We start from the raw sequence: 72,089 nt of genomic DNA, 5'->3' as shown, positions 1-72,089 counted from the left end.
TATTTAGTTATGTAAATATTCTCTGCATGGCCACAGCAAAAAGGCTTTCAGTGTTCGTAATTCTTTAACAGTATGCTTATTAAAGCTTACTTGCATCTTAAAATCTCTGACAAGCTTACCTGGTGGTCATTAAAGCACTGCTACATAAACACAGTGCAACAGGGCACTGTGGCAGCATGCAATTTCTGAATAAGAAGAAGCATAAATCAACAGTATAAAAATATGACAGAAAACCAGAACATTCTGCAAAATCAAGGGCAGATGAAAAGCCACTGTTGTACTTGTGTCTACCTTGGAAGGGGGAATACTCTGCACACTTACACTGCATAACTGCTCCTTGCCTTGCTTGGACACATCCAGAGTCACTACATGGGGGAGTGGGGTGCAACAAGTATGTCATAATTTGAAATGTCTCTGGCTGACAGTGATGGCGTTGACACTCATACCTCTCAACCTCAGAGCAAGAAATCGGACAAAGCCATACATAGAAGTGGGACAAAGGCCCAAAAATAAGGACATTTTTTTTTAAATATTGCTCTTATAAACTTAGAAAGATAATGGAATAGTAGTAGGTCTTGCATTAGTATGAATTTTCTGAAGGGTATGACATCTGAAACTCAAATGTCTGCCATTATTTTCTAACTTCAGTCTTTAATGATTTGCCACTAATTTGCCAGAAAATGACAATTTTATGAAAAACGGACCAATAATGTGATGCAACAATATAAAATTGCAACACAATACAGCTGGGAACCTGTCAAAGGAGGGACATTTTTTAACTAGTACTGTTAACTTGAGCAGCTGACAAAATAAGAGAATCTACATGCATTTCTGAAATAAAAGTAACCTATAACTCTGATCATTACAGTTATTTATAATTTTCAACCCTCCATGTTTTCTTCCAAAATTGCCATTTTGCAGAGGGATTATTAGGGGTAGAGCAACATTTTGAGCCAAAAGTGGGGACAGTTGAGAGGTTTGGATATTCCTAATTCTATAAAGTAAATTATTTGTACGTATAATCTCAACCTCTTAATGCAGGAAATCTGGACAAGGCCAAATATATTGGGGGAACATACAAACAGTACTAAAAATAGCTCTTGTATAAACATAGCTGATAGAATAACAGGTCTTGCTTTAGCATGCATTTTTCTGAAGATTATGACATCTGAACTCAATGTCTGTCATTATTTAGTGATTTCATTCCTAAATGATTTGCCAGAAAACAAAAAAATTTATGACGAACAAACCAAAAATAAGAAGCAAATATCTATTCATTCTACAAAAATCTGGGCAGTTGAGGGGTATAGTTCAGCCAGGGCTGTCTTTGTGTTTGCTGCCCTCCCCCCCCCTTCACAAAATCATGGTTGAATGGAGCCTCCCCCCTGCAGCCATTCCAATTTCCCATTCCTTGGTTATTTCACCCCATTTACCATAAACACTGTAATGTGCATACTGCTTTACTTCTGCGATGATTTGGATTTCAGCACAAACACTAATAGATATCTGCTAAACAAAGCAATGCAGGCTCACAATGAAAATAGACTTAACATTAAAACTTCCTTGCCCTTGAAACTTGCATTCATTGAAACAGCATTGCAACCCACATTCAAAGAAAATACATTTTGCCAGTGGCAGATAAAGATTAACTTTGGGCTGTTTTCAAATCATAGGCCCCATGCACATGAAACATACACATGCTCTTTGATACACCTTCCTGATTGTATTAAATTATATTCCTTGCACAATACAGTACAGTTGTTAGACAGCATTTTAAATTTATTGTTTTAAACATTTTTCCAGTAAACAATAAAACAAACTGCATGCACCAATAATGACAAAACTGCCCAATTCAGAGCATTTCCATCATAAAAGTCTACTCAAACTTCTACAATCCACCAGTATCAGTAAATATGCACAATTTCTGAAAGCTAAATAAGCTAAATAATTCCACATTAAAGAGATCTGTAACTAATGAAGAGGTATGTCTGTCCATTGTTAAAAGACTGTCAGGACTGTGTAGCAGTGTAGTGTGTACATGTTATTTGGGCTGTGTAGGGAGGGGTACATGTGCATCTCATGGGCCCTTTCTATCTGACTGTGCATTCTACTCCAGTTTCTGGTTCCCTAGCACCTGTATATGTTTGTACATGCATACTGTGACATGTCCTGTTATTTATTTTTTTCTTCCTTTATATTTTTATATATGTATATCTATATTATGACTACTTTTTCATATATATGTTTCATCAGACACACACACACACACACACACACACACATATATATATATATATATATATATATATATATATATATATATATATATAGGATCTACTTTGGTCCAGCGAATTTACGTTTCACCGAAACGTAAATTCACTAACTCACTTTTGAAAATGCAGTTTTGTGTAAGAATATAATTAAAAAAAAGAGAGAGTGGAATGAAATATAAACATGTAGTTTGCATGTTAGTTTAGTTGTACATTGATGTTTAGTGCTGATGTACAACTAAACAAACTATTGCTGAGATCATGGTACAGTGGGTATAAGTCAAAAGAAAAACGAGTTGAATGGTAGGAGAAAGCTGAAATAAGCAAATACGAATAACGTAATGCTAAAGCAACTAAATACTTTAATATGGTAAGCGCTTTCAGTGGAAAAAATATTCCACCTTCTTCAGACTTAGTTGCTTTAGCATTACGTTATTCATATTTGCTTATTTCAGCTTTCTCCTACCATTCAACTCATTTTTCTTTTGATTTTTAGTAGTTTTTTGGTTTTCTTGTTTTTTTTTACAGTGGGTATAAGGGAATATTCCTTTTTCCCCAGTGTAGTGTGATCTTGGAGTGAGAATATTAAAGTAGGGGTTGTGGGGGGCACAGGTGGACTTGGCCCCTGCATAATTGAGTTTAGTGTCTTTTTTTTGGTTAAGGTTTGACACAAAAGTGCATTTTCGAAAAAATGCACTTTTGCATAAGTGAGTTCGCGAATTTAAGTTTCAGTGAAATAAAAATGTGTTGGATCACAGTAGATATATATATATATATATATATATATATATATATATATATATATATATATATATATATACATATATATATATTATATGTGTGTGTGTATGTGTATCTATATGCAACACATGACTGCTTCCACAGAGCATTCTCCCTAATGTTGAATGCTTCTATTGCATAATATGCATTAAATAAACTTATTATTTCCTGTACTTTAGATGGTGTAGTGGTACATTCCTCTGACTATAGTGTTCATGATCATAGGTTTGACATTTGGGAGTGTTGCTGTTTTTTTCATTAATGTTAAATGACCAGAATGCATGATATGTTTGTTAAAGCATTGCAGTTTTTTTACAGCTGAGATAGTATAGTGGCATTTTGCTGTGATTAGAGAGGACAGCATCCTGGGTTCAAGACTTGGCAGGGCTGACTATTTTATTCATAGGTTCATAAGTAGGTACTAGGCTATTGGCCCGAGGGCCTACATAAACCTAGCCAACAAGGTTCCCTGGCTTACGCCACCCAAGAAAGTTATTTTCCTGTGCCACTGTTGAGCAGAGACACAGAAGTGATCCCCGGGGTGTATTTCCTATTTCCCATCCACTCATTAAGATTTTATTGAAGAGTGCTAATGAAGAACTTTGCTTGACATAGATGGGTAGCCTGTTCCAGAGTATGGGAAGTCTCTGGACAGGAATCTATTCCTCCAACATGTCCTATTTATTGTGGTGACAAGGTTTATGCCCCTAGACAGTGTAGTTCAGAGGGATTGGGATTTCTTTACGTGTAGCATGTCAAACAGCTCTGGGTTTGACATAGATTTATATGTTAGGCAGAGATCACCGCGGAGTAGGTGATATGCTATGAAGTAAATCTGGAGTTTTTTGAGATGGTCAGTGTATAGCATCTGTTTGAGGCCAGTAATCATCTTTGTGAGGTACTTCTGTGACCTTTCCAGCTGCTGCAGATGTCTTGTGAGGTACATTCAAAAGGGACGTTGTACTCTATAATGGGTCTAATGAGTGTCGAGTAGAGGGGAACGATGACCTCTTTTTTCCTGGATGAGAACCCTTTTATGATGAGGTGTGTGGGTTTTATCAGTGAGCCAGTTGGCAACCCATCTTGTGACATAGGGATTTATACCTAGTTTAGTGAGTTTAGCTGTAATTCCAGAATGGGGGATGGTGTCGAAAGCCTTGGCGAGGTCAAGATAGGCTGTGTGAACCGCCTTACCCTCATCTACGGCTTTGGTGACTGCCTCAAAGAAGTCGATCAGGTTTAGGAGGCATGATCTGCCTTTCACAAACCCGAACTGGGTGGGATCCAGAGTTTGGAGGTTGCCAATGTCTTTGTTTATGATTTCCATGATGAAACATTCCATGGCCTTGCAGACCAGGCTTGTCAGGCTAATAGGGCAATAGTTCCTGGGATCAGTGGTGGCTCCCCCTTTGTGGAGTGGGATAACTGTTGCTGTACGCCATTCAGTGGGCACAAAGCCTGATGTGAGGCCATAATTCAACATGGTGCTTAGGTGGGAAGCCAGTTTGTTCTGAAGTTCGTGTAAAATGAAGCCTGGGATGTTGTCCTGTCCCATGGATGCTATGTTTTTGGCTTTAGAGAGTGCAGCTTTTAGCTGCGTAGTTGTGATTACAGGGACTCCGAATTCTTCCTGTATAGATATAGGCCCTTTAGAGGGTAAGGAGGGGTAAAGTTAGCACTGAACCTATCTGCCAGGATGTTGGCAATATCAGTTGGTTCTGTAATTTTTGTGCCGTTGTGCTGCAACTCAGAGCAGATCTGGATGTTGCCATTGAGATTCATGACATAGCTATAGAATGCTTTGTGGTTGTCCTTAGAATCAGTGGTGATTTTGTGGTGTTGGAAGGGTGGCTAATGGTTAAAGTGTTTGCCTTATAAACACAAGTTGCAGGGTTTGAGTCTCACAAGGGATAATTGGCTAGGCTTAAAATGGCTCACAAGGGCAGTTAGCCTAGTACTAATCTATGAACCTATATACTAATCTATGAACCTAATCATAGCTAGCTTTGGAGGATCTTATAAGGGATCTCAGCTTCTTACTGTGGCTGACCAGGGAGCTCCTCCACTCATGGGATTTTACTTTCTTTTGCAACAATTTATTCCTTCTGTTGTACAGTTTGCTTATGGCAGGGGACCACCAGGTTGGCTACCTTGTTTTGGAGGATAGCATCTTGGTTCTGTTTGGGATAGCACTATCCATGCACTCGTGTAAGTGCTTATAGAGTGCATTTGTGTAGGATTCAGCAGTCGTAACTGTATTGTCCATCTGCATGGGTGTCATGAAGTTCACCACTTCTGTCTTAAGAAGCATGAAGTTGGCTCTGGAGAAATTTTTTACCATGGTTTCCTTAATGGGGGTGGGGGCGGGATGTGGCTATCAAGGGTGATTAGCTTATGGTCGGATCGGACCAACGAGGAGTTGACTTCAGGTGTAGAACAGTGGTAATTCATGTTGGTAATGACTAGGTCTAGGATATTGTTTCCCCTGGTGGGGGTGTGGATAAGTTGATCCAGGATATTGGAGTTTATGAATTCCAGAAAGTGTTGTGTGAAGGAGTTAATGGTGGGGTAGTTGAAATCGCCCATTATTAGGGTGTTTGGTTGAACCCTAATATTTTCCAGTATATCAAGAAAAGAGGAGTGGGAATCTTGGGGCATGGTTGGGATCTGTAGCAAGCTGCAATTTGGATTGCAGTTTTTCCCAGAGTTAGTTGCACTTGGATAACCTCAGATGCATTATGCTGAGCAACTAGCCTGGAGGTGTGGATATCTTTAATGAATATGGACACACCTTCGCCTTTGGTGTTCCGGTCCAGGTTACATGGCCGAAAAGTGTGGTATGAGTTATAGCCTGGTAGTGCAGGGGTGCACTCTGGAGCCTTGAACCAGGTCTCAGTCACTGCACAGATATCGATGTTCTCCATTTTAAGGAGTGTCTCAAGTGAGTGCATTTTGAGATTTAGACTTCTAGCATTGAGTAGCATTACTCTCAGTTTTTGCTTGCCTGTTCCTGTTATGGTAGTGAATTTGTCATTTGAACCTTGCCTAAAAAAAGCACTATTGCTGGGCAGAACAAGGTCTGATGGATACAGAGTGATGAAGGCATGTTTAAGCATATTATAATTATAAATTTTGTATTATAAAATAATATTTATATACACATTATAATTTTCATTTACCTTCCATGAATCCCCTAAGTGATTTCATTAAATGATATTCTTTCATTAAATTATATTCACTATATTGTATGGGCACTTGTGTTTCTATGGGGGTTTCACATCTTTCCTACACTGACTTCTCACTTTTGGAACTGCTACACTACTCAGGTTGTCAAAAAGAGTTTGCTACATAATTTAAATTTACTAAAATAATTTTAACACTGCTTTCACACAGGAAAATATATTGGCTGTTTTGGGATTCAAACCAGGAACACCTATATGTAAAGCCACAAGTCTAACCATTTGGTATGTACCTCACAAAACATCTGCAACAGCTGGAAAGGCCACAGAAATACGTCTCTAAAAGAATCACAGGCCTAAAGAAGATACCATATGCTGACCATCTAAAAAAACTCCAGCTATACTCTGTGGCATATCGTCTACTCAGAGGCAATCTCTGCTTAACATACAAGGCCATGTCAAACCCTGAGCTGTTGGCCATGCTCCACTTAAATAAATCCCAATCCCTCAGAGCCACATGCTCCAGGGATCTAAACCTTGTCATCACAATGAACAAAACATGCTGGAGGGATAGGTTCCTGACCCAGAGACTTCCCATATTCCTGAATAGACTGCCCATACATGTCAAGCAGAGCGCCTCATTGGCCCTCTTCAAAAGGAACCTTGATGATTGGATGGGAGATAGGAAACTCACCTCAGGGATCATGTCAGTCGCCCTGCTAGACAGGGGTCCAGAGAAGTAAATATTGTGGGAAGAAATATCCAGGGAATTGTTATGGCTAGGCTTGCATAGGCCCTAGGGCCGATAGCCTAGTACCAGCTTATGAACCTATGAACCTATGAACCACTACACTACCCCAGCTTGGAAACTTCACCTGAATATTTGTATTTAGCTCTTATGGGATGTTTAAGCTATGCTAAGCAGACAGCCATAACACGCACACCCACTTAGCTACACTTAAACATTCCTTAGACTACTGGAAAAAAAGTTATATTTTATTATGATATTATTAGGTTATATGGGTGCATAGTGTGGTGTTCTGACAACTACTTTGGACTGCAATCATGAAATACTGGCATTGATTTGGCTTTCAGGCTTCTATCCTTCAGGGACTCCTGCTAATACATATCCTCTTATCTATCAAATTTCTAAGTGTATGGGGCAATTTTTCAGGTGTGTCCCTAATGTAGATTTATTCCTCTCATCATTTGTGCCTTTGCCAACATGAACTGCTGTGAGGGAATGTTGCCATACATTTGCTTTCAGACTTCTACTCTTATGTGATTCATGCTGCTGCATGACCTGTTCTCTATCAACTTTCTATGTTTGAGGGGCTGTGTTTGTGCTTTTTCACTTTTGGGCAATTTATCCCCCATTAAGCTTTAGCAGGTTGCAAAAGTGCCGTACGGCACTTTAACCATGCAGGAAGTGTGTCACAGTACCTGTAACACACCCCCTTTCATTCCTTACTTATTACTTTTTTTATTTCAGTGTTTGCGGACACCGAAATACTGGCATAATATTAGAGCAAAGCTCTAATATTATGCCAGTTCAGCTTCAAAAGTGCCGTATGGCCCTTTCTGAATGCAGGGGGTGTGCTTAGTGTCCGTGCACTACTCAGACATGCCTCCTGCACTCATTCACGGTTCGTGTCTGTTTAGATTAAACAGCAGTGCACCTTCATGCATATGCAAGATGCACTGTTGTTCTAAACGGACACAAACTGCTCCGTACTAGAATAGTCTTATTCATGCATGGGGCTTCATGGATCCCAGGGAATGTGATTTGGTTTTGGTAATGGCAGACTTAAATTTACAAACTGGGATAGACAGAACAGGATACATGGACCACCTGGGCCCACATAGGTGAAAGAACAAGATGCCATTATAGACTTCTGTCTGGCAAATGGCTTGATGGTGGCCAACAATGTTTAGCCTAAGAAAGAGTGACAAGATCACATGCAAGAGTAGCCAACATGCAACTCGGATATACAGCCTTCTGGTAAGGAAAATGCATTGGGTAAAATCAGTGATTGCAAAGTCTTCTCGGTGAAACAGTCAGCCTACAGCATAAACCACTAATTGCCAGAATCGGCTGCAAATAGTGTTCAGAGAAGGCTCTAAGATCAAAAGGGGCTAGGCTGAAGATATGGAAGTTGACAGGAGAGAATGCACAAGAGTTCAAGGAAGTACTGAGGCTTTAGCACCTCAGGAAGAAGAATGTCAGTACCTCTAAATAAGCATGTGTGAGGACTACAAAACAAACATATGACTGAGCCACGTATGAAATAATGTACAAAAGAAAAACTGGTGGTTGAATTCAGAAAGCCAGGAAGTAAACAAAAGAAACGAGTGCAGGAAAAAAGTGTGAGATAGAAAAGATGGACCAGGCTAAGAAGGAATACTGGTTGACTGTTCCAGCCACAGCCTATAATAAAATAAGAAGAGTTCCCCACCCTATTAGTAGTAAGAACAGTACTGAGGAAAATGAAGTCAGGGAAAGCAGCAGTCTCTGTTGAGATCGCAAAACCTAAGATCAAGATGTTGGGTGAGCTAGGGAAGAAATGGCTCCAGAGGGTAGTCATAGAAGTCTGTAGAGAAAGGCATATCCCAAATGACTGCAGAATAAGCATACTTGTGATAGTGTACAATAACAAAAGGGCATTTGTAACTGTGGGCACTAGAGAGGTATCAAATGTCTGTCACACTGAATGAAAGTCCAGAAAAGGGGGATTGATAAATAAACAGCCAGAGTAGTAAAAAGAAAGATGGGAGAAGAGTAGTTCAGATTCAGATCAGGTTGAAGCATACCACCCTGATGTTTGCAGTGAGACAGGTAGCTGAGAGGAAACAAGAGATGAGGTTGAAGTCACCTAGACATTTCTAGACTTGGAGAAAGCATGTGATAAGGTCCCAAGAAAGCTGGTTTTGGCAGTTCTTTGATAGTCTGCAGTCCCAGAAATATTGGTAGAATTAGAATTAGAATTAGTACAGGCTGATTATGTGACTTGTTCAAGTATATGGCATAAATATGAGGCAAAACAAGGGATGTTCAGCAAAACTGGGGACAGATAATTGCAGATAAGTCTCAGTCACTTAAAAAAACAGGTTTTGCATTAATGTGTAAATTGTTAACCAAAACAACTATGAAACTCCAGTGACTGTCAGTTACTGAGTGTAATCCTCAGTGATTAACCAAAGGAAAAAAAAAAAGTTAACGGAAGTCTGGCAGTCTGTTTGGAGGACTAAGGCTCTTGCTTCTGGTAGGTCTGACTCTGAACAAATCACTGAATCAGACAATGTCCTTTTAACTGAAGCATTACTCCTCCCAACACACATACTGTACCTGTTACCACCTTCTTCAGAAGCTATTCCGTAAAAATCACATTTCTATACCGTTTTTAAAGCATCTCAGTTTCTATCCTTGGCTCAAATGTTTGGCAGGAACTGTCACTATAGTGATGTGTATAGCATGTGAATACCTAGTGGTCTCCCAAACTGTAAGATTATAAATGCAGAGTGGAATATATGTAGATTGTGGCTCAGCTGTTTCGCTAAAGTTTATTTGATAAGCTTGAATTGATTTGGTTACTCAGATCCCCAAAAAGAATGCATTCACACACAATTGCATTAACAGTTAATTCTTTATAACAGGTGTGGCAATACAAGTATCCAAAAGGCTGGATATGGATTTTTAACTTGTAGATGTCCTTTGAAGACCTGATGTAGAGTTTGCATTGTTTAGCACTGAACCACGCATCCTACCAAATGATTACACTTGTTTATTGGTTATACCACAGTGATCACTGCTATTTAAGCAACCACCTACCCACTTATACTAACAGAACCATAACCCATACCACCAAAAAACACATGTAATTTGTCTAACGTCAACCAACAACAATTTACGTCAATACGAAAATCTATAAATTGGTCCTCACTAAAATCCCTACCATTAGGTGACGCCATTAGCCAGCTCAATAAAACATTGCTGGATACCCTTAACAACCTAGCCTCCCCTCAGCACTAAAAGAATAAAAACAAATCACACTCTCTGGCTAACCAAGGACACCAAAACTGTACTAATAGCAAGAGACAAAGCCTGGCAAAAATGCCAATGAACCAAAAGTGAACCACATTACCAAAAGTACAAACAATTATGCAACCAAGCAAAGAAAATTGTCAGCAAAGACAAAAAACATTATTTCACCTACCTGCTAACACCCAACAAAAATAACTCCAAAAAATGTTGGCATACCATCTCACAACTCCTTAACCCTGGAAGCAAAGTAAATTCCCCTCCCCCTCCACACCTTCCCATGTCCCTAGGGATACTTCCATAACTCACCAACATCCTCCTCTCCTTACTTTCCAAGCTGTAGCCACCCACAGCATACATAGGTTGCTCCTCAAACTAAAACCTTGCTCCCCCTCCTCTGACAATCTCCCACCACAGTACTTAAACTCATCTCTGATGCCACAGCTTATCCATTCAGTATACTCATCAACCAGTCCATCACAGAATCCTACATCCCTACCCTCTGAAAAAAATCGATTAAAACCCCCCTACACAAAGGTGGTAAATCCTATGACATTTCTAACTATCGCCCCATCGCCAAACTATCTCCCCTATCTAAAATATTAGAAAAATGCATACATAAACAGCTACTTGATCATACCCTGCAAAACAAATTTCTCACCCCCGCCAACATGGCTTTAGACCATCACATATTACAACTACAGCATTAGTCTCCTTCACTGATACAGTCAACAAATCTAGGAATGCCAGACTTCTAACTTCCGTAATATTTTTTTATCTATCCAAGGACGTCAACACCATTTTAGACCCAGAAGTGCTACAACAACTTTCCAGTCTCGGTCTCTCCCCTACTTCTCAACTATCATTCAACAGTTTCCTAAAAGATTGGCACCAATGAGTAAAATAGCACAGAACCCTCTCAAAATGTCTACCAAATAGCGCAGGAGATCTACAGGGGTTCATGCTTAAACCACTACTCTTTAACATCTTCATTAAGAACCTCCACACTGCCTCTAACCAAAGCACCCTAATACAATACACTGATGATTCTACCATCATCACCTCCTCCGACAACACAAAACACCTTCAATATCTAACCCAAACTGCCTTTGTATATCTAGAGGCCTGGCTAAATAAGGCACAGCTCCTGCTGAACCCATATAAAACAAAACTTCTCCTTTGCACACCTCATAATCTCTCAGCTGATTTCAGGATCACTTCTCTTAAAATTACCCAACTAGAAGTTGTTACTCAAGCTAAACTGATAGGAGTTACCATAGACAATAAGCTCTCCTTCAATCTACATATTCACAATGCAATAAAAAAATGCTGCAAACTCAGAATGCTATGCCAGCATAAAAACTTCATGAACACGACCACCAAAACCACCCTGACTGCTACTAACTTGCTGCCCTCTCTTCTGTGTAGTTCTCCCATACTGACAAACATTCAGATTATCTTAAAAATAAACTAGAATCATGCTACAATAAAAATCCCCAAATTTGCTATAAATGCACCCCATAATACACACCATTGCACTGCCCTCAGAACCCTGAACTGGCTCAAACTCCCACTCCTACATCACCTACAACTAAATATAGCACACAAAGTTATATATCAACCTGATAATTGTCCAGCACTCAGCTCTCTCCTCCAACCTATATACCCACCAGACATTTCCAATCTGAAGACAAGCAACTACTAATCCTGCACAGACCCAACAAATAAGCTGGTCAGTGCCTATACTCTTATACTGTAGCAAGACTTTGGAATGCCCAACCAAGCAGCATCAGGACAATAACAGACCACACGAATTTCAAAATCACAATAAAAAACACCTGCATAATACTATCTGCCCTGTTCCAAATCAGCCTAACAACTCCTATTTTAATCAACCTAACTCCGCACCTAGCTTTCCCCCATCTCTTCCACACTTTAGCTGCAAGTCCTACCAATTGTACTACAGCTAAACCTCTCTTTGTCTTAAACTCTTTATTCCAAAAGAACTACCTGCAGTCTACATAAAAACCCTTGTAGACACCCCTTCTCAATAGTACAAACTTCTATTAATTATTTATTTTATTTATTTTACATTTGTTGACTGGGATTGTCTGACTGAGCTGAAAAGCCCTTTTTCAGCAGAGGCCCAGGGAGAAAAGCTCCAACATATTAAACAATTTTCATTATAAATTAGCATTAAACAGCAATGTTACAGGATTATTACAAGGCATTAAGTTGCAGTACAATGTTATACAGTGTCAATAATCAGGAGTATAGCAAAACTATTTCAAGATGTATAAAAAGAACTATGTCATTAAGATGAATATAGTTTTTGGGATAAGTGGTTACAAAAACCCAGTTTTATCATAATGTAGTTACATGAAGGCAAGACAATTACAATAGAATGTTTCTCTGGGGTGATTTGCTTAATAGATTTTAGAAGAAAGTAGAAAGAGTAGTCAAGGAAAATTAGAGAGAGCTAGTGAGAAGAGTGAGTTAAGGGCAGAAAGTAGATTAAGGTATGAAATGTAGGGGATGTTTAAGGAGGGAGGGTGCAGTGGCAAAACCAGTAACTTTTAAAGTGCTCTTTGGTGGCTGTCTTAAATTGTTTAGGATGTACAAGGGTCCTGATTTCTAGTGGGAGCCTATTCCAAGACATAGTGGGGTGATAGCTGTACATGTTGTGTCCAAGTTTAGACTTGGGTTTGTAAATTTGTAGTAGGTCTTGGTTAGAGCTTTGGAGAGGTCTGGAGGAAGAATAATGAGAGATGAGAGGGGATAGTGCTGGGCAGTAGGAAGGCTGGTATCGGATAGAATGGATGATCTGGAGCTAAGAGAGAAGAAGCTGATGGGGTAATTCAAGCCATTTTAGGTGTTTTAGAGAGAGACAGTCATGGGATCTGTATGTTTGTTAGGCAGCAAATCTAGCAACCTTGTTGTAGGTAGAATCTGCATTCTATAAGTGTACCTACAAAGATTATAACTACTAAATCAACTGTAGTTTAACCTTTATTCATGTATTTCATGATAGCAATACTTACTGCTGTAAGAATTGTAAACTGTCTTTGATCAGCTTAATAGCCCATAATATATAAACTATACCTGCATAGAAATGTCTGTGGTCACTGTATATTTTTTCCAAATGTTATTCTTGTTGCAAAAATGTTTTTCACTATTATATAATTGTTTTCTGTTTACTAAACTGTTTTATACTTTGTGGAGCTTTACTCCCTGGGATTCCATTGAAAATGGGCTCCTGACCCAGTTGGACTTTCCCAGTCAACAAATGTCAAATAAATAAAATGATTGTGTGTGTGTGTGTGTGTGTGTGTGTGTGTGTGTGTGTGTGTGTGTGTGTGTGTGTGTGTGTGTGTGTGTGTGTGTGTGTGTGTGTGCAACTGTATGTCAAGCAGAAAAAGTTTTTATTTGTACTTTTTTTTAATTTAATGTAAGCCCAGGCCCCCCAACCAGCACCAGATCCTAGGTAGCTACCTAGGTTGCCTTGTGCCGGATCCATTCTTGGTGCTTCTGCAATCCAGTCTGGAAGTCTATAGACATGGGAAGGTCTGGATGTGAGGTGGTAAGGCACAGGCTGCCACACTTTTGCCATGGTGCTATGCTGTGGAATTTTTTTATTCTTCAGTTGATAATAGGTTCTTTCAGAGAAGCTTAACTTCTTACATTATTTTTATGAAAGGAAACATGTTCTTCCCTTCAGTAGTAGCTCTGTCTTTTTGCAACTTTAGACTGTTGGATAGCCAATGTCACATCAGCTGTGGTCACACATCCTACCACAACTGGTCATGCCACCATGCAGATCATGGGCAGTATAATTTATTAGGATCAATATATGAAATGCCTTCTCTGGATGCATGGGGATGGACCAGTAGACACTGTCAACAGCCATGTCCTGGCAGCCAAGCACTACCACAGCAGTATATTATATTTGTCTCCTCACACCCTCGCAAAGTAAATGACAGCTTTGTTCATTTGTCAGTATAGGCTTGGCATTTTTCTGTCACTAACCCCCCCCTGCACTTCATGATAATTGTGTTTTACCCACTCTCTAACCTGGGTTAATATGAATGTCTGATGTACACTATAGATAATCCATGCAATTCTCTGTATAACCTGGAGGTTTCACTGCACATGTCATTTTAATCTTTATTGTTGATGTCATGGTCATTGTTGTGTAGAAATGCTACTATTTTGCCAGTACTACCACTTCTTTTACCTGCATTTGCCATGACTATGACTCTTCTTCTGCATGCACCTTCCTGGCTCACCATGTTGCATATGTCACTTGCTAACATAATTATCCCTTGTGGATTTACTTACTTATCTAATACAAAATGTGGAGCATTTTACACACATCAATAACTCCTTACTGTACATGTCCAGATTGCATTGCAAATTTTATTTTATTAGTCTAAATACCTGCTCCACTAAGTTTAAGGTTTCAGCATGGACTATATTATATTATATTCCTGCATAACCTGAGGCATATATATGAGCATCATTTAACAGGGCTTTAGGTCATATCCAGCACAGCATGAATCAGGCAATATAGTATCTGTTGCCAGATCCCATCATGCATGATATGGAAGTTATGCACTTAGCAAAACAAAAGATGCCTCCATTCCAGTCTAAGACACTGCTTGGAACTGATCTGGCAGAGAGAATACTTCAGCCTTTAGTCCCTTGAAGAATTGTTCTTTCTCATAATCTCTCTGTTTTCCTTGCTACTTCTGATCTAGTTTGATGCCTGAATAAAACATAATTAAAATATATATCATTTGGAGCCATGCATTTAGAAATGGCGATCCTTCAAATCATATATGATGGAAGGGTTGTCATACTGCATGGACTGTCATACTGCATGGACTAGATCATACTGTCCATATCCTCTTCCTTCCATCTACCCATTCTGAAGCATGACTCAGAATCCTTAACTAATTATATCCCAGGATGGTGTCGTAATTGGAGACCCTTAAGAATGGAAGCACTGAAGGAAACTCTGGAATAGACTGCCCATATGTCAAGTAGAATGCCTCTTTGGCCCTCTTCAAAAGGAACCTTGACGACTGGATGGGAGATAGGAAATTCACCCCAGGGATCACGTCAGTCACCCTGCTAGACAGGGGTCTAGGGAAGTAAATATTGTGGGAAGAAATAGCCAGGGAATTGTTATGGCTAGGCTTGTATAGGCCCTAGGGTTGATAGTCTAGTACCAACCTATGAACCTATGTATGACCAAGATGCTGCTTTGCAAACATCATTTAGAGAATGAGTTTTGAAAAAGGCAGCAGAAGTAGCCAATGCTCCCATGGACTGGGCTCTGGCTTCGTGTGGTAATGGTTTGTTGTAAGATTCAAAAAGAAAGGAAATTAAATTAGACAACCATCTAGAAAGAGTGACTTTGGATACTTTCTTGCTCATTTTATTCCAAAGAAATATAATGAAGAGTTGCTCCCTTTGTGAAAGGAAGCAGTTCTGTGAATGTTAAAGCATAACATCTATATGTATCTAGGGTGTGCAACAAACATTCTTCTTACTTTTGATAGGAAAAAAGGCATGAAGATGAATGGGTTGAGAAATGCTATGTTCTTTGAAAAACCTTGGGAATGAAAGAAGGATTTATCCTTAAAGTTATACTGCCTTTATGAGAAATGATGTAAGGTAAAACCACAGTGAATGTGTGTGCATATGTATGTGTGTGTGTAACTCTGAAATTATTCTAGCAGATGTTATACCCACAGTAAAAATGGTTTTCCATAACAAAAACTTGATATCTACTGTTCATACACATTCAAATGGAGGTTTTGTTAGAGCCTCTAAGATGAAATTCAAGTCCCAAGAACAGATAGGATCTTTTATTGGAGGACATAAAAGGAAGATACCCTTGAGAATAGCCTTATACAGTTTGTTCAAGACCAAGGACTGTTTCTGGAAGCTGCTAAGGAAGACAGAAATTGACACTAACTGAACCTTCGTCATCGAAGTACTAGAACCTGAGTAGAAGATGGAGGTGAACAACCTTTTGACTGTCTCTCAAATGGCACATTTCTTCCATTTGCTCTGACAGCTTTCTAATTGGAAGGTCACTGACAGGCTGTCAAGGATAGTTACTACATCACGAGGAAGGGAATAACTCCTTGCCATCAGCGTAACTGGAAAAAACATGCAGTCGGTCTCATATTGGGAAGAACCAGGTGAGGCTCTTTAGAGGGGTGAGTTATGAGATCCAGAATTGGATCTTATAGAAGAAAGGATCATTTCATAGATTTGTACTAGGTTAACTATAAGCCTAGCCAATTACCTTATGTGAGAATCAAACCCTGCAGAGGCTTGGTTTTAAAAATAATTCATTTGCACTATACTATTTACAGCAGACAGATAAAATAACACAAACTTGCCTAATACTCTATATAATATCTAAACAACAATGCTGTGCTTTGATACACAAGTCCCTGTTGTTAACAAACAGCTCTCCATGTTCTCTCTACCATTTTAGTCTCTCCTGCTATCTTCTGTTTTTTTGTCTTTTTTTTTTCTTACTCTTACTCCATGTTTAGGAACACGCTGAATATTCTGGTAATGTATTATGAACTGCAGTAGGGATCTTGGCTAACCTACAAAATAAATCACTCAGCTCCATGTGCACTTGCAGTTGTTGTCGAATGTCTGGTTCTTGTTGGCTGGGTGTAAAAGAGTGAGACTGTGGCTTATCCTCAACCACCTTAGCTCTCTACTAGATATATTTCCTTGCCTTCTGACACCACTTCCTTGCTATACTATAATTTTATTAAGTATCATAAGATACTGTTCAATGGCTAGCTACTAGCATACATAGTGAATTAGAGGTTATCCCTCTATCTACCCATTTTCTAAACCCTGACAACAGTATACAGCTCAGTTTGGAGGATTCCAAGGTTTGTGAGAAACAATCTCTCCAACATGTCTTATGTTTTATGAGAAATGTGGTAAGGCACAAATGTCAGAAATGATTTCTTCAAGTAGAGTTATTTCAGACATTGGTTCTACACAAGCTAGGGCAGAAAATATAATTGCATTCTGTGAAATTATTTCAGAGGTTACTTTTATTCAAGCCAGAACAGAAAATATAATTCTGTTTTGTTCGGTGGAATTATTTCAGACATCATGTTACAGTTGCTTATTGTAAGTTGTGATAAGGAAGCACAACAACATTTTGGTTGTAAACTGCAATATGAACAGAAGACACTGAAGTGTAGTTGGTGACATTGTAAAGACAAATTAATATATCAGTATTATGCTTTGATTTTACAAACTCTGCATGAATAGAGTGCTGTTAAGCATAAAGGAAATTTCTGGATTGAGATCATGGCGAAATGTGTTTAGAAATAGAGAAGCTTCCAGAAATGTGAACATCTGCACTGTCATTTAGATGATGAAAATAATTTATTGAATCATGCAACTGTAAGCTGAAAATTCTATATTATGATAGGAAGATATTCCAAAAGAACCACCCAAGATGAGTGTGAGTTGATTTTGTAATTTGTTTATGTACAAAAGTTATCCATTTAGTCTGCCATGTTAGATTCACCTTAATAATTCTCAGCAATGCAGCTGTCTTATCTATTTTCCATAGCATGATTTATATCTCCAAAGATTTTATTCTAGGCTGGCTGAAGTCATATATCTTTAAATTTGGCAAAGTCAGTATACTGTCTTGTATACTACCTCATCTAGCAGCAGATTTATGAGACAGCATGGCCAGAGTTTTGGTAACAGTAAAGGACTAATTCGGTTCCATAAGAAGCATTCATCCCGAGTCAGAATAGGTCCTTTTAGAATGCCCTAGTCTAGGTGAACTACTAGGATTCTTGTGGTATTTTCTAGAAGAGGATCATAACCTATGATGTGCAGATGCCGATTTTCATAGCAGGTGTTTCATATGCTGCTGAAAATCTCTCCAATGCATGCTTGATATCACAGCCCCATAAGGCCACATCTAAAAGTAAAAAAAGAAGATACTTTCTTGTCCCTTAACTGGATACATTGACCTTGGCTACATGTTGATATCCTGTTCTGTCCAATACATGCCACATGAATGCATGCATAAACAAACTAGAGGAAGGTATTCCGCTGTTAACATGTTTTCTTCAAATAAGGTCAATGCACACAGTTCAGATTTGTGGCTGCTAATTTATTTGGACTGAAATTTTATTTATTTATTTTATGTTATATTTGTTTACTGAGAGAGTCCGACCTGGCATAAAACCCTTTTTCAGTGGAGGCCCAGGGAGAAAAGGTCCATTGTTAGTAGACAATTTTGTTAATAGAAACATTCTTATAATACAATGAAGATAAAATAGTAACACACATTCATATTGGTAAAAGTCTAGAACAGAAAACGTTGCTTGAGTGGAAGATAGGACCCTATGGTCTTAGGTAACAATGCTGATAGATAGTTAATACAATAGTAGGAGATAATGATATGGTGACCAAGGAGTATAGTTAGGATAGTTAGTCATATATACAGGTAACATAGCAAGCTATAGACTTAACATCTACTAGATATTAACAGTGAGAAGAAAAAAAAAACAAAGGTTGTCATATGACTTGAATTCAATGCTCATTACATAAGCTATTAAAAATTTTTAAAGAGCTCTGTAAATGTAAGAGGCCAGCCTTAGTTCTTCTATATGTTTTGTAATTATGAAGACATTTTCTAGGAAATACTGATGGTTTGGAAGATACCTTCTGTTCCTGGGAATATTTGTATGAAATCTTTTCTCTAATTATGTTCTCAAAGGGTTCAAGAGTTGTTCCGAAAAGTATATTAGTACAGGAAATTTCTGACTGCATATTTACTGACCACAAGATGTTTTGAGATTCATGTGTTTATTTTTTATGCAGAATACAGCTGCTTATAATAGGCTTATAAAATGAATGATTTTCAAAAACATGCCATTATCTGTAAACTCTTACAGAAAGTGGTGATATGTCAAAAATGCTGGTTTTATGTAGTAATTTTAGAATACATGGGACACTTTTTCCTGCTTTCCTACCAGCTTATAAATCCATAGTGATAATGGTGAAGGGACTTTAACCATGACAGAAGAAGGCATACAGACATCTTACAGTTTGAATCAGGTAGCACTATTGCCCTTTAGATTTAACGACAAAGGCCATCTTTATTGGCTTTCCAAAGTGTGGCCACCCATGAAGAGCTTTAGGATTGTGGTGGTGACTCTTCTGCTAGGGTCAGATTGCAACACAGTATTGAAAACATTTGTAAACTAGACTCATGTAGAAATATTAGTCTTAGGGATCTTCCATTCCTCCTACTTCACTGCTAGATGGAATTCTGCTAACAGGAAATGGAGACATGCAAGTCTAGAATGCTTTTTCAGTAATGTATTAATCTGTATTTGTTCACAGAAGCTGAAAGAATAACACCGAAGTTAAATGTTTAAATTATTATTATATTTGGTGTAATAAGATGTCACATGATACAATATATTTTTCATGTTACTGTAAATTTTATTTGTACATGAATTGATAATGCCTTTTATATTTTAAATTGAGTTTTGTAAGTTTTATTATATTTCAAAACATGTTTAAGCCATAAGAGGTGTGGAATAACATGAAGGTTGCAGAATGTCCAGGACATAGATTTTAAGAATGTGCTATAGTCTTTAGTTACTAAATTCTGTATTTTTTTCAGCAGATGGGTGTGATGAAAACTTGTCATTTTCACAGTAGAAACACTTCCACACCTTATTCTTGAAAGATCCAATCTAGCCAAATATAAAACAGGCAAAATATATAACAATTCAAAACATCCATAGAAAATACAGGCAAAAGTCATTATATTTACATAATAAAAAAAAAGCCTAGGAGTGGCACTCTGGTACCATGAGTGGAATTGTTGACACATATCAAGAGTTTATCTGGTTCAATTCACATCTGGAGTACCTTCTGTTGAGAGTCTGCATCTTCTTCCCTAAGCTCTCCCGTTTCCTTTCACATCCCCAAAATAAGTGGTAGGTAGATTGTTGAATCTAAATTGTCTGTTGTCCATTGTGCATGTGTGTGTCTGTGTGTGTGATACTGAGCAGCGGCCAAGAAATATACTTCTACTCCTTCCTTGCTGGAAGATCTCTTTAGAAGACATTGGGCTGTACATGGAGTTACTATCAATGCTAGACTTGGCACTGCAGCACTGGATAGGTGAATAAAGCCTGTGTTTGTTGGCTTGGATTAAACAGAGGAGGATACATCTATCTGCGCAACAGGAGTACTCCCCACTGACCAAACTGCAAAAAGTAATGTTTTACTGATCAAAAATTATGTTGAGGGAAAACACTGAATTGATTATTTTCTGTAAGAGACTGGGAGATACATAACCAGCTGATATTCCTGTGGTATAGTACACTGGTGGTGTAACAAAGAAAATTTGAAAATAGTACAGTAATGAGTGAGGATGGAATTAATTAGCTAGATCTTTATGAGAGTGACTCAGATACTTAGTAGTTTGCCAAACAACTAAAAGTGTGGGTGTATGCAAAAATGCTGGCATTTGATGGCTTGTGCAGCAGTTTAGACTAGTCCTGGTATCACTTTGACTAGAATATAAATTGTTCCTAAGAGTTAGCCTCATTTGCTTTAATTCCAGGCTAGGAAACAGATATTACTGATCATTCATTATAAGTGTTGTGGCTTTGGGCAATTCTGTGTGGCAATTAATGTGGTGTAAAACTGTGAGCCTTGTGGCTTATGTTCTTAGTAGTATTACTGTTCCTCTTCCATTTGTTAATTAAATGACAAGAGACAACTGATATTTAAAAACTATTTTTTTAAGTTTTATATATCCTACCAGAGAGAGGAATATGTTTGCCATAGTAAAAGAAAACCCTGGAAATAACTAGAAATTCAGTTTAATGATTTTGTCTTTATTTTTTTGACTTAATAAAATGAAGTAAAAAAAAACTGAAAGCACTTAACATTCTTTCTAAAGGTCTCCAGTGTCAGTGTTTTTTCTATTATAAGATCACAAGATTATAGGAAGTTACTAGGCTATTGGCCCTGAGGTCCTTACAAGCATTTAGCCCATGTTCTGACAAGTCAGTACATGATGCCACTGTCCAACAGGGGCATAGGTGGAATCCCAGGGGTGTACTTCCTGTTCCCTATCCAGTTATCCAGGTTGCACTTAAAAAAGGGTTAATGAGGTACTCTGCTTGATGTGGAGAGGGAGTCTATTCCACAGCATGGGGAGTCTATTGGGACACAAATCTGTTCTGCCAACAAATCCTATTGATGTCACAGACCAGGTTTAAGTCACGCATGCTGGTTACTCGACTGGAGTTTGACTTGCAGATATGCAGCAATCCCATCAAGGCATGATCTGAGATTTCCTTATATGCTAGACAGAGGTCACCTGTGAGGAGTCTGTATGAGACTGAGTAGACAGAAAGGGCTTTTAGCCTATCTGTGTTGGGTAGCTCTCTGAGGCCCTGGATTCTCCTGGTGAGGAGCCTCTGTGGTCTCTCCAGCTGCTGCATGCAATTTGTGAGGTACATGCCAAATGGGGTGTTGTACTCAATAATCAGTCTTATAAGGGAAGAATACAGGGATGTTATGACCTCCTTATTCCTGGATGAGATACCCTTCTTAATAAGGTGGGATATGTAGAAAGCTTTCTGTACAATGGAAGCAATATGATGGTCAGAAGTCAGTTTGCTATCAACATGGGTGCCCAAGTCTCTCAGAACTGATTGCGTGCTTAGAACCTTGTTATTATTGTGATAATTTGTGGGAACATCACCCACTCTAAAGGGGATGATGATGCATTTATTGGCATTCAGTTTGAGGTCATGTTTCTGGCACTAGTCATTTGTTTGGGTGAGACCCTCTTGGAGGATGTCTGCATCATTATAAGAATTGATAACAATGCTCATCTTGCAGTCATCTGCAAACTTGGTCAGCCATAGCTTACTGGTTTTGGCCTGCACCTCAGAAAAGTATTTCCCAAACAAGAGAGGCCCCAAGACTGATACCTGGGGTACACCACTCATTACGGGTCTACTGCTTGAGGTGGCTCCCCCAATTTTGACTAAGTAGATTCTATCAGTGAGTCAGTTTGATACCCATCTGGTAACATATGGATTGATGTCTAGTTGAGAGCGTTTATATACTATACTGGGTCTACTTTTAAATACTGAATGGCCAAAATCCTGAAGACTACATGCCCGAGACCAAAAGAACGTATGTGCACAATTCCAAAACCTCAGAAAACTGAGAGCCATAACACCAAAGCCCATAATACCTAAAAAAGGCATGCCGATGTGAGATCCTGTGAGTTAAGGTCTATATGTGTTTGAATGCACACCTATATTCAGTTCACAAGTGTATCCCTGTCATATCAATCACTGTCTTCCAGCATAAACATCCTAATGTTTAAACACTTTCAAGTGAAGTTACCAAACATATGGACACACCGTGCCAACGTTTTCCTTTGCAGATATCTGTTACCCGTATCATGATACAACACCAACATCACATTTTCAAAAGTCGTGCAATAGCCTGCACAAACTCATCAGCTGAATAATTATGTTTCAACAGCTGAATAATTATGTTTATTACCTACAACCTGTTTGAATTGTGCATGCCAGTGTATCAATTTCTTCTTTTTAGGTGAAGGGGGACATCCTGCAGCAAGACATGCCCGCAATTCCTCCTCTCAATTCTGCTGTCTAGCTAGAGCTGTCATCAAAACGGAAAGGTCCATAGCTCATGTACAAAGAACACATTTAAGGTGGTGATGCCACGCTTCTATGGAGTTCAAGGGTGTGTGTCAGAAACAGAGCATTGAGATCCAATGTATTCCATAAGGATATGGGGGAAAAGTGGAGGAAATCTGGTAAACGCTGTTGTTATTGTAGCAAATTTGCTCACTTTCTCCAATACATATCAATCCGAGAAATATCTAAGTAGGTCTCTGCCTTCATCTGGTAATGTCTCCTTTAAGGCATGAAAAGTGGGCAGTACTTTCACCTCATGGAGAAATGCTAATGCGACCAAAGACTTCACAAACAGCTGAAAGGTAAAGGAGGAGTTGTATAGTGAAGCCAGACTGAGCTGTTGCACCTTTCTCCACACATTCTGCCTGAAATGGAATAAACATCCCTTTGAGGCAGCACCACTAATATTCAGCCTAATGTTTTTGATAGCCACCACCTCAAAATCGCAGAACACAAACTGCAGACTGATGTGGAACCTATTGTCAGAGAGCAGGTAGAAAACACAGGGCCACATCATATTATACATTCTTAATGGTTTCTTAGACATGAGACAATATAGCAAAGGCAGAGACTTGCTGTAAACTCCATATTTTACAAGCCCGTGTACACTGTAAAGTTGCCAACATAGTACACCTTTGCAGATGTGCATGCCATCCGTTATCCAGACTGTAGCCCAACTCATAATGGATAGAACTAAATATTTGCATATGGTGAATAAACTGTTGCTGAACCCCGATGAATATAGGAGATTGGACAGTGACCCTATGGTGTCCTATAATGATGAGTTGTTATTTTTACTGGAAAAGGGTGAGCGCTTGGGTTTTTTTATGCATACTGATGTTAAAAAATTGTATATTCAAAAACCAGCTACACCGATTATGTATGCATTACCTAAGATTCATAAAAATCTGGAAGAACCTCCTGGGAGACCGATTATCTCTGGGATAGGTTCTTTCTTGGAGAATGTTAATTTATTTTTAGACTCACAATTTAAGTCCTATTTATGTAAGATAGCAGCTCACATAAGAAACACACAAGATCTGATTAACAATTTGGTGAATTTGAAATGGGACTGTGATTATTATTGGGTCACTGTGGATATTAAATCTTTATATACCAATATTAACATCAAATGGGGTTTGGAATCTATATCAAATATGATGGGTGAGGGACCAAAAACTAATTTTCTCATCATCCTTCTGGAATTCTGTTTAACTCATAGCTATTTCTGTTTCAATAACAAATATTACCTACAAATAAAGGGTACAGCAATGGGTGCAGCTTATGCACCTTCTTATGCCATCATTTATATGGATTACTTTGAGAAGAAATACATTTATTCTACTAACTTCTTTAAGAACAAAGTAATACTGTATAAACGTTTCATAGATGATTTAATTTTTATTTGTAAAGGGGATATTTGTGATTTCATGGATTTTTTTGAAGTGCTAAATCAAAATGAACATAATCTAAAATTTTCTTATGAAACCAATAGAAATAAGATTAATTTTCTAGATCTAGTTTTGTTTGAAAAGGACATGAATATTGAGTTTAAACCATTTAGGAAGGAAACTTCAGTAAATTTGTTTCTACATGCCACTAGTATGCATCCTGAGCATTTAATAAAGGCCCTACCATTTGGGGAATTTAAAAGAATTCGGGACCACACCAGTGTTAAGGAGGGCATAGATGGAGAACTAGATATAGTATTCAATAGATTATTGGATAGAGGATATGAATATAACACTCTATCAGAATGTAGAGATAGTGTGATTAAGAATATAAAATTATCTAATAGAAGGGACAACATTATAACATATTCTGATAGAAGGGAAACTAGAGTAAAAAATAATGTTGAGAAAATATTTTTTATAACTAAATTTTCCCCTTTTTCTAAAATATTAGTCTCTTTGATTAGAAAATTTTGGTATATAATCTGTGAAGATGATAACATTGGTGAATTATTCCCCAATCAAGTGAATTTCTCCTTTAGACGGGGAAAGAATTTAAGAGAAATTTTGAATAATAATTTTGTACAACCTATTACACCTACCCCTGTGAGGGTGGGCACTTTTGCTTGTGGTTCATGCAGTATATGTAATAGAGCAATTAATATTGATACCATTAATAATATACATCACACTTCTAAATATTTTTTTAATTGTAAGTCTACTAGTGTAGTATACATAATAGGGTGTTCTTGCAAGGACATTTGGTATGTGGGACAAACTAAAAGGATGATCAAAACTAGAATTCTAGAACATCTTAAGGATATTAGAAATTTGAATGTCACAAGTCCTGTTGCTAAGCATTTTTTGGATGTGCATGATGGTTGCAGTAATAGTTTGAGATTTAGTGTACTGGGGAAACCTTCTATTCGCAAGGGAGATGATTCAATAGCTAAACTCTTGGAATTAGAAACTAGGATGATAATGAAATATAAAACTTTAAAACCATTTGGTCTCAATCAGGAGCTGGGTCTGTAATTAGACTCTAGAAGAGCAATTTGTGCACATTATTTATATTGTTATTCATTTTGTGTATGTAATTTTGTTTTTGCATACATTGGGTATATTTTTTTATATATACATACCAAAGAATTTATATGTGCTTCTGATCTACTAAAAGCGAATTATTTAATTAATTATTTATTTGATTAATTATGTATTAATTAATAGTAATATGTTGTTATTTTTCTATAAAAGTTATTTAAAATTTTCATTGATTATAAAAGCAAGTAACATTATAAAATTAATGAATAAAGATATAAGTTTTCTGATAATAGTTTAGATAAACCATCATAAGTAAATGTTTGCATTTTATTCAATGTTGAAGCAAAGATCACTTTAAATTTTGATGTCTAATTAAACTAATTGCTAATTTATCAATTAGTTCATGATATAAATAGAACTTATTTTCAAAGCTGTAATGTGATCCTTTGAAGGCGAATGGCCGAGGTACCAGATCGTTAAATAAAAGAACGTTGGTGGAATCTGACTGTTGGTGTGTTGCTGTGTAGCCCAACTCAAATCATATAAGTTGGTAACAGTGCTGAAAACAATGACAGTATTACCAGTACAATCATCAACCATTCACTTTTCTACAAATATTCCAGTCTGAAAATTAAATATCCTCAAATCTAATGTTTCCAACATTAGATCAAGGACATGTGTATCCTCAAACTGTTTGCGATGCACTCAACCTATTTGTTTCAATAACACTTTTCTCATAGGTAGACTAAGGATAGGCTCTAAGGAAGTAGAGGCAATGGCATCATCTACTAGGATACATGGTGTATACCTAGAGTTAGCTGCTTTGTGTTTAAGACTGCCATACATAGTATACTTTTGTATCTCAACAGGATCCCCTACATGATTATGAGTTACTGTATCCCCTACATGATTATGAGTTACTGTTTCTCACCTTCAGATAATGACACCGTCACAGTCCTGTCTTTATATCTAGCTGCACACTTTAATTTACAGCACCAATATCTCCTGAATTGTATTTTCCTCTCTAAATGGTACACATACCCATCAATTAGCAACACTTCTTTACATATCTGAGACTGGATTTTATGATATACACAAACCAAAAGACAGCTGGTTCACCCAGGCTAACACTGTGCTGAAAAGCAAATAAACTGTCTGTATAATCCAGTAATAAAAATTCTGTTAAAATCCAGAATTTAATGAAAAGAATGAAATAAAAAAATAAGAACAAAAATAATAAAAATTAAGTCCTTTATCCAACGATAAGTGCTTTCGAATAGTTAGAACTATCCTCCACTTGGTTGGGATGAAGCCAGTACTCAGACTTTGGTTGAATAAGGTGCCTAATGGTGCCACAATATCATGCCTGAGTTCATGTAGGATGCAGCCTGGGATGTTTTTGTGTTCCATGGAGGCTGAATTTTTTGCCCTTGAGAGGGCAGTGATGACTTGCTCTCTAGAGATAAAGGGACGGGGTCAAGTGCTGGGTATGTCCTGATTTATTGATGGGGGACAGAGAGGTAAAGTTTTTCCCTGAACCTGTCTGCCAGCAGGTTGGCTATATCTATGGCATTTGTGTATGGGTCCTTGACCACTAGTTCTGAGTAGATCTAACTGCTTCTTTTGAGATTGCAGACGTATGTGAAGAAGGACTGATGATTGTTTTTAGTAGATGTGGCCAGTATGAACTCAAAGTTTGCTTTGGAGGATTTCACCAGTGCTTTTATTTGCTTGTTCAGGCTAAGGAGAGATTGCTTCCAATTAAGCACCTGCTCCTTCTTGGTCCTGGACAGCAATTTTTTTCCTTTATTACAGAGTTTATTTATTGCAGATGTTCCCCAGACAGGTTTATTCTTCCTTGAGGAGGAGGGTTTTGTCCTGTCGTATATTCCTGATTCCATGTTGCTATATAAATACTCTTATAGTACTTTGGTGTAGGTTTGTACATTTCTGCCAGTTCCTATGGAAGGGGAGGGGGCTGTGAAGCTGTTTATACCTCCCCTCAGAGGGTGTAATCATCTTTAGAGAAGTTTTTGTGTTTGACCCTAGCGGGGGGGGGGGGTGATGGTGACTTCTAAAGTGACTGCTTTGCTTTGTGGTCGGATCTTACCAGGGAGGATGACACTGTAGGGATGCTGCAATGGTTACTCATGTTGGGTAATACCAAGTCCAAGATATTATCACCTTTTGTGGGGGTGTCAGCCAACTGGTCCAAGGCATTTGCATTGATGAAATCAGGAAATCTTTGATCATTTATGTTTTGGCATGAGTAGTTCTTCCTATCTATGACTGGATAGTTAAAGTCATCCAGGATCTGGGTAAAGGGTTGAATCTTGATAGATTTGAAGAGGTCTGGATACATGGAGTTGGCATCTTGAGTCAAAGTTGAGAGCCTGTAGCTAGCTATGATTTAAATAGGGGTCTTGTCAATGTTTAACTGCACCTGGGGTGTCTCCTGTGCATCCTACTGTTTGACCAGCCTGGAGGTGTGTATGTCTTTAAATATATTGAAACTCCATGTCCTTTTGCTTTGCTGCCCACGATTTGGGGTCTGAATGTATGATAGGATGAGTAACCTGGTATGGCTAGGGTGATCTCCACAGCTTTGAACCAGGTTTCTGTGACTGCACAAATGTCTGCATCTTCCACGGTTAAGAATGCTTGCAATGAGTTTCATGTTTAGACACCTAGTGTTTTGACAAACTTTTGATGTTGGTAGTTTTGAACTCATGGGATTGCCTAAAAAAGGCACTTTGGGGGAGGCAAGAGCCTCTGCCAGAAGCCTGAAGCTGAAGGGAGACAGATGCAGGCCATTTCTGGCAAAGCATCGTGGTCTGTTGATCATGTCTTCCCAGGCTGTAAGGTACTGGATCCCCTTGGAATGACACCAGAAACTAAGCCATTTGTTAAAGTCAGTCATTTTCTGTTTGTATTGAGGCATCATTCTGGGTGACAGTAGAATGCTATTTCAGGCTAGGGACATACCTGCCTGGGACACATATTCAGTGAGCTCGATCATGACTCTCTTAATATAGTCAAGGGAGGTACGTCTCAGGACATTCACTCCAACATGGACTATGATAGAGTCTTAACAGTACCTGTTGTTGAAAGACTTGAGTGCATGTGTGATATGGTGGATTATAGTACCTGACAAATATCTAACGGTGACTTTGTCCTTATCCAGCTTGGTGAGGGGCACATCTGTGTGTCTTGCAATGGAGTATCCTATGAATAATATGTTGGGTTTATGTTTAGACCTTAGTGGCTGTGAGACACAGGTATGTGTGGTGTGTGGTGTGGTGGGCTCTGGAGTTCATATGTGTTTTTGCATCAGAGGTCTCTTTTGTTTGGGTATGTTTTTGTTCAGGACCTACGCATATGTAGGTGTGTGTTGTGTTGATGTGGGCAGTGTTTGAAGTGTGGTATTTGTGTTTGCAACCTCCTCAGTGCCAGATATACTGGTTTGTGAGAGAGAGAGCATAGACTCTCAGTTCTTAATGTAACTGCGTCTCTCACAAATTGTGTTGCTAGGTGGTAGTAGTCGAGGGTTGTAAGTGTACATGAGCATTTGCTACATTATCTCAGGATGGCCAAATGAAGTAGACAGACAGGAGAAACTGTAGGAAATTGTCCATCCATATTTGTCAGAATCTGAAGGAGAGAGGCCAGAGAGAGCTACTGGGTAAAGGGTGGAAGGTCTAAGCTGAGTACTGCTAGATGATCACACAAGTGCTACTAAGGGAAAATTTAAAGCTGGAATGTCTTGCAATGGGTTAAAAACAGTGCATGATGTGCAAATAAGACCAAACCAGCTCAATTGCGGGTTTTAAATAACACAAAAAATAGAAGATTTTAGTATCAGAGAAATCTAGCTAACCATGTTAGCCCCTACTCTCTTTGCAAATAAGCTTCTGCCAGACAAGGTCCAGGCAGCCTTGCTACTCTCACTAGCAGAGAAGATAGGCTCCTACCAACACAAGATGGCTGCCAGAAACAGTAATGAAATGCAGTAAAATGCAGTTAAGCAGTAATTAAAAGCAGTAAATAGCAATGAAATACAGTTAAACAGTAATGAGATGCAGTTAATCAGTAAATTGTTTTTTAAAAAGAGCAAATGTGATAAATTAGCTATAAGGCACAAATAGAAATGATAGGCAAGTGCAAATACAATAAAATAAAAGTGAAAACAAATGAAAAAGCACTTAGATTGTTCTTGAAGCCACAGGAATTTTATAAAATGTCCGAGAGATGATTCATCTCAGCAGATCCTAGTTCAAGCAAGCCATTGTTTGAACCAGATTGGTTATTATTTTTATTATTAGTAGTAGTAGTTATTATTATTGGTTGGTTATTATTGTTATATTTTTTATTCTTGTTTCTACACTTTGATTGGATTTAGAGGGAATTTAGGTGGATTTCTATATTAAAACAATATTAGCTGATTATCTCTTAAGCAAATAAACAGTTAATTTTAAGTATGAGATGGTTTGACATTAACGTTTAAGGAAAAAGACTGGTCTCCATCATATCAGTGTAATGAAAACTTTATATAGTAACTGATAAATTAAATAAACATTGCAGAGGCTTGATTTCTCATACAGGAACTTTCATTTGGGTAACTAATTTGGATTCACATTAATATTGTAATCAGTATGCAAGATGAACTGATTTTGTCAAGGAAAAAGAAAATGAATATACAGTAGTAACAGATGTTGATTTTGTTCTTTTTGTACACATTTGTACTATGTGGCATTTTCTCCCACAGGTAGATTATTTTTGCATAATTCACACATTTTCCCACTAAGGGGAGGAAAGGCTTTAATTCAGTCATACAAGCTGTCCTCTTGTGACTAAATAATGCCTTTAGCATATGGGCAAAATATGAGTTACCTATTCCCTGCTACATGTTACCACACCCTCCTTTAAGTTCATAATTCATCCCTACTTACTAAAAAAATATATTATGAAATAAACAATGCATTCTTCTGCCCACTGATCTAGGCAAGTCTAAATAAAATTAAAGCATCATATCTCCCCAAACCTCATTAACTGCTTTGAACATCAGGATATTATTACCTAAAGATTATCAGGTCTTTGAGGGTATTACAAGCAAGAAGCAACAACAAATACCCCAAAAAAATGTTGAGAAACTACAGTTGTGTAAGAACTTACTATAACAGCAGATGTCCTAATTTTTACTGTTGCAGTATTCTTTTTCTATCCTGCCAAGGACAAAACAAATGTCCTTCCAGCATGCCAAAACCTTTACACCTTCCAGGTGCCGTATGTCAGATGTATGTCCTATGTCGAAGGTGTAATGTGATATATGAGCACCAAATCCTCACAAGTGAAACACCCCAGAAGAGCCAGTGTAACCCAAGAGGAAAAAGCTAAAGCACATACATCCAAGTAGGGAATAAGGGAGGAAAGACAAGGATAAATAACCCTCTGCTAGAAGGAAAGTAAAATAAAATAACAGGGTAAGGATAGTTGGACAGAATACTGTACCAATGAAACACAGGACATCTACTGTTATGGTAAGTCCTTACACAGTTCTGTTATGTCCTTGTTTGTCATTGCTGCAGTATTTCTTATACCTGGGACAGCACAAAACTACTAGAGAGAATGGGAAGATGAAGCCATAGAGGACCCTTCCAAGAACCCTTGCAGGATGGACCTGGGAAAACCTACCCTGCTGGCCCTAGAAACCACAAAAAATGTTGTAATATTTAGAAAACTTTTGTACAGAAGACCAAGTAGCAGTTTCTAAAATGGATCTAGTATTCAGACCCTTGAAAAAAGCACTATAACAGTTGTCCAACCTGGTAGAATGAGCACAAACAGAAGAAAGCTACTTAACATGAAAGGAACAACAGAAAGAAATTGCCACAGAGGTCCGGGAGGAGGTGGTTTGCTTAGAAACAATCAAACCCAATGTCTTGGAAAGAAAAAAAAAGAAAATTACTCAGATTTTCTGATATCTTTTGTCTTATCTAGGTAATACATGGTCTGTCTATGTAAATGCAAGGTGTTAAGAATTCTCTCACCACATTCTGTGAAAAGGAGGAATAAGAAGTCAGTTTAATTTAAGGACAAATCAACTACCTTGAGCTTAAAAAAGATCTGTTCCATTTTGCCACATACGCTTTTCGAGCACTTGGTTTTCTAGGTTCCTGCAAAACTCAAAGTACATTTTCAAAAAAATTGTGTGTAGAACAAAATAAAGTCATATCAATCAGTGAGTAAACTGAACAGTGGATAAGTGAGGGTAACTGAGAGATTGCTTGGCCTGTGTAAGAATACATACATGCACTCATTCAAATATTTCAAGCATATATATTAATGCCCTTCTAGCTTGCCAATATACTAAAACAGTTGGTCCCATAATAAGTGTCCAGGCTGTTCTTAAAAATATCTAAACTAGTGCTTGCTCTAATGTAATTCGGTAGTCTGTTCCATGCATTAGCTGCTCACTCAGAGAAACAATTAGGACACTTATCATTCTAACAGAATCTCCTACAGATTGCATGATGATTATCTACCACTTTTTGATATCCCTAAACATTCCCAGAGTTAGTTGTCTCTAAATGCCATATATAAACATGAATAAGATCTCCTCTTAAATATGTATATGAGACACTGCACAAGTTCAGATATTTTAGTCTTTCATAATAACTTAACTTTTCACATCCATGGATGCCCTTCGTATATGACCCCTGTACTCTTTCCAGTTTACTCATGCTTGTTTTCTTATAAGGTTTCTGCATTGTTATTCTATACTAAGGTTTGGGTCTAATGTAATTAACAAACAATGACTTCATCATGTCTGAATTCCTAGACTTTTTAAAATCTTTGTATACAACCTATAGTTCTATAAGTATCATTAAATAATTGGTTGATATGGTTAGAAAAACTCAGAGCTAGATCTACCCATATACCCAGGTCATTAAATGTATCTACAGTTTTAATCACTGTGTGTTGCATTAAATATTCTCCTTTCAATTTATGACTCTCAAATATCATATGTTTAGTTCTTGACATATTTATCAGTATATTGTTCTCCTGCACCCAAATGCACAAATGGTTAATTCAGTCAAGTTATTTTGCAGACATGCCCTATCTGTAACGCATGTAATCAGTTTACCCAGTTTCAAGCTATCTGCATGCAGACTGTAGAACACCTCAGGTAAAAATGATAGGTCTGAAAAATACATTCTAAGTAAGTATGGCCCCAGGAAAGAGCTCTGTGGGACACAGTGACTGTAACCCAGAATTTCCCCTGTTCAATTGCTGCATGATACTTGCCATGCCCTATTTGTAAGCTATGCATTTGTCTATCTTATCAAGAGTACATCAATTCCTAGTTGTTTTAATTTATTGATCAGTGTTTTGTGTATGATCCTGTCAAATGCTGAAGTTAAATCTGTATAAATTACATCACAGCACATGTTTTCATTCATAGCTGTTATTATATTGTTATATCCATGCTGCAAGGTAACTTGTTGATGATTGTTCCTGGTCAGATGAAATAGAAGGGGAAACCACTGTTTGGACCAGAAGGAAGTTGCCAACAAGATTTTGAGCTTCTCCCACATGATTTTCTGCAGGACTTTTGATAGCAGAGGAAAAGGGGGATAGTCATACAGAAACATCTCCTTCAAAGAAAAAGACAGGCCCCTGGAATCTCAAAAGCTTGCACGGAGTGCAAGATCGGTGCAGGAGCTCAAGCAGGGAATATGTCTACCGTGCGATCCAGGAACAGCCTGCAGGGGCATGCATGAGCGCTCCTGCACTAATCCTGCACGGACTAAGCCCTGGTATGCAAATCACCCCATTTGTAGGAGAAATTTATGCAAATGAGGGGATTTTGCAATCCAGGAAGCTTGCAACAGTCCGTGCAGGAGTAGTGCTATCTGCAGAAATGTACTCGGTTAGTAACCAAGTGCATTTCTGCAAAATCCAAAATGGAACTATGACAGCTCCAAATAAAGGCTGCATATCATGTAGTAAGCATGCTAATAGCCAAGTATAAGGCCATTGGCATTGCAAACATAAAAAAAATACAAAAAATTGACTTTTATTTTTTTTTAGCTGATCTCGGCTGTTTAAGCGTAGGGCAGCGGCATGCAAACGGGATCAAGGAGAAAATAATAAAATAAACCTAAAATAAGCAGTCTAACTAAAATCACTATTCTGCCATGCAAATCAATGGCAAGCAGAAGACAGCCTGGCCAGTGAGTAGTGGTTGCTAAGAGGGAGGGGGCTCAGTGTGAGACATGTAACTATGCATTAGCAGGAAATCCTATGCAAATGAGGGGAAGGATATTGAATCCCAGTTTCCCCCAGCATGTGAGTCAGGTCACAACAGTGTAAGAGTAGCAAAAGCTTGGTGCAAGCCTAGGAGGTAGGTGACATCATGGGTGGGTGTGTCAGGCATACGGTAAGCAGATTGGAGCCCTGTGGCTCGGGTTTGCTCCTAGCTTAGCACAGCTAAGCTAGAGGGTGTGTCGAAACTTGCTTTGCACTCTTTACAAAGTCTAAGTGGGTGTGCGCACCGCGCACTGGGTTTTAGAGGAAGAAAAAGGATGTTAAACCAGGAAATAGCAGCAGTGTGCACATTTTAGCACTCTGTGCTGTGCTCACAAGGGTTTAAACAGGAAGGCAATGGGAAGGGAAAACAGCAGTAGGAAGGTAATTGTCAAAAGATTTTAATACTCTTAACATATACTGGAAGAATCACACAGCAAAAAGGTAGGCCAAAAAAGAGTTTATTTTACATGCATGGAGACCTGCCACAAAGTTCTTGGTTGTCAGCAGTCTAATTTCTGTACACTTTACATGGGTTTTTATACCCTCTTCTGCACATACACAGCAGCTGGTTACTAGACAAGGAATTTCAGTCAAGGCTATAAATTCACTCACTGGAGCCTTAGATGGTCAAAAGTCAGACACAAGATAAGTTGGTGCCTACATCAAGGCAACATCTATGCACTCCTCCTTGGTCAGAGGTCAGTCCCAAGATAGGCCTATGCCTGGACCAAGGTAACATCTGTGCATTCCTTTCTTGGTCAGCAAATTCCTTACAAGAAAAACAACTCATTTTAGCTTATTTCTTTGCACGCAATGCAGTTTCACATTTTAACCCTTCCTATACAGGATACAAAGATGTTGAACATAAAGATTCTTACTACATTTCTCCCCTAACAACACTTTGTATCACCAGTAATACATTTTATTCATACAGTTTTTTGCATGATTCATTTTCTGTATATTCAGAATAATAAGTTTTAGTTGCATTGGCAGACAGTACACTTGATATTATCATTCGGATGCAAGGAATGCAACAACAACCCAACAGTAGGAATATAATGGCACCAACACATACAGCAATTAAGACATTCATGAGTACTGTTCCCCAATTTCCAAACCAATTTTGGAAAAAGTCAGTCAATGGATTCTGTCCTGGTTTTGTAAGTTCAGAAACTTGTTGTAAGATCTCCAAATGACTGTCTATATCATGCTCATTGTCCGGTATAAAGGAACAACACTCCTCCTGGATAAGAGCGCAAGTACCTCCTTTCGCCGCTAGGGTGAAATCGAGTGCCATACGATTCTGCAACACTGCAGTCCTCATTGCAGTTAACTCATCCGTCACCAATTCTAGCGCAGAAAAAGTTGCATTGCTCAGAGTTTCTAACAGCTTTGACAGTTTTCTGAGCTCCCAAATAGACTTTACTGTCCCATAAGCTGGAAGAATACCAGCCCAAGAAATAATATCATCACCCAAGTCCATGTGTGATAGTCCTTTGCTGCTACTATGGGCCAAATCGTGATGATAGATCAAGGATGCATCAACGTTACCTACGGGATTAACAGGTTTATTAACAGCATGTACATTTCGTATTTTACCTTGGGGAAGAGAAAATGTATGTCTTATAGCTGGTGCTAAATAGCCCAAAAAACAACTGCCTGACCAATTCCTTGGTAACCATTTGTATGCTTTTTTACCACAGATAAAATAACAATCATTCACCTTGAGGGTGATATTTACTGGAATAGAATGATTTCCTTTGTCTTGTAGCCCTTTAAACAAAAGATCATACACAGATAAATTTTTTTCAAAAAAGCTTGTGACATTAATAAGCCCTGTTCTATTAATAAGCACTCTTATAGGCTTGAAACTTGTTGCACAGTGCCCATCTATTGTACAGTTATGAATTATGGTTACATTACATTGACTCCATCCAACCTTAATTTTTCCAGATCTCTGGAAACATACAGTTCCATTCTGATGACCCATGAGGGGTAATGCTATTTTGTCCTTTAAGACCACCTCTGAAGTTTCAAATAGTAAATTAGTCCATGTATCATTTGCCCCCAAAGGGACTGTACCTAACATCAGACCACCATGTACAGTAGGGATAGCTGTGCATATCCAACAATTTGAAACATTAAAAGACAAAGCATATGCATATTTAATAGCTTGGTACGTATTAAAGGGTGGATGCCAAGCTGTATTTTTGTCTCTCTTCACTTGGCTAGTTTAGTTTGAAAATAAAAATGGCCAAAACAGAAAAACAACACTCACACTTACTAGCAACAAAATTATTTTGCAATGCCTTTGTGGGAAGGGCTGCTCCCTTCCAGTATTTTTTTGCATTGCTACAATATTCAAAAAAAAATCACACAGACAGAACTACTACTCAGTGTTCCTCAGGGGAACTCAGGTTTTTTTCTAGCTCAAACTGTTTAACAATTTTGCAATGTGTCAGATGGATCCACGATGGTCGCTCCTTTATTCGGACTGCTGTGGGTGTCGAAATCAAAACCTGGTATGGACCTTCCCACTTCGGTGAGGCCCACATCTTTTTCTTGACAATTTTAACCCACACCCACTCGCCAGCCTTCACTTCCAGGATCCTGTTGTTCTTCTGATCTGAAAAATAATCATTCGTTAGAAAAGTGTTAGTTTTTGTCAGCATTTTCCTCATGTAATCTGCTATCTCTTCACCCCCCTCACGTTCCGCAGGCAAAAGACCTTGCCACTGCGGGACGTAATAAGGTCTCCCATATAGTAGTTCAAATGGTGTGACCCCTTTTGAGGTGGGAGTGGTTCGCATGGACAGAAGTGCCAGAGGTAAGCAGTTTATCCAAGACTGATGTGTCTCGGCCATGAGTTTACGTAACTTGCCTTTGAGAATGCCATTATGGCGTTCAACCAACCCTGCTGACTGTGGGTGGTAGGCACAATGGTGTTTTAACCCGATCTGGAAAACGGCAGCCAGTTTTTGAATAACTTGGTTTACAAAATGTGTACCATTATCAGAATAGATGCATGTAGGTAGCCCAAAATGAGGGATAATGTTATTTGTAAGGGCCTTGGCTACCGACAATGCATCTGGGTGTGCTACCGGAAAAGCTTCTACCCATTTTGTAAAAGCATCAATAATGACTAACACAAATCGCTTCTATTGAACAGGAGTTAGTTCAATAAAATCCATACAGATTGTGTGAAATGGATACGGAGGCAGTGGGAAAGCCGCTGGGGTGATCCGTACCCCACCACCATGGTATCGTGCACAAAGCAGGCACGATAAACAAAATCGTTTAGCATACGCTATAAAGCCCTTGGTCCAGAAAATTCGCTGGATCATTTGAACCATGGCAGCAGGGCCCAGGTGCGATGGGCCGTGCGTCACTAATGAGGCATACCTAAAAAGGTTCGTTGGCAAAACATACTTGTCATTTGGACCTACAAAAACTCCCTGCTTCTGAATAGCCCCATATTTAACCCATCGCTATTTTTCTTGAACTGTACTAAGTTCCTGCATTACTTGTAAAGTTTGTAGATCAAATTTATCTGTAGGGTGAAGTTCCTTTTGTGTGGTCTCGAGTGCAAAAGTAGAGGTTAAGGCTACAATTTTTGCAGTTTTGTCAGCTAGTGCATTTCCAAGTGATACTGGATCCTTGGCATTTGTGTGTGCTGCGCACTTACAGATGGCCAATCCCCATGGCAGTTGGACAGCTTGTAAGAGGCTAAGGATTAAATCCTTGTGGGTTATTTCCTTTCCTGAGGCCATAACCATTCCCCTATTTTTCCATTGCTGTGCAAAGACATGGACCGTGGAAAAAGCATACTGACTATCTGTGTAGATAGTAACTGCATCCTTGGAAATGGTGCATGCTCTGGTCAAAGTAATCAATTCAGCCGCTTGTGCGGACAGGTTCCTGGGGAGAGGTTTTGCCTCTAGCACCTTAGTCTCAGTTGTGACTGCATAACCCACTTGTGTAATACCTGCCTCATTCTTACGTGCTGACCCATCTACAAACAGGGTCCAATCTGAATTTGCCAAAGGTTGATCCTTAAGGTCTGGTCTTGGTAAGACATTAGAGTGTATTAAGTCTAAACACACGTGAGGGGCACCGTCATCAGCTGTAGGTAACAGCGTGGCTGGATTAAGAGTAGTGCATCGCTCAATGGTCATGTATGGTTGTGATAACAATGTTGTCATGCAGGACAAATGTCTGCTAGGAGAGAGAAAGGTAACTTTATCCTGTAGAAGTATTACCGCAACAGAGTGCGGTACTCGTAAGGTAAGGTCATGAAACAAAACTAGGGTTGCAGACGCCTGCACGGCCAGTGCAGCTGTGACTACTGCTTGTACACAGTGTGGCAACGATTGTGCCACTGTGTCCAGTTTACTGGAATAAAAAGCTAATGGTCTCAACTTATCCCCATAAGTTTGCAACAGAACCGATGTCATAAATCCCTGCTTACAATCTACTGTCTGAACAAAAGGTTTTGTATAGTCAGGGAAGCTAAGTGTTGCAGATCCTGCTATCAGTTGCTTTACCCTAGTAAATGCCTGTATTGCCTTATCTGTCCATTGCAGCGTGTCATGTGCTGCCATGGGAAGTGCAAAAATAAGTTACGAAAGTGAACTTACTTCCTCTGCATAGTTGGGAATCCGACAAAAATCTGTTATTCCTAAAAATTACATCATTTCTTTTTTTGTACTGGGCATTGGTGCCTGTAAAATAGCTTCTTTTCTACAGCTATCTAGTTGTCTACCAGCATTTGAAATGGTATAGCCTAGATATCGTACTTCAGTTTTACAGAATTGTAATTTAGATTTGTTTACCTTATGTCCCTCTTTCACCAAGAAATGCAATAACCGAATAGTTTCGGACTCACAGACAGCCTCCGTGGGTGCAGCCAGTAAGATGTCGTCCACGTATAATAGTAGATGACAGCCATGCTCTGGTTGAAACTGTGCCAGGTTTGTTGAGATTTCTTGCAAAAAGATTGTAGGGCTCTCACAATATCCCTGTGGCAGTCTTGTGTATGTGTACTGCTTGCTCATAAACGTAAAAGCGAACCAAAACCTACTATCTTCCTGTAGAGGGATAGAAAAAAATGCATTACTGATATCAATGACAGAAAAATACTTATCTGTGGGAAGGATATCATTTAACAAAACAGATGGATCTGGGACCATAGGAGCCCTTGGTACCACAGCAGCATTCACAGCCTTGCAGATCCTGTACCATTCTCCAGGTCCCGTCCGGTTTCCTTACTGGGAACAAGGGTGTGTTACACGGTGAATCTGTGCATGGAATTAAAACCCCAGCTTGTAGTAGAGCCGTGATCACTGGTAGAATGCCTTCTTCTGCCTTTTTACTTAATGGATACTGACGCTTGTGAGGTCTAAAATCGGATTTTGTAGTTATTTTAACCTGTCCTGCTGTTTTTATTAGCCCAATGTCATGTTGCCCGCGTGACCATAAGGAGTCTGGCACTGATTGTAACTTTAATTCTTCCTGCGGGGTTAGGAGATATAGTCAGAATGGGCCTCCCCCGTGTGGCGTTAGCCTGTCTTCACGGAGGTGCACTGTGGGTCTAGCCTGGGTGACCCAATTTAGCCTTTGTACCTGATCTGCTTTACATGCCAATTGTTCTGGCGTCATTTTAGCCCATTCAGTAACTTTCCTCCCCACCAGATACCATGCCATTTGTTCTTCCCTTGTTACAGAGACATGTGCAATAGAATTATTGCGAAAAAGTAACTGCATATCTTTTGTAAGACTGCATGTAACTGCAGAATTTCCTGCTTTATCCCAATAGAGATTTTGTAACAGGATTTTTGTGACCTTGTGTTTAAAGAATTGCTCTTCATATTTGTCGTCCGGTCCTACATACTTTCTGTAGTACATTGTACAGTGTAGTTGTTTAGCTACCACTGGCGGTTGTGTGCCATATTTGCTTAAGGCCAAATTAGTTAGCTCATTTACTACATTTTGTGGTCCAGTTTCAACAAGATCATTACTGTACCAGTAGTGTAAATCACCCTGCCCCACCTGTAACATAACATCTTGAATTTCTACTCGTTTGGCTAGAATCCCTGATGCAGTCGGCACAGCTGCTATGCCAAACACGTGCATTAAATCTCTCCCTAATAAGTTTACAGGGCAAATTTTGGAGATAATGACTCAAAACCTGATAGTTTGGTTAGTTTCAGGGTCCATGAACCATAAGGGTTTAGATAGTGGTTCCTTATAAATGCGGCCATTTGCTGCCTTGACTAATACATAGTCATCAGAAGTTACATCGGATGGCACTGCAGAATTTTTTAGCAGGGTCCTGGAGGCCCCTGAATCACACAAAAATTCTACATCCTTTCCTTCTACTTGAAGTGTGATTATCGGTTGTGCTTCTAGCTGCATAGTTACAGCCAGCATTGTTAAATTAACAACCTGATATTCGCCTTCGTCTGAAAAATCAGTCATTTCATTCTCCCATCCTGCGCATTCTCCCTTACCCTCTTTGTTTACGTCCTCAAAAGCTTCCTCTTCACTCTGCCTTATTGAGTCTGGCCCATCAGCCTTTCTGTCTGGGTCTGATTCACCTCCACCACCATCATATAGTCATGCTGACTCGTGATCCGGGGTGGTTTTAGTTCTTTCAGAAGACTGGCAATCCCTCGCAAAATGTCCCTTTTTACCACATTTGAAACATTCTCCTCTTTTCTGTCTGCCTTCATAATCTTCGGAATGTCCCACATTCCCTCTTCCTCTGCCCCTGCCTCTGCCCCTTCCTCTACCCCTGTTAGTCAGACCTTGCAGTAGCATAAGTGTCCCATCTTCACTCACCGTAAAGGTTTGAGCTTGTTTCCTTTTCCTTTCTTCTAAATATTTTTCTGCATGTCTTGCATACTCCAGCAAGGGTTGCAGACGTGCCATCCTATGGTCTATCATATGTTTGTGAATGAAGTTACTGATTGTAGTTCTACATCCTTTTAAAAAGGCATTTTTTAACTGTTGTTCATAAGGTGAATCATTTTTTTGATCGGGTGGTTTGTCCATTCCACTATGGTTATCAAAGCACTGGTTAAGTCTTTGTAAATAATGATCTACTTTTTCATCTTCAGCTTGTACACACTGATTAATACAAGTCCAATCTGCCTTAGGCTTCCACTGTTTCATAATACGCTTTAGCAAGTCCTGTGTTTGTGTCTTATATGTTTCAGAACCAAAAGCACGTGGTTTACTATCTGCCCTAGTCAGGGGATCCCAATTCCCACAAATTAAGTGCCAATCTGGTCCTAAGATTTGGCGTATTACCTGTTCCAATTCAATGGAATTTAATTTGTAACTTTCCATCATACCTGCAATGTCATCGCAAAATTTAGTCATGTCTAATTTTGGGTGTGGTATGCCCTCCACAGCTTTTCGGATGTCTTCCTGTGTCCAAGGTCAGTAAACTAAAATAGTGGGACCTTGACCGGGTGTTCCTGCCTGTGGGTTTGCTACTTCTATAAGAGGATATGAGTCTGTAGATACCGTATTTGATTCAGCTTCTTGCATTTCAGCTTCTTTACGCGTCCATTCTGATTTATCTATATTACGGTTCCGGAGTTCCAGGGTTTCACCTACTTGTTTTGTCAGTACTACGGGGGCTACAGTTTTATCCTGATTCTCTGTGTCACCTTCCTGATATTGGGGTGGACTAACCCTGTCTTTAGTGACGTCAGGATACAAGGGTGGGGCTGTTGGTTTACGACAGACAATAGATGTTTCGTCATCTTCTTTGTGGACAAAAAAGGCACCTTTTGCACTCCCTTATTTGAAAATTGTTCCTTATATCTCTTATTAGCTTCTTCTAACCATTTTTGTGCTTGAGGAAATCCTACCTTTTTTTGTTTCTTAACCTTACCTCCCGTGTCCCTGCGCAGGTCTCTCACTAGATTTTGACATTCTGATCTATTTAAGGTACCACTAAACCCATAATTTTTCTTCCATTTTTTCATATATTTCAAGTTTTTCGGATGTAATTTAAACATATAATTCTCATCCTCAGTCCTTTTATTTGAGCAGCCCTTACTAACACAACAACTGCTTCCTATTCCCATTTTTCTTATTTAAAAGAAAAACTGTTTCCTTTTCCTGAGATCTCTACCGGTCTTTTGTAAAATTTTAAACAAAAGAAATTCCTTTATGACTAGTCCCTTAAAAAACTTTTACAAATAAAAAAGCTTACCTTACTGTGGATCTTCCGCCCTCGTTCATTACCGTCCCATGGATCGAATCTAAGAGTGACTGGCCTCTACTTACGACTTCTTCGTCAGAGGTCTTTCCATTCAAGGGAGCCCGAGATTCGTTCTCCCCTTCCTGTACAGGTTTTTCAGTCCCTCTTATGCGATTTGTACCGTGAAGAGGTGGCCCCACGTTCTTGGGCACCAGAAATGTCAAAAGATTTTAATACTCTTAACATATACTGGAAGAATCATGCAGCAAAAAGGTAGGCCAAAAAAGAGTTTATTTTACATGCATGGAGACCTGCCACAAAGTTCTTGGTTGTCAGCAGTCTAATTTCTGTACACTTTACATGGGTTTTTATACCCTCTTCTGCACATACACAGCAGCTGGTTACTAGACAAGGAATTTCAGTCAAGGCTATAAATTCACTCACTGGAGCCTTAGATGGTCAAAAGTCAGACACAAGATAAGTTGGTGACTACATCAAGGCAACATCTATGCACTCCTCCTTGGTCAGAGGTCAGTCCCAAGATAGGCCTGTGCCTGGACCAAGGTAACATCTGTGCATTCCTTTCTTGGTCAGCAAATTCCTTACAAGAAAAACAACTCATTTTAGCTTATTTCTTTGCACGCAATGCAGTTTCACATTTTAACCCTTCCTATACAGGATACAAAGATGTTGAACATAAAGATTCTTACTACAGTAATCAAGGAGAACTAGCTTAGTTGGCACGGGAAATGTATCAGAATCAGCCAATTACACAGGCAGCAGACCAGCCCAACCCAGAACACTACTATGAACTAAACAAACACCTCCCCCCCTGGTTTTTCCCACACTCTACATCATACAAGTGAGAAAATTTTAACAAACAAACCTAGAAAATGAGAAGGGCTGCAGCACGCAACATAGAACAACATGTGCAGTAGGCTGAAGGTGGTGAGGATGTGAATGCTGCTGATCAACCCACAGTGAGGAGACGGAGAAGAGTGTATGGACCCAGGGTAACCTACCAGGGGCTACATGAGCTGGAGATAGTGGAGCACTATAGGGTGGACAAATACCTCCTTCAGCAAATTGTTGAGCTGTGCCGGCCACACCTGACACACCAAACTGACCGAGGGAAACCAATCCCAGTGTATAACAAGGTATATGTAAGCCTAAGAATACTAGCCACAGGTACTTCCCAAAGCTCAACTGGGGATATCATGGGGATCTCACAAGCATCAGCATCCAGAGTATTCTACCAGTTCCTGGATGCCATGTCAGCACATGCCAGTGAGCACATATATTTCCTCAACACCTGTGAGGTGTTGACCAGCAATATGCGTCTCTTCCACCAAACAGTAGATTACCCTGAAGTAGTGGGTGCTATAGACTGCATGCACATATGCATCAAAGCACCAACCGATGATCAAGGTAGGGCCTACATCAACCACAAGGGCATCCCCTCCATCAACTGCCAGGTTGAATGTGATGCCCAGGGCATTATAATGAATGTATGTGCTGGCTGCCCTGGAATTTATGATCATTCCCACATATTGCATCTGACACAGCTATACCAGAGATTTGCCATTGGTAACATCCCCTACTGTCACCTAGTGGGGGATACTGGTTACACAATGGAGCCGTGGCTGATGACACCCATCAGAAATGCACACACACCTGAACAAGCACGCCATTATCAGGCACACACACAGACCAGACTTACAATAGAGCATGTGTTTTGGATGCTCAGGTCATGGTTCCATTGTCTGGACACATCCTGAGGAGCCTTGCAGTACTCAACAGCTACATGTACACAAATTGTTATGGTATGTGCTGTGCTACACAATATGATCCTTTGAAAACAGCTGCAGCAGGAACAGCATGGGGCAGGGCCACACAGTACCCCACCAATGCCAAGGCCTGCACAGGCACAGAGTGACTTGGAGGAGGAACAACCTGAGAATGCCCCAGTAGGCAGATGGAGGAGTGCCCAGTATGCCGAGGGAGAGGAAAAGAGACAATGCATAGCACATACACTGACATAGTAGGGACCCAGGGAATGACACCTCTCTCTAACTCGCACATGCAGTAAAAGGGAGGCCAAACTACCTGTGCTCAACTATGTATAGGGAGTGTACTATGTGCATCTGACATAGGCAGCCCTCCAGCACCATCCACAAGTCTGGCACACCCTCAAGGTAAGTCAATCAACCTACCAACTGCTGAATGGAGTAGAATGTGTCATTACCTGTATCTATGGTATGGATGTGAGCATGCATGGGAATTGGGTGGCTGAGTGTTATGGCAGCAGACAGTAGAAACCCATAGTGGTACCATGACATCTGTAACACATACTGGAGTCGATAGTAGCCAGTACTATACAGGGTGACAAAACCCACTGCAGGAAATGTGCTGAGTGGCATGTGTGTCCATATGGCCCACATGTACCAGTCAGGGCAATTCACATACCCAACAACAGTCTCAGCCAGCAGGATAGGTGTAGACAAACCCAAACAGAGCCTGTGCCATGGCCCCTGAATGATGGCTATGGTTAACCCCCCCCCCAGGCCTACACAGACAGATTACAGCAGGGGAGGCAGTGGGATGTTAGTTCTGATGGACAGGAAGTCAGACAATAATATGCAAGGCAACCAAAACCACGATCTGTAGTACACTGGTATGCCTCTAGTCAGCATGATAGTTAGCAATACAGAATGAAATACATGATATACCAGTACGGTCATAACGAATGTGTACAAGTGTCACCTGTGCCACCCACATCCTACATAGTAATGTAATAACAGTCAGGTGTGTCCCCCAACCCTGTGTAGAAATTTAGAAATTGTCCGGTGTGCCCCCCTGCTATGTAGTAATGTAATAACAGTCAGGTGTGCCCCTCCATCCTGTGTAAAAATGTTGAAATAGTCAGGTGAGCCCCCCACCCTACATAGTAATGTAATAACAGTCAGGTGTGCCCCCCCAACCCTGTGTAGAAAAGTAGAAATAGTCAGGTGAGCCCCCCCCACCCTACGTAGGAATGTAATAACAGTCAGCAGTGCAACCCCCCAACCCTGTGTAGAAATGAAGAAATTGATAGTTGTGCCCCCATGTAGTAATGTAATAACAGTCAGCCCCCCATCCTGTGTAGAAATGTAGAAATAATCAGCTCAGCCTCCCCCCCATCATATGCAGAAATGTAGGAACAGTCAATGCCAAATGCTTGATGGATACCCTGCAGAAACAGCATGCCACCTGTCTGTGTTCAACACCAAGGTCAGCACTGCAGTACAAACTACCTGGACTTGATCCACACATTAAATACAGAAGGCCATACTAGGCATGCTCACACACTTAAACACATGAAGGACATGTCTGCAAACACCAGTGGACCAGACATATCTGGCAGTTGCAGTTGTTAGTGCAGACACTCGTCAGTATGCACCATGCATGCCTTGCACACACAGTGGATAGGAATACAGACATATATGTAAGGACAACACACTATACTAAGCCAAAGGTAGATGTACATAGATGTGTGGAAGAGGGTGACTGTGACAAGGAGCCATCCAGGCCTGTCCCACCCAGCACACAGCCAAAGGGCCCCAAACACATGAGGTTCAGATGTCACTCACTGTAGATACTAGCTACCAGTATCTGTCAGCATTACAGACTATTGGTGCACAAGCCAGCTGTGAAACATGACTGTACAAGGAAGTAGTCATCTAGCAGCTATATACATGTACCTGGGAAATATGACCCTTTGTGTGCCCGCATGTGGCGTGTCAACCTTTAGATGAATAGGTTATGGGCCATGCACACATACTGCCCTCCCCATAGCCCTACTATGACAAGCCTGCTGAGGTCATCCACTGTGAAATACATCCTTGGGAGAGTTGCAGCCCAGTGATCTCCGTGGTATGTACCATAACTTCATATTGCTGTAGTGTGATAAAGTAGTTTGGGAATATTCCCAGACATGACAACTGTGTATGTGTGCATTTGTGTGTGTGTCTGCCAGTGTAAAGAGCAATGCTTTTTAGGGTAGTCACACTCCCTACAATTCAAATGCTCATCATTGGCAAGGCTGCTGATGTCATCCACCTAGAAATGCACCTCTGGGAAGTTGTAGCTTAGTAATTTCCATAGCATGTCCTGTAACTGCATACTGCTGTAGTGTGATAAATTAATTAGGCAGCTGATTTAATCCCAGACATGACAAGTGTGTGTGTGTGTCTGTCTGTGTAGAGAGCAATGCTTATTAGGGTAGTCACACTCCCTACAATTCAAATGATCATCTTTGGCAAGGCTGCTGATGTCATCCACCAGAAATACACCTCTGGGAAGTAAGTAGCTCAGTAATTTCTGTAGTGCGTCCTGTAACTACATACTGCTATAGTGTGATTAATTGGGTAGTTGTTCTAATCCCCAACATGGCAAGTGTGTGTGTCTGTCTGTGTAGACAGCAATGCTTTTTAGGGTAGTCACACTCCCTACAATTCAAATGCTCATCTTTGGCAAGACTGCTGATGTCATTCGCCTAGAAATACACCTCTGGGAAGAATGTAGCTCATTAATTGCTGTAGTATGTCCTATAATTGCATACTGCTGTAGTATGATAAATTAATTAGATAGCTGTTCTAATCCCAGAGATGGCCTGTGTGTGTGTGTGTGTGTGTGTGTGTGTGTGTGTGTGTGTGTGTGAGTGTGTGTGTGTGTCTGACTCTGTCGGTGTAAAAAGCAATGCTTTCTAGGGTAATCACACTCCCTACAAATCAAATGCTCATCTTTGGCAAGGCTGCTGATGTCATCCAACTAGAAATATACCTCTGGAAAAGATGCAGCCTAGTAATCTCTGTAATGTGTCCTGTAATTGCATACTGCTGTGGTGAAAAAAATTAATTAGGTAGCTGTTCTAATCCCAGACATGACAAGTGTGTGTCTGTTTGTGTAAAGAGCAATTCTTTTTAGGGTAGTCACACTCCATATAATTCAAATGCTCATCTTTAGCAAGGCTGTGATGTCATCCACCTAGGAATACACCTCAGGGGAAAATGTAGCCCAGTAATCTCCGTAGTATGTCCTGTAACTGCATACTGCTGTAGCATGATAAAGAGTAGTAGATTGAGTTCTAAACCCACCCATGGTGACTCTGGATGTTTTGTGTGTGTTCCAATGTCTGTGCAAGGAGCAATGCATTTTAGGCTAGTCACACTTAGTACATTTCAAATGCCCTACTTTGGTAATCCTGCTGATGTCATTCATTGTGAAATACACCTCTGGGGAAAAAATTCACCAGCAATCCACGTGGTGCATCCTACAACAGCTCCATGCTGTAGTGTGATATAGACCTCTGTTAGGGGTTCTATACCCACACATGTTGGTTGTGGATGTTTTGTGTGTGTTTCAATGTCTGTGCAGGGAGAAATCCATTTTAAGGTAGTCACATTCAGTACATTTCAAATGCCTTACTTTGGCAATCCTGCTGATGTCATTCATTGTGAAATACACCTTTGGGGAAGGAGCTTTCCAGTAATCCTCATGGTGTGCCCTACAGCAGCTCCATGCTTTAGTGTGATATAGACCTCTTTTAGGGTTTCTATACACCAACATGTCAGTTTTGGGTGTTTTGTGTGTGTGTCACTGTCTGTTTAGGGAACAATGCATTTTAGCCTAGCCACATTCCCTACAAGTCGAATGTCCTACTTTGCCAATCCTGCTGATGTCATCCAATGTGATATATTGGGGAACCAGTACTCCAGTAAACTCCATGGTGTGTACTATAACTGCATAGTGCTGTATTGTGATAAACTAATTAAGTAGGGGTTCTACTCCCAGATGTGATAGGTGTGTGTTTGTGTGTGTAACTTGTATGGTGTGAGTGTGTCATACCTGGGCCCAATGTGGAGATGATTTTGCAAATTTCTTATATGGTGGCCCTAGTATATATCACAACGTCCACCATACAAGGATAACATATGTGAAATAGCCAAGAGGCTGGGGTGCAAATCCATATCCATACATGATGTCAAGGCCAGGCAATCACAGTTAGCAACCCCAGTATTACCCAGAGCACACTCTCAACCCATGGCCCATACACACACATGCCTAGGCAACAGCTAATATGTGAGTAGTACACTGCATGTTGGCCACTGATAGTAACTATGGAGTGATTGCAGTGGGCTACAGAGGGCATGGCACCCTGTCCATCTGTCCAATAGGCACGTACATGCAGACAGTGCACCTTCCCCATGTTCCCCACTGGACACCTGCAACACCTGAGGTGCCATCACATGTGACCCATAAAGGACATACCATGCCTGAAAACATGTCCTGTATGGACAGATGCCACTGATACCAGGGAATGTCGCTAGCACGCTATCAATGTAGATGCAGGGTAAACCTGCAGTCCATTACCAGTTCCCACCACAGGTGGCCAAGACTTGCACATCTGCTGATAATCTGTGTACACAACAAGGGCCAGACACCCCAGGTACAGTTCCACATGTCACTGTACATGGATGTGGGAGGTGTGCACATCCCAGTTACCATCCATATTATGGACTAAGGAACACATACATGGCAAGTGATGCACAGCATTATCCACACACAATAGTCACCCAGGTGACTGGATGGGGGAATACAATACCCACCTGTGTGGGCACATGCAGAAACCACAGGCCTGAGCCACAATGCTGACCATAGTCATGTGTCCTGATGCCTAGGTATACCCATCACCTAGCATTGTATAGCTGTCTGGCACAGTTGGCACCACACACCCATGCAGAAATGCACCCATGCATGTTAGTACTGGCTCCCTGTGTGTTTGTGTGCATGTTATATGATGCATATGATCACATCCACACTTACTACACCCCCACTGGCATACTGAAGCATGCTGTCTGAGGTCAGACACCTCCTTATACCCTTTGCCCATATCACCTCTTTATAACCCTTGTGGTGCATGTGATACCTGTGCAGTATTGTGTTGTGGCAATCTTACTAGTGATGGGTTGTATTCCTGGCCCTGCCAAGTGCATCAATGTGTGTGCATCCCTGTAAGAATGTGGCTGTGTTGTCACTGGCAACTGTACATGTGGACTGGCACATGTACTACACCTACCATATAGCTACCATATCCCAGTTGCAGATGTCACTGACCATCACATATACGTTCTGAGGGCTCCACAACATGTAACCTATGTGGCGCATCCAATAACTGCATAGAAATGTGATAGCATGACATAGTCATCAGGGGTTTGATACCATATGCTGGTAGGTGTATGACACAAACACACTTAGGTTTTACATTCCCTCCCCTCCCCTCCCTGACATGTCTTTGCCTCTGTCTGCCTCTTTCACTCCCTCTCTTGTGGATGTGGAGACCTACACCTGCTTTGCTTAGGCAGCAGCATGTGTATTTTCAGTGATGCACATGATCAGCTGATGGCCACTGCACGAATTGCAGCCCTCCCCTAGCTGATTGCATTTGGAACAGCTGTGGTAACATTCCCATAGCCAATTGCATGGAAACACACTCCAATATCTAGGAACATCATGTTGGTGTTGGCCCTTTTCATTCACTGTGAGAAGGAACTAGATCTGTTTGGCAAACAGCATCTTAGATGGATTGGGGATTTACCTCTAATAACATACACTGTGGAAACAGGGCAACACATAGGAGGGGGGGGGTATGCCTGACCTGACTACAGACTGTAACTGTTGCTATACTGCATGTGGAGTAATGTTGGTTTAACAGTGTGTGTGTGTGTGTGTGTGGATATGGCTGTCCTACATATTTTAATACCTGCCATGTCAGTTCTATGTTTATGAAGAATCCCCATCTTTAGGGTCATCTGCAGACTGGGCAGTGTGTTGTGCCCTTGGTTTCATGTGTTACCCACAGAGCATGTATCTGTGAACTGCAGAAGGTAGTCTGAGGATTGCAGTCTGTAGATGGTGAAAGCCGTGACAGTTACTGGCTTCATATCCGTCATAGCACATATGTTGCAACAAACACTGTTACAACAGTAAATGTATGAGGTTATCAGAGCAACATGTCAATATTGGCCCTGTGTATGTACTTCCAGCCACAACTCTGTCAAACTTTGTACATATGTTGTGCATTAAGAGCTGCATATGTGCTGTACACCTGATAACAAGCCAGTAAGATATCAAAATGCTACACGTTATGTACAGTAGGGGTTATATTTGATGACATAATCTGGGCATTCTGTGGTCATTTGTACAGTACTGAGGTCTGTGTACCTATGGTGAATGTTGACAATATGTGTATATTGTTAATATGTTCTTTAGCCTCTGTACAGACTGTGGCAGATGTCATTGTTATAGGTCCAATCCTATCTGATGTTACATGCTGCTCCACTGTATGTTACCATATTGACTTTCATGTTTGTAGGGCCATACACACACATGTCCCATACCACAGACAGCCAGTAGACCAAACCATGTAGCAGCCCAGTATATGTAGGGTTAGTCTGTGAGTGGCATATATGAGGATGGTGTTGAATAGATAGTTCATATACTGTAATGGCATGCTAGCTTACCAAATGTGGCTGTGGATGTGTTCCCATTGGTTTCAGTTATGCACTTTCACACAGGTGTATCTTTCCCTGTACTGTGACATGCCTGCAGAGCCTGCTATATATGAAGGTACATGTGCATTCCCCCATAGGAGATGTAGGCCATTGTTGAGCCAGTCTGCCTGTAGCCTGTACAGTGCATTGTTACATGCCTAGCAGCTTAGTGTACTTACCCAGTGAGATGTCATGTGCAGATACTTGCCAGATGTACTGCTGCCGGGCCTTCCTTAACAGTCATGTATGTCAGACAGAGCAGTGGGATGCTGTAAAGAATTATGTAAATATCTACTGGGTAGTATGTGGTCATGGCACCCCTGTACCAGAGGTTATTATGCATCAGGCCAGACAGGAGTGTGTGAATGCATAACCTATGGTGGCATATGTATATCAGTCTTTATGTGTTATACCCATCTACATGGCTATTAACATCCATATTGTCATGCATGGTGCACATGTTTTGCACTAAGGGGTTCTGTGTATACCTCTGGACTATACAGAGTGTTTCAGAATGCCTACATATATTGGCCAATATCTCTGCTGCAGTTCATAGGGGCATTATGTGCTAGCAGTGGTACTTTACTATGATGTCCTTAGGAGGTCTGTCAGTAGCCAATGGCACATATGTGGAAAACAGATGTGACCTCTCATGCACACCATGTCTGTGAAGGCAATCCAAATTACAGTAGCAATAGTCTACTAATATACCTGCTATACATACCTGACAACCCCTTACACTATGAAGTTGGGAATATAGGGGCTGGGGTAGGGCTACACTCCATGTCCAGGAAAATATCTGTACATATAATTATCCAGATATCTACGTATATGATTACACGTATACATATCGACATATATAGATGGGTATGTATATGTACATAGATATACATATACACACCCAGATATATACATATACAGAGCAATATATGTCTATACATATACAGATAGTGATACATATGCACATATACGTATGGATATCTACAGATATATTGGCAGAAGTAGGTATATCGGAATTTCAAATGATATAGTTTATATATATATATATATATATATATATATATATATATATATACCAACATAATTAGGCATATCTGTGCACATAGGATGTGCGTACATATATAGATATATACACATATATCTATATGTACATATATGTATACCTATATATACACATATGTATGTATACATATATGTATAGATATGTATACACATGTACATATAAAGAGATATACTCATGGCCATATATATGTAGCACTATACAGATGTGTATACAGACATAAGTATGTGTATAGCTGTGTATGTACATGTAGACATCTATACACCTATGATATGTATACAACCATATTCCTGTCATGAGTACAAATAACGGTTGTGTATCCCCTCCCACATGTATCCCACCGTATGTATCTATGTGTATATTATGATAAAACAACATATGTGATGCAACAGTCATATTAATAACAAGGACTACACAATCTAGGAGGTAAAGGCAATTGTTCAGTACTATTCAGTATGTGTAATGACAGCTGTATTGGTAAAACAACAGCTGTTTCCACAGTGGGCATGGCGTATTGGTTAAGTCCTATGACTTTGGTGTAAAGGGTCCTGGGTGCAAGACCTGCAAAGGCTGTTCATTTTGTTGCTGGGCAGAACAAGGTCTGTTGGATACAGAGTGGTTAAGGCAGTGTTTGTGCAGTCTAAGCCACACATGCCAGTATCACGATGTTGCTAGGTAGGGGTCTAGTCCCAGTGTTGGCAAGTAACAGTGTGAGTGTATGCAGATGGGTCTACATCAGGTTGCAGGGAATACACACCTCAGTGGGCCACCTGTCCATGTGGCACAAGCAATACCCTGTATAGTCACCTGTGAAATGTGTTCAACTGTACTCCAGATATGTCACTGCCATGGTGTCAGCACAGTGACATACCCCATTGTGCAATATGACTGCAGACCATCCTCGTGCTGACACATGTACACCTACAACACAATTGCGTATAATTTTAGAGACCACAACCAAGCAGTGTTACTAACATCTAGAAAGCATCATTGCTGGACAGCTACACTACCTGCCAAATATGCCTCACACTCTACTCCATACAACATGTTACACTGCAGTACTGTGGTACAGTGGTGTACAGTCACCATGTGCATCAGAACCATATCAGCCTGTCCCTGCATTGATGGTATGGATGACAGGGATGGGGCACAGGTATCATCATATGCACAGAGTGTGATGTTGGTCTGCCAGAGGCCAGGGGTGGGCCATACATTTGACACCATGTGTGTGGGTGAAGGGTGTACTCTGGGGAGCTGGCTGAGGTGATGTGGTGTGTGTAGGTATGAGGTTGCCCTGGGTGTGTTTGCATAGTGTGTGGGTATGCATGCACACAGTTCTGCCTTGTGGCTGCCCTACACAGGTGTTTATGGACACCTGCAGACCAAACCTGGCAGGGTGTGCAGTTCACTGCCTCCATCCACGGACACGTGGACTGTGCCTGCCAGGTGTTCCGGCACATACTGGTACAGGTGATGAAATGCTACTCTCACCTGCTGATGACCTTTGTCTGCTGGTACCACGTCCCTCCTCAGACTGGCCAGGTCCATGTGCACGTGGCCTGCTGTGGTATGGTGTGGACAGCATACCCCATGCAATGCTGGGGCAGCTACTGCCACTATGGGAGCCCCTTGGTGTCCTAGCATGCCCACGTTGACTGCCAGCTGTTGGTGTTGCTGGCCCACATCCACATGGGCGTTGATGTATCCTCACCACACATTGAAGCATGGACACACCATGGCTGATGAGGGCCATCGTCTCATCATGCCATCTATCCACTTGCTCGGTAGAAGCACGGATGGCATCCAACAGTTCACAGAGGTTGCCACTTACAGATGCTAAAGCAGCCCTCTGCAGCCTAAGGACTTGTCTGGTGTAATGCTCAATACATGCCTGCGCCACCATTACAGCCTGAAACATGCTTCTGTTGGTTGCAGCTATGTTGTGTATGCCAGGGGCATGAGGTCCAGCAGCCCTACCACTAGCACCCTGGGACATCCGCCTATGTGGCAGCGTGCCAGACATCTGGCTATGCCCGCTGTGATTGGACACAGTAGGCATGGTTACCACACTTTCCTTTGCACTGCTACTGAAAGCCAGCTGTCCTCTGCTATGGCCACTGGTGATGAGGTGTGTATAGGCACTGTAACTGTGTTCAAGGGTGGGGTGGCTAAAAGGGGGATGTCAAATGTTGGCACAGTGTCGGCCGTGGACAACACCACCTGTGCCTCAACATCATCATCATCATCGGTGTCTGTATGGATACTTACATCAGACTGGATGCAGGAGGGATCCTGACCCACCTCACCACCTGTGGGAGAAAACAATAAACACACTTTAAAACCTGTACAGCATTGCCTAACAGTACATACACACACAAACACACAGACACACACATCTCCGTAATAACTACCTGTCCATGGCTTTACAGACAGTCCCAAATATATGTCCAGGTGTTACCCCATCCTGCATCACACTTGTTAACATACACATGTTGATGCCACTCATTAACATCACAGTCCTCTAAATGCTCACACAAGTGGCCACAACACAAGGCCTGTTGCTACATTACCTGCCTGACCTGTGTGTAGTAGATTTACATGGCCTCAACACTGTCATTTGGTATGCACCCTCTGTATGGCTGGAATGATGTGCATGGCCCCTATATGTGTGGGTTACTATGCTGTACTCATAATAGCTCCCACTGGTGTGTCATGTGTATGTATTGCTAAGCACATGCCAAATATGCTGCTCCGTCAGCCCATCATGTGTCAACTGTAATATTTGGATACACTCCCTGGTGTTGACTATTACTTCCCCAATGCATCTGTAGAGCTGCATATGTGGGTTGTAGGTGACCTCTCTGCTGACTGCAATATTAAGTGTGTACCTGGACTCTACCTTGCCTCTGGATGCCTGTTCCATGCTACAGACCATATTATACTATTTGTGAATACAGAAGGATACCTATCTGTTAGACTCCAAACAAAGAAAGCAGCTATTGAATTGAAACCAACTGTATTAAGGGAACAAAAGCTTGTGGTGATTGTAAGGTTTGTACGCATATAGTATCCAGTTTTCAGTATATAAATAACAATAAATTTGAATCTATGGGAGTGTTTTCATGCAGAAGTAAGGGGGTTAAATATGCACTGAGGTGTCCCTGCCAAATGAATTACATAGGTGAAAAAAAAAAGAATTTTGCATGAGATGTAAGGAACACCTGAGTGACATAAAGAATTGTAGGAAAGAAAAACGGTTGCAATGCATTTTAAAATGGTTCATGATAGTAATGTTGATTTCTTAGAATGTACTATTTTAGAACAAATTGATAGCATGAATATTAGTGAAAAATTGTTAAAACAAAAATTAATGTACAGAGAAACTGTTTACATTTTGAAATATGGTGCAATGATTCCAAAAGGCTTAAACAGTGATTTAAATTGGAAGTGTTTGCTTTAAGAAATATTTTATGAGATAATTGACAGATTGGTAATAATTAAGAAGGTGTTATATAAGAATGGTTATTTTGTGTGTGTTTTATTCCATGAAGGTGTTTTTACCGAGGCGCTAGAATAAAGGATTGGTTTCAATAGCTGCTTTCTTTGTTTGGAGTCTAACACATTGGTATCCTGTTGTATTCAGGAGTGGAGAGGAGAGGAGAGGTGTTGTTGAAAGCATATTATACTATTTGCTGTCCTGTGAGTACATGACAGGTATTCCTGGTGTGTAATGTGGCACTCCATGTCTATGTGCTGCATGGTCCCAAAGTGGGGTACAGCCGTATGAACACCCCACAATCATACATGTACATACATGGCCACACACACAAACACACACATGCACACATGCATCATACATGCATTTACCTCCCACCACTTCATCAGAGTGACCCTGCAGGCAAACTAACTAACCACCAGGATGCACACACGCACACACACACACCCACACACACACACACACACACACACACACACACACACACACACACACACACACATACACTTGAGGTTGCACAATGATTGTACACACATTCCTCCTATTACCCATCTGCCAACATGCAGAACATATGGTATAGAACAACATGCAGTTCAGCTATAGTCAATCCATGGTGTACATGTGTATAATGCATGTGCTGTGACTAGGTGATGCCCCTTCCCCTGGGTACCACTGCACCCATGTACACAGTATTGCTGTGCACCTGTTCTACACCCTGCCATGTACTGTGCACCACAACTCACAGGTGTACAACCCGTTGCGGAATGTGTAGTACTGTGTCAGTTATGTTAGCTGTACCTCTCACAGCCCTTATGTGTTTCAGCAACACATACCTGGGATGATATGTGGACTATTGTCATTGGTGAATGCCTGATGCCTGATTTACAGCTGTCAACATCAACAGACCATGTATGATCACTGCAGAAATGCTTACACTGACAACCATCAGAGCATACCATGGCTATGGGGGATGTACACACCTTTATTGATTTTTCACACACATTCGTGATCTGCCATGGGACCACAGCACTGCATATCTGAGCAGTACATAAGCTCGGCATGTAACATATGTCCTGTACTTTCACATGCAATGTGTACAGATTGTGTTAAATGTGTGGCTGCTGAACGCAATACATACACACCATGTGGGCATATGTGTGCACACCCTTATCATGATGGTTCATCACACCTCTTGTGTGTACTACATCAGTCACTGCTCATGGCAGGGGTATACCAGCGTGGGCTTTCTGCAATTGCCAGTGTATGTTCAGCCTATCCTACACATGCCCCCCTATTCTACATGATTACAAGGTCTAGCATGTGCACATCCCATGGTGTTCACACAATGCCATCATTATTGCAGTGTGGGTAGGGATATGGCTGCTACAGGTCCTGAACCTGACTATATGCAGATAGAGCCATTCCTACCATCCTTAGGATCCTTGCTACAGTGCACTGGTGTGTCATGCTTAGACCCCCTCCTCCCTCAGCTTTTATGCAGATGGATGACAGGTAAGACCTACACATTTGTGTCAGCTTGCAGTGTCCCATACACTGAACACCACATTTTGCAGCCTAGACCCAGCTGATAATGTGGACTACTGTAATGCCTTATGCCATAGTGTATCTCTGCAGCAGTTGGCATTGTCCTACAGGTATATACACTGGTGTTGCACTGTATATGGGTGTTGTTCAGAACATGTCACTACTGTAGGCCATGTCTACCAACAGTAGGTTACTCCCTGTGGACACCTTCCGCAATGACAGGATGTTAGTTGTCATGCAGGTGTGTGACATACCTTTTCAATACCCCATCATGGTCGCCCCTGTGAGACCATGCATTTCACAGCAACAATACATGCACATCTACAGCATGCATTCAGGGTAGGTGTGTTAGATGTGTGCATGGAGTATACCATTACCATTACATGTTCAGTATGTTGGCATGCATCTACATAAGACATACTCACCAGCTACAGGCTGCTGCCTTGATATTACCTCAGAGGGACCTACATAAGAGGGTGAGAGATGCACTGTCAGTGGCCACACCTGTGGCACTGCTTTAGGCTGGGTGCAGTACTACCATACATCAATGGTACATTCCCACAATACTACCACATCTGGACATCTGTTTATCACTACAATGAGCAACACAATATATCTATGACATTTCAGATATGCATGATCTACCTGTACCACTGTGGATATTTACACAACAGTGGTCTACTGATATGCTCTGTGTCCTTACCTGCATGCTCTTCGGCTGGTGTGTGGGTGACACCCACCTCCACAAAGGGGTCCAGTGAATGTTGGTGTTCCGGATGGGCAGGTGCCACGAGGCTGGCCAGGAGCTCCTCCACACATGTCAGGGGGGATAGATGTCATAGCCCCCCCATGGCGAGGTGATCCCCCTGGACTGCAGCAGCATGCCGATGGGCATTGCGAAGCAGTTCACTGCAATGATGCCGGACCTGCTCACAACTGGGGTTATGCAGGCTGACATCATTGACCCTGTGGATTAGATCGTTCCACAGGGCTATCCTCTCCTGCTGGTCATGGGCTGTCCTGCCAAAAAGAACCTGGTAGTGCTGTACCAGGTGGTTGATGATGACCTCATTTTCATCTGATGAATACACGGGTATCCTGATGTGTGACATCTTGCCTGAAAGACATGAAGATGAAAACAGGCCTGAGCAACTCATATGGCAAGGTTACTACAGTTCATAATACACATCTCTGTCACACCCCCACCATATCAGCTTCAACAGACTGTGCACACAACTCATTAGGTATAGCTACAGCTCAACTACCATTTGGACAGATTGTGTATCGCACCACACCTTCTGCTACATGATTGTAGCCATGTCCCCTGTGTGGACATTAACATTGCTGGCCTATTACAGACTATTCACTTGCTTGCCATTGTCAGGGCCACTATGGCTACATATATGCCAGTGGTATGGCTGCTCTGAGATTGCCGCACATCTGACAGTCTGTGTTATGGGGGGATCTATGCATGGCTCCACAGACACATGAGGGATGTGCTACATCAGTCTGAGGCACCCAGTACACATTCACATGAACAACATGCTCCTCCTGCTCACCCTCCAGACCTGGCACCTTCAGGACATGGACTGCTGTTGTGAGTGGCAGTTGGTGGGAGCCTTGTTCTCATTGTGCCCATATTGGGGACCACGGGGCATCCACATCACAGACTACACACACCATCCTTGGTGTTTACCCACCATATGTGTCACATACCACCCTATATCTACCAATCCTGACCACCTCCACATGTGTATCTGCCATACTTTCCCATATTCCCATTGCATACTTCACAGATGGGGGGGCAATGTGGTGCTAAGAAGGTACTAACATGTGACATACCCGTCCATGGTGTATACACTGCTAGCTGTAGATATCTGTGTGTATTGCTATGTGTGCTGCTGCCTCACACATAACACACATCACTGTGGTAGTGATATAGGGGACATGTCTTTACATACATATCTGTTTGTGTGTTTGTACATATGTTGACATGTGCATATAGGTATATATCTATATATGTGTAGATATATGTGAATTCATATATATGTGCACATATATATGTCTACACATGGGTATATGTATATTTCTGGACATACATGCTGACATACATTTATCCTTATATATTATATATGTGACATATGTACACATATGCATACCTATATGTGGGGGGTACATTCAGACATCAGCTCCACAATCTCACAACACCTTCCTGCACAGCTGCACTGTTCTGCCTTGCTGCAACACAGACATATGCCACATATGGACATGGCCTAACATTAATGGGGTGTATGTGGGACCTGTTTGCAGGTAACCCTATTACACAGCTATGGCATTCCAGCATGCTACATTACAGTTCACTTAAGTATCCTGCCAGTGGTGGTCTATGGCTCCCATATGTCAATCACAATGGCATTACTTCTACCACCAGCTATTGGCCACGTCACATGCATAATCCCCATTATACAACATACACTATGTTGGCTTACATCTTGTCTATCAGTGCTGACCTGCATAGTTAACAGCTATGGCCTACTACCCACAGGGACAAACACTATTGTCCATAGCAGTTGTTCAGTTGAACATCATCACAACAACACCTGATGGCACATATAACTCATTCCACATCATCTATCACATTATGATGGACCAGGTACTACATTCTAATACATGAACATATACTTCACATACCTGTTGTGGGAATGATGTATTTATGAATGGCAGATGCCTTAATGCCTGTGTTTTCAGCTGTTAGTTTGCTGAGCTGTATGTTTTTTTCTGCTTTTGCTTGCTTGCTTGTTGCTTGCTTTCTCTTTCTCTTTCTTTCTCTCTCTCTCTCTCTCTCTCCAGTGAATGGATTGAGCTGCTTGGGGTAGAGTGCAGCCTGGCTTTAGTAGGTGATGCACTTGATCAGGTGATGGCCTTTGCACCAATCAGTGTCCTACACTTGCGGCAACCACCTACTATAAATCCCTACATCATGTGGGCATGGTCCCTTTACCTTTCCTGTGTGATGGACATCCTTCCTGTGTGTGGGCATCAGTGTTACGGGCAGCAGATAGCAATACCTCTTCTAGGTGAACTGGCACACTCAGGCCAGCTAAATATTTGTAGAAAGTTCCAGAACTACAGACAGAGTGTGAGTAGAGTTGTGTTATGCTTTGTATAGTACTGGTGTTACAGGGTGTGTCTGTGCATACTAGTTTACCTTTGAATGCATTCTGTCTGCATAGCTCTCAACTGTGGGCCTATCCTCTTGGTGGCCAGATGTGTGCCTATCATATTTTGTCTGTCCACCACACCGGTCCTGTGTCAGATATTTCACTGACAGTGTATGTGTTGAGTGCTATCAGTACATGGCTAAACCCATTTATGTTTCTAACCTCAATTCCCTGGCTAAGGGTATGTTGCAGACTGTCCTGTAACACCAGTGACTTGCTTAGTGTATGGCAACAGTTTTCCACATATGGGCCTGTGTTCCAGCCACTGTCTTCCACCTACATACCAAGCTTTGCACAACTGGCATGCTGTCAGGGGTTGTTCTGTAGTGGGCTGTGTGTATATCACACTGCCATTGCTGCCATCAGTCCACTGCTGTTGTATCCCCCACACATATGGTGTTGCTGTGGCCATATATGTGTGGGCTTCACCTACACAATACGTACATGCCCTTATGCAGTCCAGAGGCCAGTGTATGTAACAGTGGTATATGGCCCTGTATTATTGAGTCTGGAGGGGCAGATGCACCATAAATGACCTAGGCTGTTACAAAATGTGGGGGTATCAGGGGTGAGCTGCCTTTAGGTATCTGGATGTACAGTACCGTATACTTCACCTATATTTGCATTACTCACATAAATTAGGTTAATACAGGCCTACTGCCTCCTGCCGTACAGACTGTTCTGTTTGTCAGTGTGCTTGTGATGGTGTCAGTTATGCCTTGTTATATAACAGTTACATCCCATTTGGTCAACTGAGGTCTTTACCACCTAGTGATTGTGTACAGAGTGTACATAGAGGCTGCTGTACTATACACCTGCATTACTTGCTGTTGATTGTTTGGTATCCTGTGGTCCAGTCTGTCTTTACTATTGTACAATTTGAAGGCCTTGGCCTAGACAGCAACAGTTGTGAACCTTTCCAGACAATTGTATGAGTATAACTTTTCAACAGTTTCATTGCTCTGCTTATATGGATGTCAGTGTCTGAACAGCTATATGATATAGCATATAGAACTGTAATAGTAAACAAATAAAGGTTTTCCATTTCTGCAAACCTGTGTGTGGTGTTTTTTCTATGACCTCTCTGTGGATATATGTTGCAGGCAACGACTGTAATTTGTATGGATGGCCCATACAGTGTCCAGTTGTTCAGGTGTGAACTGTAGGCACAGTGGCTGTTCCATATTGTATGCACCTTCTACATATGTATCTTACTGCACATATCTCTGCGTGTTTATGTGTAGTCACATATATATGTATATATATATATATATATATATATATATATATATATATGGTATCTGTACAGATGCTTGACTGCATCTTTCACCGAATCCTAATTTGGTGAGCATACTTGCACAAAAGCGCTGCTCACCGAAGCAGCTCTTTCGCATAAGTATGCTTGTTGTTCTGCTCGTACTACGGTGCGGTAAGGGAATATTCCCTTTTCCCCACTATAGTGCGACCTCGGTGTGAGAATATTAAAGTAGGGGGGTGTAGGGGAGTTTGCCCCCCACATCGGGGGGTGCAGGGAGGCTTGCCCACCTACATTACAGTAGATTTTGCGGGGGGGGAGTTAACATACTTTAATGAAAGTGCTCTTTCGATGAAAGTGCTTTCATTAAAGTGTGTTCGGTGGTAATGGATTTGGGCTTTTGAACTTTCTGTATCTACATATATGTGTCTCTGTATATGTATCCTGGGGATGTTGATAGCTTTTAGCATTTTACATTTCCTATGGGAGCCAGACTGTACTGCATGATATGTTACCATTACCAGCCTGACATCATACAGGTGGGTAGTAGTACTGTTAACATTTTGTGCCCATGTTATGTCAGGTCCTGCTTATGGGATCTGTAACACATGGTAGTGTATTGCAGGGCAGACATGTTTGGTTGTGGTGGGGGGATATGCCTATTCATACATGATGTATATTGTTTGAGGTGTCTCAACCCCATTTATCGGTGCATGTGGACATATTTGTTTTTGTTAATCTACCATTGCTATCTACAGATGTGTGGTCATGTATATATATATATATATATATATATATATATATCTATATATATATATATATATATATATGTATATATTTCTAAATATATAGATATATTGTATCTGTTTAGATATTAGTATATTTACACACACACACATATAGATGTTGGTATACATTCTCTGTACTGTTGCATGACTGGGCTGGATGTTATGTTTCTGAAAACATCAGATTTATGTATATTTGGCATGGCTTAGTGGTAAATCACTTTGTCTAGGGTACACAGGGTCCTGTGTTTGAGCCTTGCAGAGGCTTTTATTTTGTTGCTGGGCAGAACACAGGCCGTTGGATACAGAGTGATTAAGGCACTTTATAGCAGTTGTACATGGGTTTGCACAGAGGTAAGCACTGCTAACTTCTGGTTATAGTTTCTTCTACTCAGTAAGCTTCTGAATTGCTTAACCAGTGTAGGCATTGCTTACCCCCACACAAATGAACTTAAACATGCTTACTAGTGCTTACAACTGCTTATTTGTGCTTAAACCTGCTTACTAGTGCCTTATTCATTATGACACTGACACTTCACATGTGCATTTTCTGCAGTACTCTAGTTCATAAATATATGTTATTTAATGGCTTTTGCAACAAAAGTACTGGTTATAATGTGCTTTGCTATATAAACTAGACAGTGCTGCAATGGGACTCGAACAAGGAATGCCTGCTCATTAGGCAAATGCTCTTCCCACTACACTATTGCTGTGCTGCTTCATTTGTATATATCTTCTTTGTTATCCTCTTCAGCATTTTAAGCTGCTTTAACTGTAGCTAAGCATTGGGCTAACCCATGCACCTATGGTTAGCTGTACTCAGATTAAAAAAAAAAATGAATTAAAGGGCTTCTTCATTTAATTTTTATGTACTGTTGCTGTTGTACACATGGGGGACTGTTGGTGGGGATATGCGGACACCTATGGGCGGTCTCGCTCATTTATTACCACTTTCTGCTGTTCTGCATTGCAGGGGCATATTCTGAGATCTCTACTCTCAGACATACCCCCTGCACTCGTACACACTCCGTGTAAGCCTAGGAGCTTGGGCAGCAGGCCTTATTAATATGCATAGTGTGCTGCCGTCTTGCTCCTAAATGGGCACTTCCGTGCAGGACTCAGATAGTCCTGCATGGAAGTTTAGTAAATCCGGGGGAGGGTGTCTACTTTCCAAGCCAGAAGACTTGGCACTCTGGAAGAGAAATGGGGTGGTTGTCTGTTCAGAGTGAAGAAAAAAATATCTACTTGAAACATATACTGGTGATGTACCTTGTCCAGGAAGACCTCCCGGTGAATTACCAGTTTGTGGAGTATCTAGTTTTGAGGATTTGTCCTAGATCTGCTCAAATTGTTTGCCAAAAGATTGTGCTCTGAGGGAATGCAAACCACCTGTGGAAACAATTGATGCCAGATTGCAAAGTCCCCAGCCACATGAGTCAGAATGCAAAGATGTAATACTTTGCACCTCCCTGTTTCTTGATGTACACTGTCTGTATTCCTAGAGGGCCTGGAACTTAAAGAGATTGGAAGGCAGGAAGAACTACAATGATAGCTCTCAACTCCTTGATGCTGATAGGATGGGTACCTGTCAAATCTTCGAACGCTCAAAATTTCGAATGTTACATGGTCAAGACCAAACGTTTGAAATTTTGAATGCTCGAAGATAGACTTTTAATGGCACTGTATGGTGCAGATAGGGTGAATTTCCCTTTTCTGCACTGAAGTGCTGTCTCGGAGTTGGTATATTTAAGTAGGGGTGTGTGGGGGTGTTGGGGGCTTGCCCCCCTTCCTACACTGTTAGAGTGTTTTTTTTCTGTGTTTTCTTTTTTTTTTTTTTTTTTATGTATGAACATCCAAATGTTGAACATTTGGTCTCGACCATGTAATGTTCGACATTTTGGATATTTGAACATTTAACATAGACCCTGATAGGGTCTGCCAGTTACTGATGAGACCAAAGTCCCTGGACCTTGAGAATGCATCCATGTATAGCTCCTGATGTGGAAGAGGAACCTGAATAAATATACCTGTATTTAATAAAATTTGGTGAACCCACCACTGGGGATGAGGCAGGACAAGGGATGAACAGGAAAATCCAAAGGATGGCAGTGCTGAAGTCAAGCAGTCTTGAGAAACCATTGAAACATTCTCATATGAGTTTGGTAAAGGAATTCATGAGAATAGAGGATGCCATGAACCATTTAGCTTGCAGAAATTCCTTTGCAGAAAGGACTGGAAGAGGAAGGAGATTCTGAAAATAAGCAGTCAAAGAAAAGATCTTGGGAGGAGACAGACAGGCCATCATTGGCACGGTCTGAATCTGCATCACAAATATGCTTGATCTTGATAGGAGGTCAAGACAGGCATTTTGAGATTTAAGGAGAACCCCACACTGCAAAGAAGAATAATAGTGAAATGCAGATCCTGAAACAGAAACTGCTGAGATGGGACCTGGGAACAGATCATCTAAATAAGGAAAATCTGAATTCCCTGATGTCTCCAGAAAGCTACCACTAGGACAAGACATTTAGTAAAGACCACTGGAGCTGTAAAAAAGCAAAGCAGAGGACTGATAAACTTAATGAAGAGAGAGAGAAAAAATAGCAATCCCAGAAAAGCTTGTGGAAGTAACAGAAGAAATATCTGTAGAAACAACATTCTGAAGGAAGGAACTTTTAGAAAGATGTTCAGAAAGGAAAGATCTAGAGTTGGCCACAGGAGCCCCTTTCTGGGTTCCAAAATGGAGTAAAATCCTCTGCCCTGCTGAGATGGGGGAATATCTTGGATTGTTTCCTAATGCAAATGATTCTGAAGGACCACAAGAAAATAAGGTAGCTGACAAGAAGGAAGGAGAGGAAGGTCCTGAGAATGGGGGAAGGGACTTCCAAACCATAAAATACCCCCTTTGCATAATAGAAAACACACAAGAGTCTGTGGTGATCTGTTACGAGACAGGAAAAACAGAGATAACCTTAAAGACAGAGGAAACTAGCAAAGGGGTAGAAGACATTGAATGTAACATACAGGAAGATTTGCTAGGGAAGCTGTTTTTTTTTTTTTTTACCTTTAGTACCATGAGGAAGCTTGGCAGGAGAAACTCTCTGTGAATTCCATTAACTCCAGAAGGTTGTCTAGTTTGTCTGCAGACAAAGGATGGTTTAGGGGGATTAATTTCTTTGAAATTTATGAACAAGAGAAAAATAGAAAGAAAGAAAGAAAGAAAGAAAGAAAGAAAGAAAGAAAGATTTGCTTCAGATCCTGCGTAACATTACCCTTATCTTGTAGGGTCTTAAAAAGACCAGCAGCTGTACAGCCAAAGAGATTCTGATTATTCAAAGGAGAATCCAGTAATTTAGGCTTGATTTCCACAGAGACAGCCTGTAGGCATAACCAGGAATACCTTCTTCTCACAGATCCAAATGCAGCAGCCCCAGAGGCGGCATCAGCACATCATATCTGCATTTAATAGAAGAGCAGGCCACCTGAGAAGCAAAACTCAAAAGAGAAAGAGCAAAAGTCATTGCCCTAGAGTCAGGCATATTAGTCAGAAGGCCTACCAGTTTAGGAAGAAGCACATATCTAGTCATATGGGTCTGCTAGTTAATAGCCCTGAAAGCTAAGGTATTAGAACTTTATTTACATACCTCTACATAGCACAACTGTCCTTATCAGAAGGTAAAAGTTTAGAGGAGGAAAGTAACTTAGATGGTTTATCAATAGCAACATAAATAACACCCATATTAGAAGGACGACTTTTATAAAAAAAAAAAAAAAAAAACTTTGGGCTTCATGAACTTTATAGAAATTATCAGGCTTCTTGGGGGCAGGACATTATGATTCAGTGGCCTGAGAATCCAAAGAGAAAGTGTCTAGAACAGCATCCAAAACTGGAATGACAGCAGAAGATCTAGGATAATTTATTTGCAAGAGTTCATAGTACTCCTTTTGAATGTCAGAAACCCGGGAAGAATCCAACTTATAGTGTTCCAACATACCAACCAACATATCTCCAAAGGACAATTCCTCCATTGGGGAATCAGGAGAAACTGAATCCTTTTCTTCAGATCTTAAAGCAAGATATGAGTGCATCTGAGAATAGTACACCAATGATTCATCAACATTTGGAATGCAGAGAAAACCAAGGAACAGAAGTAGTAATAGATAATCACTGAGGGGGCTTTTGGGCCATAAGGACATTCAAAAGCCCCTGAGTAAAATCTTGCCATTCTTTATGTGAATCCTTAGCCACAGGGGTCACATGCTTAGTTATTTTGCTTCCTTTTTAAAGGAAAATCAACTTCAACAAATCTTGGAGGTTCAGGTCCCTTGTCTGGATTTAATGAGGGCACCAGGAACTTCTTCCCAAACAAGAATTTTGAGAATCTCCCTCCTAGGCATCTCCAGTATAATCAACCACCCCCCTATACATCTTCAACAAATGGAGTAAGAGCCTCAGTGGAAGTGTGAGTAGCCAGCACTGTGTTGGTCTCCAACTGGGTCTTGACAGAGGAGCTGTGTAGACACTGAATGGACCTCAAGTTCATTCAACATCTAGAAGAGGCTGGACAGCCATAGGATTGGTGCACACCTTTTTGGCTTTTTCCTTAAGCAGCAGCTGAACATCAGGCTGGGTGGATTCAGAGAACATGGTACTCTGAGCTAAGAATTTTATATACCTGTTCCCCAAATAATTGGAAAGGGGTGAAAAGTGATAGAGAGTCATAGAGAAAAATGTTTGGTCATGTGTAGCACCCAAAAAAAATCCATTGCTTCTGTCTAGCTGCTTCACACACTCATGTTTTCCTTTCTTGGATGATATGTAAAAGGAAAAATAAACAAAGAACAAAAAGAGGCAGGAACAGACACCAAGACACTTATCTTTATAAGGCTTGTAATCAGAACCAACTTGGCAAACACCTTCTAGAAGGAATTCAACATAGTTTTCAAACTGACAGCAAAGAATTTCTGAGGAGTTGCCACTCATACTTCACATATGTAAGTTATGCCTTTGACATAAGACATACATCTAACATGTGACACCTGGAAGGTATAAAGGCTTTGATATGCTGGATAGATCTTGGCAGAATATCCCAGATGTAAAGAAAAGTGCAACAGTGATAAGGAAATACATGTACTGATACTATAGGTAAAACTGCAACCTAATGCACAGACAACTCAGTTCAACAGCTATATAGGAATGTACATATTGCCTACACATTTTACTCTGTAAGCTTACACACATGCACACACACATACACACACACACACACACACACACACACACACACACACACACACACACACACACACACACACACACATATATATATATATATATTCTTTTGCAATATAGAATGTTGATTAAAAGATGTGATGGGCCAATTCTACTACATTGTTATCCAGTAGTAACATAATTAAAATAAAGTTCTCCCATTCTCACACACTCAAAGACAAATCATCAATCTATGCTGCCTGCCAAGTACAGAAGCTACAACCATAGCATAAAAAAAAATCCACTAAGCCCTTCACATTGCAGTCTTGCTTATGTTTCCTTAAGAAAGTGACATATTTTTAGATGAGCTCACATCCATAAACGTTGATCCTTTCCCCAATCTTAAAAGAATGTGCCCACAGAACAGGCCTTTTCTCAGTATGATGTGTTTTAAACCTCAGTAAGACAGGATTTCTAGATTCCAGTTTCATAGACAGTCAGAAATGGATGTTAACAGCTCCAGGGCATTCATATAACTAATAGCTTGACCTGCCATTGCATGGCTAATTTAATTTCTGTATTTGCAATACTATAATTAAAAAAGGAATGTTTTCACTTGCGTTTAATATATTTTTTTGTTGATGCAGGACACTGGACACATGAAGGTTACATTACACAGCTCATCAAGAAAGCATACTGAATGTCTTTTTATTCTTTTATCTTACATTTTCCATGATCAAAAAATTGTTCTGTATGCAATTACTAGGAACATAACTTGCTGCTTTAGCTTTATTTTTTCAGTCAAATATTTTAATATCCTTGTGATACATTTTAATGCTTCAGGGCAAGTTGAGATCTCTTCAGAAAAAGTGAAGGCCTCATAAGACAACTCTTTGACTTGCCTTATTACGGCATATGACACACCATGAAAGTGCCACAAAGACCCTCCAGAAAAAAATGTCATTGACAGTTCTGCAGCAGCAATTTACAGAAGTATTAGTCACTGCTGCTGAGACTACTCCTATATGAACATTTATTTCATTGTATTTAGATGCAGGTATGTATGTGCAACAGAAAAAAAATTATATGATCTGAAAAAAAGTATTTCAGTAACAAGGAGCAGATGGATATACTTAGCATTTAGTCTAATACTCAGTAAGTACAAATACAATGCTATCTCTGTACAATACATTCTCAGCAATGTATTGTTTCAAAATTACATCCATTATGCCTACCTTAACCAGCATATGTTCTGTACAGATCACTGTGGATCATTGAGTGCAATGTTCCTTTAACAGCCACTGTAGCTAGAGAGTATGTGCATATATAAGTCTAAGCATATGCAAGAACAGTGCCATTTTTGTATAGTCAGCAAGTGTGAGTGCAAGTATGACTGGAGATGCACGTGAGAGTGTTTGAAGTAATGAGTTAGTTAGCTTAAATGCATGTTCCAGTTACAGTTCCTGATGTGTTTATGTACAGTAAACTACCTGAACCCATACACTGCTTCAGTGTCTCTTGAATGAATGAGACAAGTGACATGGTGTCAGAATGGGATCCGAAGTGAAGCAACTCATAAACCATGAAGCACAAAGTCAGAAAAGGAGAAATATACAGGAGCCAACTTGCAAACAGCTCAGTGGTTATAAAAAGATACTTGAACTCGTTTAAAAGATTTTTCAGTAGCCGAAAATGTAGCAAAGCATTCAAAATGTTTGAAATAATTACAGAGATAAACGAAATGTCTGAAACTGTGACATACTGATGAGACATGATTTAACTTTAAGCAAAGCGATTGAGATTTATCAAATATATGAGCTTACAGAAAAGTATGCAAATATGCTTATGAATGAGAAAAACGTGTATGTAATATCTGCCAATGTGAATGTTGATAGTGTATGACATAAAGCTAAGATGAAAAAGAAATATAAATAGAATGGTGCGGCAGTACCCAACCTGACTGTTAACTATAAACCGAATGGGGCCACTACAACCAACCTCATTGTTAACTGTTGTAATTGTGGAGGTAGTCATGAACCTAAATGAGAGAAGTGCTTAGCTTTTGGGCAGCAGTGTCACAAACGTAAAAAATGGAATCATTTCAGAAGGCTCTGTAAGTCTAAAGTGGCAAATACTTTTATTAAAAGAGAGCATCTGAAGAAGAAAGTAGATCAAATACAGAGCTGTGAGCAAACTTTTTATGTTGATGTTGTTTCAGTGATTGATGAAACGATCATTGCAGTAAGCTATCAGCCAACTAGTAGTCTATCAGCAAAGAGTGAAATATTTTATACTGTTCGGATTAATGGGAAACAAGTAGAACTTAAAGTAGATACTGGATCCAAGTGCAATGTTATGTCAGCACAAATGTTTGCTAAAGTAAAAGCTGGTGAGAAACTTGATTCAGCAAAGTGTGAAAAACTAGTTGCCTATGGTGGTGAAGTGATTCAAACTGATGGCACATTAGTTCTCAAATGCCATTCTGCTGGGAACAGCTATGACTTGCAGGTTTTATGTAGTCAAAAGAAGTGCAATCACTGTTAGGCCTCAAAAACAGTTTCAGAATGGGACTGATTTCATTTAATAAAGAAATCCACCATACAAGTCTGAGCAACCACAATAGTTTCACGCAGAATATTTTTAGTGAATATGCTATTTTCAAAGGCGAGCTTTGCAAACTTCCAGTCCAGTATTCCATGAAGTTAGACCGTGAAGTAAGCCCAGTTGTCAGACCAGCAAGGAAAGTTCTGATAGCAATGCAGAGCAAAGTAAAAGCAGAGATTGACAAAATAATGAATTTAGGAGTAATTACTTCAGTAAAAAAAAACTACTGAATGGGTATCTTCGATGGTCGCTCATAAGAAAAGCTCAGATGATATTCAAGTATGTATTGATATGAGAGAGTTAAACAAAGTGCTTAGATGTCCTCATCATCCAATGTGCACAGTAGAAGAAGTAGCTCCTTTAAATCCAAATGCCACTGTTTTTCAGTCTTGTGTGCCAAAAGTTCCTTTGGACAAATTTTGCTGGATCAGAAATATTCATTGTTGTCCACTTTCAGTTCACCATTTGGTAGATACAGATTATTGAGAATGTCATTTGGGATAAATTCTGCAAGAGAAGTATTTCAACATTCAATGGAACAATTTTTTTCAGGTTATCCATGTTCTGTTATAGTAGATGACATTATCATAGGGAGCTATGGTGAAGTTGAACATGATAGAAACCTCAAGAAAGTTCTAGACCATGCTCATGAAATAAATCTTAAACTGAATCCTCAGAAATGTAAATTCAGACTGAAAGAAGTTACTTGTGTGGGTCATTTGTTTCCAGTTCTGGCTTATAACCAGATCCATCTAAGCAAGCAGCAATTTTTGAGATGCCAGTTCTAGAAAATGTCACATCTTTGCAAAGTTTTCTTGGTATGGTCAACTATTTAGGAAAGTTTATCCCGGACTAGAGTGAGCTTTCAGCACCGTTACATGAATTGACATGCAAAAATGTTAACTGGTCCTGGTTGAAAAACACCAAGGAACATTTGACGTTCTGAAGCAGAGAATTGCCAGTCCACCAACATTGAGATATTATGGTGTTCACAAGCCTGTAACTCTTTCATGCAATACTTCAAAGTCTGTTCTTCATGCAGCATGTCTTCAAGAAGGCATACTAGTAGTCTATGCATCCAGAACTTTAACCAAAACTGAAATGCAGTATGCACAAATTGAAAAAGAGCTTGTGGCAGTAGTGTTCACATGTTCAAAGTCCAATAATTATATTTATGGAAAACCTATTCAAATAGAGACTGTTCACCAACCTCTAGTGACATTGGGCTTCTATGTCAAAAGAGATAGAAAAGGAAACTCTAGCATGTTCTATTTGCAATAGTACCAAACCACACCAACAGAAAGAACCACTTCAGCTAAACTAGATTCCTAAACTACCTTAGTCAACGGTTGCAACTGATATTTTCAAATGGAATGGTCAGCATTACTTGGTCTTAGTAGACTGTTATTTAAATCAGTTTGAAACTGACCTTCTTCCTAACTTAATGTCCAGTGCTGTCATTACTAAACTGAAAAGACATTTTTCTGTCCATGGTATTTATTTTTATTTTAATGTATTTAACATTTGTTTACCTTGGAAGTCCAACTGGGTTTGTTGCCCATTTTCAATGGAGACCTGGGGAGAAAAGCTCTACATACATACAGGTACAGAGTATAAAAGCACAGATATTATACAAATAAAAAAATATTAAACTAGTACATATTGTTAATAGCACAGTAATTATACAGACAATAAAAAGCAAACTATACAATAACACAGATTATAAACACAAAGCATGCAATATAATAAGTTTCAAACTTGGAATACTACAAGTTGTGATAGTCTGCACAAAGTTGTTTCTAACAATGCTGCACAGTATACAAGTCAGCAGTTCAAAAAAAACTTGCTGAGTGTTGGGACTTTGTTCATGTTACTAGTAGTCCTGGTTATCCACAGTCCAGTGAATTAGCTGAGCATGCAGTTCAAAGTGTGAAACGTTTTTGAGAAATGCAACAGAGACAATACCAATGTCTTTCTTAACTTACTCAAGTTTCAGAAATATATCTCGAGATAACATGCTTGGTTCACCGACTCAGAAATTAATGTCCAGACAGACGAGAACAACTTTACTGATTAGTAAGCAGTTGTTAGTGTTGAATGTAAAGAATAACAAAATGGTCAAGACTCAACTTTTGAAGAAACGCCAGTCACAAAAGTTGTACTATGATCCAGCAAGCCTCTTAGACTATTAAGAAAAGGTGAGATCATGAGAATGCAAGCATAAAAAGGATATGACCAAGTGGG

The sequence above is a fragment of the Protopterus annectens genome, chromosome 7.part0 (genome assembly GCF_019279795.1).
Source record: "Protopterus annectens isolate FY-2018-M chromosome 7.part0, PAN1.0, whole genome shotgun sequence".
NCBI classification, from domain to species: domain Eukaryota; kingdom Metazoa; phylum Chordata; order Ceratodontiformes; family Protopteridae; genus Protopterus; species Protopterus annectens.
Note: the sequence above shows the minus strand (reverse complement) of the source record.